This window comes from Alosa pseudoharengus, unplaced genomic scaffold, assembly GCF_046254945.1.
Source record: "Alosa pseudoharengus isolate Yale_2024_CS ecotype anadromous, Long Island Sound unplaced genomic scaffold, YU_APseudo_1.1 YU_APseudo_1.1_scf_12, whole genome shotgun sequence".
Taxonomy (NCBI): domain Eukaryota; kingdom Metazoa; phylum Chordata; class Actinopteri; order Clupeiformes; family Clupeidae; genus Alosa; species Alosa pseudoharengus.
This window is the reverse complement of record NW_027468587.1, coordinates 1187311-1259399: the sequence shown is the minus strand read 5'-3', so window position 1 is coordinate 1259399 and position 72089 is coordinate 1187311. Positions and strand designations below refer to the sequence as shown.

General features: G+C 40.1%; 2 protein-coding genes and 1 long non-coding RNA gene across 4 annotated transcripts; 2 read left to right on the top strand and 1 right to left on the bottom strand.

Moving 5' to 3' along the window:
* Positions 1–20108: 20108 nt before the first annotated feature.
* On the bottom strand, positions 20109–22729 carry LOC143118242 (uncharacterized). Its single transcript, XR_012986068.1, has 4 exons — positions 21246–22729; positions 20766–20894; positions 20411–20461; positions 20109–20255 (listed from the first exon to the last, which is right to left on the bottom strand). It is a non-coding gene; the product is annotated as an uncharacterized LOC143118242 (long non-coding RNA).
* Positions 22730–52123: 29394 nt separating this feature from the next.
* LOC143118648 (free fatty acid receptor 2-like) lies at positions 52124–63301 on the top strand. 2 transcript variants are annotated; one of them, XM_076279683.1, is made up of 2 exons: positions 52124–52396; positions 60124–63301. In XM_076279683.1, the coding sequence occupies exons 1-2, from the start codon at positions 52248–52250 to the stop codon at positions 61085–61087; spliced, it is 1113 nt and encodes a 370-aa protein (XP_076135798.1). In that variant the 5' UTR covers positions 52124–52247; the 3' UTR covers positions 61088–63301. The 2 variants fall into 2 exon arrangements, with proteins under 2 accessions (XP_076135798.1, XP_076135799.1); XM_076279684.1 differs by lacking the exon at positions 52124–52396 and adding an exon at positions 58859–59139.
* Positions 63302–66470: 3169 nt separating this feature from the next.
* LOC143118646 (free fatty acid receptor 2-like) lies at positions 66471–70325 on the top strand. Its single transcript, XM_076279682.1, has one exon. It carries the CDS (start codon positions 67629–67631, stop codon positions 68565–68567), a length of 939 nt encoding a protein of 312 aa, XP_076135797.1. The 5' UTR covers positions 66471–67628; the 3' UTR covers positions 68568–70325.
* The last annotated feature ends 1764 nt before the right edge of the window (positions 70326–72089 follow it).

Sequence of the window (72089 nt, the reverse complement as noted above, 5' to 3'; positions counted from 1 at the left end):
CTGCCAAAAACTGTTTCAAAATAAAAGTCCTCACTACAATATTTCACTGTTAAACAATTTAACCCTTTAAACTACTGAACTTTTTAACTGTTCAGCCATTGTAACTGTTACTTGTCATCAACTATGACTCCTACCCACTGTAGCTAGTTAGCATGGTTAGCATAGTTAGCATGTTAGCATGCTAGCATGTTAGCATGCTAGTTAGCATTTTTTGCAAAACTGCTAAAAATGATTAGCTAAGTTAGCTAAGTCACATGGTTAGCATGCTAGCATGTTAGCATGCTAGTTAGCATTTTTTACAAAACTGCTAAAAATGATTAGCTAAGTTAGCTAAGTCACATGGTTAGCATAATTAGCATGCTAGCATGTTAGCATGCTAGTTAGCATTTTTTGCAAAACTGCTAAAAATGATTAGATAAGTTAGCTAAGTCACATGGTTAGCATAGTTAACATGCTAGCATGTTAGCATGCTAGTTAGCATTTTTTGCAAAACTGTTAAAAATGATTAGCTAAGTTAGCTAAGTCACATAGTTAGCATAGTAAGCATGCTAGCATGTTAGCATGCTAGTTAGCATTTTTTATAAAACTGCTAAAAATGATTAGCTAAGTTAGCTAAGTCACATGGTTAGCATAGTTAGCATGCTAGCATGTTAGCATGCTAGTTAGCATTTTTTTTACAAAACTGCTAAAAATGATTAGCTAAGTTAGCTAAGTCACATGGTTAGCATAGTTAGCATGCTAACATGTTAGCATGCTAGTTAGCATAGTTAGCAAAACTACTAAAAATGATTAGCTAGATTAGCTAAGTCACATGGTTAACATAGTTAGCATGTTAGCATTGCTAACTACTAAAAATGCATTAGCTAAGTTAACTAAGTTAAGTATTGTCCACCTATTTAACCGTTCAATCATTCCAACTTTATTAAACCTTATCTTCCAAGCAAATCATTTAACCATATAAACTATCCACCTATTTAACTGTTCAGTCACTCCAACTATATTAAACCTCATCTACCTAGCAACCAATATAGTTTGTTTTTACTCTGTATGATATTTTACATCATATTTTTTGCATTTTCATGCACTGTATTTCCTTCAGGAAATGCTTTTCTAGTTATTATTATTCTTCTTCTTCTAACGCACTTAATGCAGCTTCAACCGTTTAACGTAGAAACTTCATTCAAACTATGTTACGTAGGTCTTACTTAGGACATGTGAGCTTTGTATTTTTCAACTTTGTAACTTTTATACTTTTTAAACTATTAAATAAAAACTAATCAAAATTTCCACATTGACTTAACATTATGATTATGACATCACAATACGGCCGTTAAGCAATTAGAATCCTATGGCAGGTGTTCGGGCCACCTGTTTCAACTGCCAGTCTCAGGCTTTAAGCATACAAACTGGCCCTATTAAGACTACACATCCTGTTCAACTGCTTCCTCTGCCAGAAACTGTTTCAAAATAAAAGTCCTCACTACAATATTTCACTGTTAAACAATTTAACCCTTTAAACTACTGAACTTTTTAACTGTTCAGCCATTGTAACTGTTACTTGTCATCAACTATGACTCCTACCCACTGTAGCTAGTTAGCATGGTTAGCATAGTTAGCATGCTAGCATGTTAGCATGCTAGTTAGCATTTTTTACAAAACTGCTAAAAATGATTAGCTAAGTTAGCTAAGTCACATGGTTAGCATAGTTAGCATGCTAACATGTTAGCATGCTAGTTAGCATTTTTTACAAAACTGCTAAAAATGATTAGCTAAGTCACATGGTTAGCATAGTTAGCATGCTAGCATGTTAGCATGCTAGTTAGCATTTTTACAAAACTGCTAAAAATGATTAGCTAAGTTAGCTAAGTCACATGGTTAGCATAGTTAGCATGCTAGCATGTTAGCATGCTAGTTAGCATTTTTTACAAAACTGCTAAAAATGATTAGCTAAGTTAGCTAAGTCACATGGTTAGCATAGTTAGCATGCTAGCATGTTAGCATGCTAGTTAGCATTTTTTACAAAACTGCTAAAAATGATTAGCTAAGTTAGCTAAGTCACATGGTTAGCATAGTTAGCATGCTAGCATGTTAGCATGCTAGTTAGCATTTTTTACAAAACTGCTAAAAATGATTAGCTAAGTTAGCTAAATCACATGGTTAGCATAGTTAGCATGCTAGCATGTTAGCATGCTAGTTAGCATTTTTTTTTAAAAAACTGCTAAAAATGATTAGCTAAGTTAGCTAAGTCACATGGTTAGCATAGTTAGCATGCTAACATGTTAGCATGCTAGTTAGCATTTTTAGCAAAACTGTTAAAAATGATTAGCTAAGTTAGCTAAGTAAAATGGTTAGCATAGTTAGCATGCTAGCATGTTAACATGCTAGTTAGCATAGTTAGCAAAACTGCTAAAAATGATTAGCTAGATTAGCTAAGTCACATGGTTAACATAGTTAGCATGTTAGTATTGCTAACTACTAAAAATGCATTAGCTAAGTTAACTAAGTTAAGTATTATCCACCTATTTAACCGTTCAATCATTCCAACTATATTAAACCTTATCTACCAAGCAAATCATTTAACCATATAAACTATCCACCTATTTAACTGTTCAGTCACTCCAACTATATTAAACCTCATCTACCTAGCAACCAATATAGTTTGTTTTTACTCTGTATGATATTTTACATCATATTTTTTGCATTTTCATGCACTGTATTTCCTTCAGGAAATGCTTTTCTAGTTATTACAGTGCATGAAAATGCACTGTACTGTTCTTCCTAGGCTTCTTCTTATTCTTATTATTCCTCTTCTTCTAACGCAGTTAATGCAGCTTCAACCGTTTAACGTAGAAACTTCATTCAAACATTGACGCGTAGGTCTTAATTAGGACATGTGGGCTTTGTATTTTTCAACTTTGTAACTTTTATACTTTTTAAACTATTAATTAAAAACTATCAAAATTTTCCCATTGACTTAACATTGCCCTTTATGACATCACAGCAAATAGAATCCTGTGGCAGGTGTTCGGCCATCTGTTTCAACTGCCATTCTCAGGCTTTAAGCATACAAACTGGCCCTATTAAGACTACACATCCTGTTCAACTGCTTCCTCTGCCAAAAACTGTTTCAAAATAAAAGTCCTCACTACAATATTTCACTGTTAAACAATTTAACCCTTTAAACTACTGAACTTTTTAACTGTTCAGCCATTGTAACTGTTACTTGTCATCAACTATGACTCCTACCCACTGTAGCTAGTTAACTAAGTTAGCTAAGTAAATTGGTTAGCATAGTTAGCATGTTAGCATGTTAGCATGCTAGTTAGCATGCCAGTTAGCATTTTTTACAAAACTGCTAAAAATGATTAGCTAAGTTAGCTAAGTCACATGGTTAGCATAGTTAGCATGCTAGCATGTTAGCATGTTAGTTAGCATTTTTTGCAAAACTGCTAAAAATGATTAGCTAAGTTAGCTAAGTCACATGGTTAGCATAGTTAGCATGCTAACATGTTAGCATGCTAGTTAGCATTTTTTGCAAAACTGCTAAAAACGATTAGCTAAGTTAGCTAAGTCACATGGTTAGCATATTTAGCATGCTAGCATGTTAGCATGCTAGTTAGCATTTTTTGCAAAACTGCTAAAAATGATTAGCTAAGTCACATGGTTAGCATAGTTAGCATGTTAGCATGCTAGTTAGCATTTTTTGCAAAACTGCTAAAAATGATTAACTAAGTTAGCTAAGTCATATGGTTAGCATAGTTAGCATGCTAGCATGTTAGCATGCTAATTAGCATTTTTAGCAAAACTGCTAAAAATGATTAGCTAAGTTAGCTAAGTCACGTGGTTAGCATAGTTAGCATGCTAGCATGTTAGCATGCTAGTTAGCATTTTTAGCAAAACTATTAAAAATGATTAGCTAAGTTAGCTAAGTAAAATGGTTAGCATGCTAGCATGTTACTATGCTAGTTAGCAAAACTGCTAAAAATGAAAACATTAGCTAAGTTAACTAAGTTAAGTATTATCCACCTATTTAACCGTTCAATCTTTCCAACTATATTAAACCTTATCTACCAAGCAAATCATTTAACCATATAAACTATCCACCTATTTAACTGTTCAGTCACTCCAACTATATTAAACCTCATCTACCTAGCAACCAATATAGTTTGTTTTTAAGCTGTATGATATTTTACATCATATTTTTTGCATTTTCATGCACTGTATTTCCTTCAGGAAATGCTTTTCTAGTTATTATTATTATTATTATTCTTCTTCTAACGCAGCTAATGCAGCTTCAACCGTTTAACGTAGAAACTTCATTAAAACTATGTTACGTAGGTCTTACTTAGGACATGTGAGCTTTGTATTTTTCAACTTTGTAACTTTTATACTTTTTAAACTATTAATTAAAAACTAATCAAAATTTCCCCATTGACTTAACATTATGATTATGACATCACAATACGGCCGTTAAGCAATTAGAATCCTATGGCAGGTGTTCGGGCCAGCTGCATCAACTGCCAGTCTCAGGCTTTAAGCATACAAACTGGCCCTATTAAGACTACACATCCTGTCCAACTGCTTCCTCTGCCAAAAACTGTTTCAAAATAAAAGTCCTCACTACAATATTTCACTGTTAAACAATTTAACCCTTTAAACTACTGAACTTTTTAACTGTTCAGCCATTGTAACTGTTACTTGTCATCAACTATGACTCCTACCCACTGTAGCTAGTTAGCATGGTTAGCATAGTTAGCATGCTAGCATAGTTAGCATGCTAGCATGTTAGCATGCTAGTTAGCATTTTTTACAAAACTGCTAAAAATGATTAGCTAAGTTAGCTAAGTCACATGGTTAGCATAGTTAGCATGCTAGCATGTTAGCATGCTAGTTAGCATTTTTTGCAATACTGCAAAAAATGATTAGCTAAGTTAGCTAAGTCACATGGTTAGCATAGTTAGCATGCTAGCATGTTAGCATGCTAGTTAGCATTTTTTGCAAAACTGCTAAAAATGATTAGCTAAGTTAGCTAAGTCACGTGGTTAGCATAGTTAGCATGCTAACATGTTAGCATGCTAGTTAGCATTTTTTACAAAACTGCTAAAAATGATCAGCTAAGTTAGCTAAGTCACATGGTTAGCATAGTTAGCATGCTAACATGTTAGCATGCTAGTTAGCATTTTTTACAAAATTGCTAAAAATGATTAGCTAGGTTAGCTAAGTCACATGGTTAGCATAGTTAACATGCTAACATGTTAGCATAACTGCTAAAAATGATTAGTGAAGTTAGCTAAGTCATATGGTTAGCATAGTTAACATTTGAACATTGTTAACATGCTAGTTAGCATAGTAACTTGGTTAACATTATTATCTTTGTTAACATAGTTAGCATAACTGCTAGCAAAAATTGGAGCCATTCCAACTGTTAGTTTTCGTCAACTATCTGCCTAAATAATTTAACCATTTCAATTATCAACCTATTTAACTGTTTAGTCATTCCAACTATATTAAACCTTATCTACCAAGCAAATAATTTAACCATATGAACTCATCATATTTTTGCATTTTCATGCACTGTATTTCCTTCAGGAAATGCTTTTCTAGTTACAGTGCATGAAAATGCACTGTACTGTTATTCCAAGGCATTTTATTATTATTACAGTGCATGAAAATGCACTGTACTGTTATTCCAAGGCATTTTATTATTATTATTATTATTCTTCTTCTAACGCACTTAATGCAGCTTCAACCGTTTAACGTAGAAACTTCATTCAAACTATGTTACGTAGGTCTTACTTAGGACATGTGAGCTTTGTATTTTTCAACTTTGTAACTTTTATACTTTTTAAACTATTAATTAAAAACTAATCAAAATTTCCCCATTGACTTAACATTATGATTATGACATCACAATACGGCCGTTAAGCAATTAGAATCCTATGGCAGGTGTTCGGGCCACCTGTTTCAACTGCCAGTCTCAGGCTTTAAGCATACAAACTGGCCCTATTAAGACTACACATCCTGTTCAACTGCTTCCTCTGCCAAAAACTGTTTCAAAATAAAAGTCCTCACTACAATATTTCACTGTTAAACAATTTAACCCTTTAAACTACTGAACTTTTTAACTGTTCAGCCATTGTAACTGTTACTTGTCATCAACTATGACTCCTACCCACTGTAGCTAGTTAGCATGGTTAGCATAGTTAGCATGTTAGCATGCTAGCATGTTAGCATGCTAGTTAGCATTTTTTGCAAAACTGCTAAAAATGATTAGCTAAGTTAGCTAAGTCACATGGTTAGCATAGTTAGCATGCTAGCATGTTAGCATGCTAGTTAGCATTTTTTACAAAATTGCTAAAAATGATTAGCTAAGTTAGCTAAGTCACATGGTTAGCATAGTTAGCATGCTAGCATGTTAGCATGCTAGTTAGCATTTTTTACAAAACTGCTAAAAATGATTAGCTAAGTAAGCTAAGTCACATGGTTAGCATAGTTAGCATGCTAGCATGTTAGCATGCTAGTTAGCATTTTTTGCAAAACTGCTAAAAATGATTAGATAAGTTAGCTAAGTCACATGGTTAGCATAGTTAACATGCTAGCATGTTAGCATGCTAGTTAGCATTTTTTGCAAAACTGTTAAAAATGATTAGCTAAGTTAGCTAAGTCACATAGTTAGCATGCTAGCATGTTAGCATGCTAGTTAGCATTTTTTGCAAAACTACTAAAAATGATTAGCTAGGTAAGCTAAGTCTCATGGTTAACATTGTTAGCATTTTAACATTATTAGCATGCTATTTTTGCATTTTCATGCACTGTATTTCCTTCAGGAAATGCTTTTCTAGTTATTATTATTATTATTATTCTTCTTCTAACGCACTTAATGCAGCTTCAACCGTTTAACGTAGAAACTTCATTCAAACTATGTTACGTAGGTCTTAATTAGGACATGTGAGCTTTGTATTTTTCAACTTTGTAACTTTTATACTTTTCAAACTATTAATTAAAAACTAATCAAAATTTCCCCATTGACTTAACATTATGATTATGACATCACAATACGGCCGTTAAGCAATTAGAATCCTATGGCAGGTGTTCGGGCCACCTGTTTCAACTGCCAGTCTCAGGCTTTAAGCATACAAACTGGCCCTATTAAGACTACACATCCTGTTCAACTGCTTCCTCTGCCAAAAACTGTTTCAAAATAAAAGTCCTCACTACAATATTTCACTGTTAAACAATTTAACCCTTTAAACTACTGAACTTTTTAACTGTTCAGCCATTGTAACTGTTACTTGTCATCAACTATGACTCCTACCCACTGTAGCTAGTTAGCATGGTTAGCATAGTTAGCATGCTAGCATGTTAGCATGCTAGCATGTTAGCATGCTAGTTAGCATTTTTTACAAAACTGCTAAAAATGATTAGCTAAGTTAGCTAAGTCACATGGTTAGCATAGTTAGCATGCTAGCATGTTAGCATGCTAGTTAGCATTTTTTACAAAACTGCTAAAAATGATTAGCTAAGTTAGCTAAGTCACATGGTTAGCATAGTTAGCATGCTAACATGTTAGCATGCTAGTTAGCATTTTTTACAAAACTGCTAAAAATGATTAGCTAAGTTAGCTAAGTCACATGGTTAGCATAGTTAGCATGCTAGCATAGTTAGCATGCTAACATGTTAGCATGCTAGTTAGCATAGTTAGCAAAACTGCTAAAAATGATTAGCTAGATTAGCTAAGTCACATGGTTAACATAGTTAGCATGTTAGCATTGCTAACTACTAAAAATGCATTAGCTAAGTTAACTAAGTTAAGTATTGTCCACCTATTTAACCGTTCAATCATTCCAACTTTATTAAACCTTATCTTCCAAGCAAATCATTTAACCATATAAACTATCCACCTATTTAACTGTTCAGTCACTCCAACTATATTAAACCTCATCTACCTAGCAACTAATATAGTTTGTTTTTACTCTGTATGATATTTTACATCATATTTTTTGCATTTTCATGCACTGTATTTCCTTCAGGAAATGCTTTTCTAGTTACAGTGCATGAAAATGCACTGTACTGTTATTCCAAGGCATTTTATTATTATTATTCTTCTTCTAACGCACTTAATGCAGCTTCAACCGTTTAACGTAGAAACTTCATTCAAACTATGTTACGTAGGTCTTAATTAGGACATGTGAGCTTTGTATTTTTCAACTTTGTAACTTTTATACTTTTTAAACTATTAATTAAAAACTAATCAAAATTTCCCCATTGACTTAACATTATGATTATGACATCACAATACGGCCGTTAAGCAATTAGAATCCTATGGCAGGTGTTCGGGCCAGCTGCATCAACTGCCAGTCTCAGGCTTTAAGCATACAAACTGGCCCTATTAAGACTACACATCCTGTTCAACTGCTTCCTCTGCCAAAAACTGTTTCAAAATAAAAGTCCTCACTACAATATTTCACTGTTAAACAATTTAACCCTTTAAACTACTGAACTTTTTAACTGTTCAGCCATTGTAACTGTTACTTGTCATCAACTATGACTCCTACCCACTGTAGCTAGTTAGCATGGTTAGCATAGTTAGCATGTTAGCATGCTAGCATGTTAGCATGCTAGTTAGCATTTTTTGCAAAACTGCTAAAAATGATTAGCTAGGTTAGCTAAGTCACATGGTTAGCATAGTTAGCATGCTAACATGTTAGCATGCTAGTTAGCATTTTTTGTAAAACTACTAAAAATGATTAGCTAAGTTAGCTAAGTCACATGGTTAGCATAGTTAGCATGCTAGCATGTTAGCATGCTAGTTAGCATGCTAGTTAGCATTTTTAGCAAAACTGTTAAAAATGATTAGCTAAGTTAGCTAAGTCACATGGTTAGCATAGTTAGCATGCTAACATGTTAGCATGCTAGTTAGCATTTTTAGCAAAACTACTAAAAATTATTAGCTAAGTTAGCTAAGTAACATGGTTAACATAGTTAGCATGTTAGCATTGCTAACATGCTAGTTAGCATAACTACTAAAAATGAAAACATTAGCTAAGTTAACTAAGTTAAGTATTATCCACCTATTTAACCGTTCAATCATTCCAACTATATTAAACCTTCTCTACCAAGCAAATCATTTAACCATATAAACTATCCACCTATTTAACTGTTCAGTCACTCCAACTATATTAAACCTCATCTACCTAGCAACCAATATAGTTTGTTTTTACTCTGTATGATATTTTACATCATATTTTTTGCATTTTCATGCACTGTATTTCCTTCAGGAAATGCTTTTCTAGTTATTATTATTCTTCTTCTAACGCACTTAATGCAGCTTCAACCGTTTAACGTAGAAACTTCATTCAAACTATGTTACGTAGGTCTTACTTAGGACATGTGAGCTTTGTATTTTTCAACTTTGTAACTTTTATACTTTTTAAACTATTAATTAAAAACTAATCAAAATTTCCCCATTGACTTAACATTATGATTATGACATCACAATACGGCCGTTAAGCAATTAGAATCCTATGGCAGGTGTTCGGGCCACCTGTTTCAACTGCCAGTCTCAGGCTTTAAGCATACAAACTAGCCCTATTAAGACTACACATCCTGTTCAACTGCTTCCTCTGCCAAAAACTGTTTCAAAATAAAAGTCCTCACTACAATATTTCACTGTTAAACAATTTAACCCTTTAAACTACTGAACTTTTTAACTGTTCAGCCATTGTAACTGTTACTTGTCATCAACTATGACTCCTACCCACTGTAGCTAGTTAGCATGGTTAGCATAGTTAGCATGTTAGTATGCTAGCATGTTAGCATGCTAGTTAGCATTTTTTGCAAAACTGCTAAAAATGATTAGCTAAGTTAGCTAAGTCACATGGTTAGCATAATTAGCATGCTAGCATGTTAGCATGCTAGTTAGCATTTTTTACAAAACTGCTAAAAATGATTAGATAAGTTAGCTAAGTCACATGGTTAGCATAGTTAACATGCTAGCATGTTAGCATGCTAGTTAGCATTTTTTGCAAAACTGTTAAAAATGATTAGCTAAGTTAGCTAAGTCACATGGTTAGCATAGTTAGCATGCTAGCATGTTAGCATGCTAGTTAGCATTTTTTACAAAACTGCTAAAAATGATTAGCTAAGTAAGCTAAGTCACATGGTTAGCATAGTTAGCATGCTAGCATGTTAGCATGCTAGTTAGCATTTTTTGCAAAACTGCTAAAAATGATTAGATAAGTTAGCTAAGTCACATGGTTAGCATAGTTAACATGCTAGCATGTTAGCATGCTAGTTAGCATTTTTTGCAAAACTGCTAAAAATGATTAGCTAAGTTAGCTAAGTCACATGGTTAGCATAGTTAGCATGCTAACATGCTAGTTAGCATTTTTAGTAAAACTGCTAAAAATGATTAGCTAAGTTAACTAAGTCAAATGGTTAGCATAATTAGCATGTTAACATGCTAGTTAGCATATTTAGCATAACTAATAAAAATGATTAGCTAGGTTAGCTAAGTCATATGGTTAGCATAGTTAACATTTAACATTGTTAGCATACTAGTTAGCATAGTAACTTGGTTAACATTATTATCTTTGTTAACATAGTTAGCATAACTGCTAGCAAACATTGGAACCATTCCAACTGTCAGTTATCATCAATTATCTACCTAAATAATTTAACCATTTAAATTATTCATCTATTTAACCGTTCAATCATTCCAACTATATTAAACCTTATCTACCAAGTAAATCATTTAACTATATAAACTATCCACCTATTTAACTGTTCAGTCATTCCAACTATATTAAACCTCGTCTACCTAGCAACCAATATAGTTTGTTTTAACTCTGTATGGTATTTTTCATAATATTTTTTGCATTTTCATGCACTGTATTTCCTTCAGGAAATGCTTTTCTAGTTATTATTCTTCTTCTTCTAACGCACTTAATGCAGCTTCAACCGTTTAACGTAGAAACTTCATTCAAACTATGTTACGTAGGTCTTAATTAGGACATGTGAGCTTTGTATTTTTCAACTTTGTAACTTTTATACTTTTTAAACTATTAATTAAAAACTAATCAAAATTTCCCCATTGACTTAACATTATGATTATGACATCACAATACGGCCGTTAAGCAATTAGAATCCTATGGCAGGTGTTCGGGCCACCTGTTTCAACTGCCAGTCTCAGGCTTTAAGCATACAAACTGGCCCTATTAAGACTACACATCCTGTTCAACTGCTTCCTCTGCCAAAAACTGTTTCAAAATAAAAGTCCTCACTACAATATTTCACTGTTAAACAATTTAACCCTTTAAACTACTGAACTTTTTAACTGTTCAGCCATTGTAACTGTTGTCATCAAATATGACTCCTACCCACTGTAGCTAGTTAGCTAAGTTAGCTAAGTAACTTGGTTAGCATAGTTAGCATGCTAGCATGTTAGCATGCTAGTTAGCATTTTTTGAAAAACTGCTAAAAAATATTAGCTAAGTTAGCTAAGTCACATGGTTAGCATAGTTAGCATGCTAACATGTTAGCATGCTAGTTAGCATTTTTTGCAAAACTGCTAAAAATTATTAGCTAAGTTAGCTAAGTCACATGGTTAGCATAGTTAGCATGCTAGCATGTTAGCATGCTAGTTAGCATTTTTTGCAAAACTGCTAAAAATGATTAGCTAAGTTAGCTAAGTCACATGGTTAACATAATTAGCATGTTAGCATGCTAATTAGCATAGTTATCATAACTAATAAAAATGATTAGCTAGGTTAGCTAAGTCATATGGTTAGCATAGTTAACATTTTAACATTGTTAGCATGCTAGTTAGCATAGTTACTTGGTTAGCATTATTATCTTTAACATAGTTAGCATAACTACTAGCAAACATTGGAGCCATTCCAACTGTTAGTTATCGTCAACTATCTGCCTAAATAATTTAACCATTTCAATTATCAACCTATTTAACTGTTCAGTCATTCTAACTATATTAAACCTTATCTACCAAGCAAATAATTTAACCATATGAACGCATCATATTTTTGCATTTTCATGCACTGTATTTCCTTCAGGAAATGCTTTTCTAGTTACAGTGCATGAAAATGCACTGTACTGTTATTCCAAGGCTTTTTCTTCTTATTCTTCTGATTATTCTTCTTCTTCTAACGCAGTTAATGCAGCTTCAACCGTTTAACGTAGAAACTTCATTCAAACATTGCCGCGTAGGTCTTAATTAGGACATGTGGGCTTTGTATTTTTCATCTTTGTAACTTTTATACTTTTTAAACTATTAATTAAAAACTATCAAAATTTCCCCATTGACTTAACATTAGATTATGACATCACAATACGGCCGTTAAGCAATTAGAATCCTATGGCAGGTGTTCGGGCCACCTGCATCAACTGCCATTCTCAGGCTTTAAGCATACAAACTGGCCCTATTAAGACTACACATCCTGTTCAACTGCTTCCTCTGCCAAAAACTGTTTCAAAATAAAAGTCCTCACTACAATACTTCACTGTTAAACAATTTAACCCTTTAAACTACTGAACTTTTTAACTGTTCAGCCATTGTAACTGTTACTTGTCATCAACTATGACTCCTACCCACTGTAGCTAGTTAGCTAAGTTAGCTAAGTAACATGGTTAGCATAGTTAGCATGCTAGCATGTTAGCATGCTAGTTAGCATTTTTAACAAAACTACTAAAAATGATTAGCTAAGTTAGCTAAGTCACATGGCTAGCATAGTTAGCATGCTAGCATGTTAGCATGCTAGTTAGCATTTTTAGCAAAACTGCTAAAAATGATTAGCTAAGTTAGCTAAGTAACACAGCCATTAAACTATTTGAATATCAACATTCATTCAACTTCCAGTCTGTCAACAACTTTTAAACTATTTACCTTCAACTTTTAAACGGTCTACTTTTAAACTATAATTAAACTATCTATTAAACTAGCTGTCTATCAACAACTTTTAAACTATCTACTGTCTATCAACAACTTTTAAACTATCTACATTCAACTTTTAAACAGTCTACTTTTAAACTATCAACTTTTATTAAGCTATGCAACCACCATGTCTATCCTAGCATCACCGTAGTAACCATCTCTTTATTATCTGTTTCAACTATACATGATATTTTACATCACAACTGTAGCATTTTCATGCACTGGTAATTCCTTGGAATTGCATTTCTAGTTTGTTATGCAATGTTAATGGTATACATGAAAACATGTTTTCAGTGTCTCTTTAGCTGAAAACTACTTCCAACACGCATGCCTCTTCCATGAATAGGTCTAGTCCTTGAGCCACCCCTTAGTCCACTCACCCACCCATCCGCCCTCCGAAAAAAAAAAAAACTTGGGGGTGTCCAGGGGCGTAGCCAGGATTATTTTATAGGGGGGGCCAGCTGGATCCAGACTTTTTATTGGGGTGGCACTTGGGAATCAAAACTACTATTTGAAAACTACTCAAAAAGTTTTGAAGATTAGAATGGCCTATTTTAATAATGGCAATAAATTGTGCAAAGCCAACACTGATACACAGGTCAGTTTGTTGGCCACTCCAACATATTTTCCATAAATAGGTCAATGCCAATAAAAAATATTATGATAATGCACCTTACTTAATCAGTTTTATTCAAATGATGTTAACTCAAAGAACAATAATAAATACTACATATATTGTATGTATATATTTGATCTCATACTGATGGCCAAACTATATTTTTTTCTGATATCCACTCCAAGTACTTAGATGTAAGTAACATGGCTCTGAATTAAGAAATTAAGGGCTTTTTCACTACCTTAGAAACATTTATCCTGGTCAATGTAAGTGCCATACACACATGCTATATATTGTTTTTTAACAGAGTCTAGGCTACCCAGATCTGCCACTATTTCATGTATTAATACTTGCATTGATTTCATTTTGATTTTTAAATAATAAAAATACAAATAGTGTATTATAAAAATTCTTATATTTTGACATGTATCTCACCACTGCAAGCTGGCACATGTGTGCATAGGGCAGACTGTTCTGAATCTGGCAATATCATTGCCATGGTGGAGGGATTCTCTGGGGCTGAGCAAATGTGAAAAATATGTGGTGTGTGCCTTATGGAAATATTTTTTTTATTATTTAGCCCTATGGCTACTCTATTTTTGGCCATTCTCACTACCTTTAGTTATAAGCAGTTATCCTGGTCATTGTAAGTGCCATTGACACAGTAATGAAAAAGGCCCTTTCTGCGCTCCATATCTGTGACACGAACTGATCTGACCTGACTGAACCCGAGTTTGCATGTTCTGTGTACACTCATGATGATCCTAAAACAACTTTTTACTGCATTGTCATGAACAAAGTGAAGGCAAAAAGGTGTTTCTTTGTCGAATAAATTGGGATGCAATGTGAGTGTCGAATTGGATGCCATGCAGGAATTTGCTAGGATCTCAAAACCGGATTATGAACATGCTTTGCCATAGAGAAACACATGATAGCGTTGGATTATGAACATGCTTTGCCACAACACACAAAAAACGTGGGGTAAGTCGAGCTATATGAAGTTATTATTTTGATGTAATTTCGTCTGTTTTATAACCCAGACGGATGCACTTGGTACCAATAGATAGCCCTGTGTCTCCTCTTTCTTCTGATATGCTTGCCATATCTATCCGATCACGGGTTCACGAGTAATTCAAACGAGAGTAATGGGTGCGCAGTTGAACTGTAAATATGAATCAATTTTATTTAATTACATGATATTTATTTTTAATTTCATACTGGATCGCACAGACAAGTGTTTAGTCTCGTTGGAAAGCCCCACTTCTGCTCTGTCACGCAATTAAGGTTTCATCTCGCTGCGATGAACAGTTCCGGAGCAATGTAACAAAGAATTCAGGCAAAGCAGCCTGCCTCTGCCTGACCAGCTATGGCAAGAACCACATGCAGTCAGCAAATTATGTATTCGTTATAAAGTAGCCTAGGCTAGGCCCTATTAGCCTACCTGGAGCCATCTGGAGATATGTGCCTAATATGCTTGCATTTCACCCGAATTTTATCGAAATATTCTTGTAACAGCGTTCCCGCGGGTATCCGATTATTTTTGATCAGCCCCACACATCAATGTCAGAGCCTAGGCTACCTAACAAGGACAGCCCAACGCAGCTCACTTGGCTATGATTTGTGACACATTCTAACATCTTATTAGCATTAATGTTCCAACTCATCAACTCACCTGTTACTGAGGTTAAGTAGTAGGCTAGGCTAGTCTACTGTCAAGTGTTGTTAACAGATGACTTGAATTGTCCCGCTGCTGCTGCAGCTGCACTAGGCCTACTCACGATGTGATCACAACCGTAGGCTACACTTCCTGACTGGGCCAATGGTCATAGATAGAGTGCAGTAATTGGTTCAGTCCCTGCTTTGCAAAGTGTTGTCGAAAACGGCAGCAATTCTTTTTTTTTTTTTTCACTGAACGGAGCTGGGGGGGCCAGCAGGGTGGCCAAGCTTTGACCAGTGGTGGCCGTGGCCCCCCCTGGCCACCACGTAGCTGCGCCCCTGGGGGTGTCACTTTTTTTAAATTTATTTTAGTTGCTCAACGTACGGAGCCCGTGAGGTGACATGAAAAAAAAGGTAAAAAAAAAAAAAATACTGAGAAAAGGTATGTACTTGGGACAAACATTGACTAGGTTTGCGAGATCTTGAGTTTGTTTTGCGAGATCTCGAGTTTCTTTTGCGAGATATTAGGCTTGTTTGACTTCGGCTGAGTCTGACTTGGTCTGGCTTACTACGTAAACGTGATCTTCAGAGCCTAGCCGGGAGGAGCTACAACAGAGGGCAGCTCATCCCGGACAGAAAGGCTACAGTCTGCCTGACGTGACTCGCGGGAGACATCGCGGGAGATATCGCGGAATGTTGTTTGCAATAAACACAGCAGAACTTTCATTCTTACTCATTAAAATGAGCATGATGACTGACAAAATAAATTCTTATGATGTAGATTAAATAAACCACTGTTGTCATACAGTTAACAGGCCTGCATTGTAGCACATAAATTCAATATCAAGTGTTTCCCCTATATGTGTGTCTATCTATTTAGCCAACAGCAGAAAATAACAGAATATCCAAACGTTTTCAGTAGGCTAGCCTACCATTGTTGCAGAAATCACGTATAAGAAGGTATCCCTTCGATTTCTGTTTATTTTCGCATATTCCAACATAAGGAAGCAGCATGAGCCTCCAGTCATAATCGTCATGAGGATTCCTCCCAAATGGCCCTATCACGTCTTTGAACTGACGTCATGAGGGCATGTTTCAGCTCGTGCAGCTCGTGGAAGGCAACTGCAAGATCTGTCTGCAGGCTAAGACTATTTTACGGCCATGTGACATGGTGTCACGGTGGTAAGTCCCTCCCCGGCTGACAGAAGTCGGACAGAATTTCTAACCAGTATGCATTGCGTCCATCCCAGTATGCATTGTTTTCAACCCAGCATGCATCACATCAAGTCAGATCTGCACATATCTGCCGCGAGTCGAACTCCTCTATTGACTTTCTTTTGCGAGAAATTGAGTTTGTTTTGCAAGATCTCGAGGAAAAATAAATAGCCTAATCAAATAAACGCTTTCTGTGGTGATTCTGCATTAAGTGTGCATTCATCGATGTGTCTCACTTACCAGCTTAAAGCGTTGTTGCTTGTTTCTGGCAGTTTCCCTATTGGCTGATAAGGGACCGTTCGTTATTTATAAACGGGGTCACCGGAGGAAAATAGGGGAGGGTCATGTCTTTTTATTCTTTGTTGAGGGGAGGGTCACCTAACTTTTTTTTGTCTAGGGGGGAGGGTCACCCATCTTTTGTATTAATGAAAACAGCAAAAAATCAAAGTGGCTTGTTTGATTGTTGATTTCTGTCGCCATATAACGTTCTCTTTCGTTCCATAGCTCTGTCAACATTGAGCAATGAAAATAAGGGAGATTTCCTGGGTTTACGCAAAATACGGAAAATGTCAACATTCGTCCCCATTAACGTTGGAAGGGTTGGAGCAACAAAGTAGCCTACTTTATTCACGCCTAACAGCCTATATCCATTTGGTCAACTTTATCCAGCCCTAAAAAAGCTAAATTTAACTTTGGTTTACTTGTAGTTTACCTAACTTTAAACAGTGTGCATGCTTAACATAAAGCATATGTGCTTCATTCATACACATCCAGCTCCTAACGTTTTGACAAGCATTTCTACCAATTGACCTTGTTCCTGCCCATCTCTAGCTTTGCTGTCTCCATCCTTTCTGTTTTTGTTTGCAAAAAAATATATAGTATTTATTGGTAACCAGCAACAAGTGCAATTTGTTATTCGCTGTCATTCTCTCTCCTGCCAACAAAAATGTGTTACGTTCCAAGTAGCAGTGCGTAATTCTGCTTCATAAAGTTGAACAAATACATTTGGTCATATAAATAGCCAGTTTATGGTCTACAGTGTAGTTGGTAAGTTATGGTAGGCCAACTTGGAGTGAATATACAGGGGGAATTCTTTGTCTAGCTGAGTAGCCTGCCAGGTGCGCACGTAGGCATAGCCTACGGCCGAACACTGCAAGCTGCAAGCGCTCTCACGACAACCACGTCGTTAACTTAAATAGGCCTAGGTTAACGTCACTCTGAGTTTGCATTCAAGCAAGCAAAACGATGATTTGAATACATCTGTTTCTCTGGAAGGGCAAGGGGTAACAACAGGACAACACAGAGACAGGCCAGAATGCAGGACTAAGGAGTATTACACGAATATGGGATATTCTACGGGAAAATATATTAAAACGGCAAGACAGCGGGGAAACGTTAAAATGATAAACCCGGAAAAAGTTGGCATGTTAGGTATTTTTCGGTCCCTGTGATTATTTGTGAAATTGTGCAAACGGCCTTTTCAAGTCATTTGAGAAGGAAGGAGTGTAGCAAGCTCCCAAATTGACGCTTGTCTGAGAAATTGAGTTTTGGATAATGTTCAGCTTCGGCAGCTTTACAATGACTGAGGAAGCCTAGAGACGAGTCCATAGCAACAAGTTCATGTGTTCAATTTGTTAATACCCAGTGTGCTTTGTTGAATGGTCTCAATGCTTTATTGTTTTATTTCATGTGAATAATTACTAGAGGAGTAACTTTTCAAGTAGGCTAATGCAGTTGCAGGAAGTGTGCATTTAGTTTCCATTGTGTTTCCACAACAATGTTAGTGAGTAAATCTACTGAAATGGCCACCATCTTGGTGAAGTGTGATGTGTAAGATCAGAAAGCAGAGGTTGGTTTTAAAGCGGTGGTTTATGTTGATGTGTTATCATAGCATAGCATAGCGCGTAATAGCGTCGGCGGAAGACATTGACAATTGGTCGGGGAGGGTTATGTCATTTTTGAAAATGCTGATGGAGGGTCGTTGAAAATTATATAGCAGGCAGGGGAGGGTCATGCAATTTTTGATCGAAGCACTTAAAATCCCTCCGGTGATCCCGTTTATAAATAACGAACGGTCCCTAACGATTTATTTTTAAAAATGTATCAAAAGTTAGGCTACCCCTCCAAAAGTAGGCTACGTTAGACGTGACCTGTCAAGATGTGAGATTGAGAGATTCTGTTCTCGGTAGCGTAGCCAGAAATGTTCAAATGGGTGGCCATACAAACATTAATCATAGGCATGTTATATTTATGTGGAATTTTTTTGAAGGCATTTGATCATAGCTGACAAATTACGCAAAAACATTTCCAACTGGAGCAAAACAATGAATGTAGCTTCAGTGCGTCACATGAAACACAATTGATTGACCATATTGGACAACTTCAAAGCCTTATCATAGGCATGGTACATTCATGACATGAAAAGTGGAACTTATTGTACAAAAATGACACATTATGCTGTGTGCTAAACATTTTAAACTTGCGCAAAACTGCATGAACCCAGCATCGGTGCGTTGCATAAATTAAAACACAAATTGAAGCAACAGCTTGACCATCGGACAATCCTACTGCAAAGCCTTTTCATAGGCATGCAGCGTTTATGACATAAAAAGTGGAATATGAACGCATTTCATCACACCTGACAATTACGGAGCTGCCGGCTGTAGCCTACGCGATTTTACTGATTCTATCTTGAACTATCAGTGCAGTGTTGACTTGCGCGTCTTTTTTAGATGGTGAACGTAAACGAAGGAAAGCCTAATTGGACGGGCAAGACTGACAAGTAAACAGGCCTGGCCGCGGCTACGCGTACGCTTGGTAGGCAAAACTAGTGGGAAAATGGCTGTAAATAAATTTGGTAGCCAGAAAAAAGAACATAAACAGAGGATAGAAAATACAAAAGAGGAGGGAGACAGGCGCGTAGCAAGCGTGGGGGATGTGGGTGTTATAACGTACACACTTTTCCTGGAACACGATTCTATCCCCCACACTTTTTGTCAGATTTAAACGAAAGTAAAATATGGAAATAAACGCTCACGTAAAGAGTTGGAACCTGATGTCTAATAAAGGTGGGCTCTGATAACGCACACACAGAGAGACACAAATAAGTCTGTTGATTTGATTGAACGGTCATCCAGCCAATCACATCAAGTTAGCGTCAGTGAATAACCCGAGCCACTCTGATCAAAGTGTGCGTCTTTCAAGGCTGCTTGAGTCTGCATTATAAAGTCTGCAGTGATCAGATATGAGGTAGAATTGAAATGATAATTGTTACCACATTATTAGTAACCCATACAGAAAAATAATATATTCACATATATGCAGCTTCCAGTATAAGCACATCTATGTTAAATAAATATATTTACATATATGTTAAATACATATATTTCCATGTATGTATCAATATATTTCAAAATATAAGTAAATATTCAATATTGGCCACTTTCTTATATTTTATGCATATAATTAAATATATTTAAATATATGACACTAAGAAGCATGATCACATGACCCTTGATGACGATTCTGATCACATGATCTATATATTTCAGACATATATTTCTCTAATATAGTTCATATTCTACTATGGTTTGATATTTTTCGCATTGATCAATAAATATTTCACTATTGTGTTTACTTAAAATCAACCATACTATCAGTATAAAGAGGAAGAAACACACAACACTTCTGTTATCTTTTATTCTATTTTATTGAAAATCTTTGTTTTTGTTATGGAACCTCAGTTCTGTCACTTTGGCATTTATTGCCTGGCCCAGCAATCTGGAGTGAGTGTCTGGCCTGGGAACTGCTTCAGGGTGGCCTCTGAATAAGACAGAACATATACAAATAGAACATGCAAAATATTAGTGACACAAATACAGATGCTAAAGTGCAGAAGCACTGTTGTGTTATCACGATAATTGGAGATAAATACAAAGTGAGTTGGAGAGAAAGACATACAAATAAAATAAACTCACCAATTATCGTCTTAGTCCTCTCAGGGTCCAGGCATTCCCTCTAAGTGCCTCCTAAAAAATAGCACAATCAATTAGGACCTCAAATAGTTACAGTTTACTAACACAGAAAAGATCTATGATGGTGAGGCGAAAATGTGAAGCAGTCCACACAGACAGCCTAACACTTTTAAATGAGACAACACAACTAATATATCATATACACAGCAGAGAGAAGCACACAGATACACACTGAAAGGAAAAATTAGTTTCATCCTCAAATTTTTACTAAACTTGTACAACCAAGAAGCTGCTATTTCATTAAAGTTAAACATGTAAATTTTAATGTAAAAGTTCACATCTGTATGAAAACACAAACCTTCTTGAATAAAAGCCTTCAGACTCACAACCTCCTCTTGGAGAGCCATTATCGCCACCTCTTCTTTAGGTTCTGGGTTATCTCCCACAGCTCACACTCATAGAGAGCTCTACCAGCCTTCTCTGAAACCTGCAAGTGAACAGAATATACAGCATGAATGAGAGTTGCGTTGGTAAAGGGTATACTCGCGTAATATGTAATGTCCTGGGATATTCCCACTCATGAAGTGTCTCCCATCTGAGACTGCTATCTGAGACTGTAGGGAAGCTGTACCAACCATCATAGAAAGATATGGTTGGAAAGGTATTTCAGTTCACTTTGTGTCCCCAGTAGCTTGAAGCTAATTTCTTGTCATTCAAAAGATCAAAACTACTCAAACAAATGTATAAATTCTCAGAAACAAAAGGTTATGTTCTGCATTCGAAAAAAGACCTTTAACAAAAAAGTTATATTCATAAGTAAACATTAATTTTTGATTACCTTTGGTCTATGAGATGATTAAGCATCAACATCAACATTTGTCAGTGAAGCATACTACGGGTTGGGCTTGGGTCGTCTTGGTCTCAGGTCTTCTGGTCCTTCCTCCAGTGTCCTTGATGTAGCTTTCGAGTGTTGCCTCCCTCTCTAAAATGTAAAAAAAGGGGTTTCAGTGCTCAAATATATTACATGACCATACATGGTCCTTTTCAGTACAATTCAACTTTTACATTTCCATAATTTAGCATGGGTATGAATGGTTTTGCAAGAATGTCAGTGCACAAAGCATGACAAAGTAGTTTGATAGTGCACAAAAACAAAACACATTACTTACAATCAGGCTTGGAATTTCACCATTTTAGGGGCAAGGCCACTTGGCCTTCAGTTGGGCATATTTGGTGGGGGGCACAAAGGCCACATGTCAGGGCACCAAGGCCAAAGTTAACTATACAGTAGTATGCTATAAAAATGATCAAAGTTGTATTCACTGCAGTAGACCTGCATCACTGTATGAAACATTACAAAAACATAAAACATGACATATATATAACTGTAAATCATCTGATCATCTAATATTTTCAGATATCTAGGCTATATTTAACATTTATTTTATATTTGGCCTGTTATGAAATCATGTATTAAACAATTTAAGCACAGCTCAGCTTTAAGAAACTCAAATAGCCTAGATGCATGCTTAGCATTTTGTGATCATTAAGGCTACTTTCACAAACTCTTATAGTCAGCTGTCCTCTGATTTACCGATATCTAGGCGACATTTGTAATATTTATTTTGTATTTGGCCCGTTATGAAATAATGTGGAACAATTTAAACACAGTGTAAAACTTAAATCCCAAATTTGGAGACATCCATGTATGTTGAAATGTACTGCAAATTCAAAACGGGATTAGTCTGGAACGGCTAACTGTACAGGGGACTGCTTTACACCTTTCTGTTCGGTAAGGTCTGCTGTTTATTCTGATATATGGTTTGTCATATGTTAAACGAAGGGTTCGTGAAGTATTCCACCGAGATGAATGGGTAGGGAGATGGACGCAAAACCTTCAGTAGAATTTATGATTAAATTGAATGATATTATTTACTTTTCTCGCGAACCGTTCACCACAGTAATTAGCGGCTAACATCGTTTAAAAGCTGAGAAAAAGCTCTTTCATGTGATACTTGTGATGTCTGTGTGATGAGTAGGCTACTTCGCGAGTAGTTCAACTGAGAAGAATGGGTTAATTTGGACGCACTTTCTTTCTTGCACTGTCACTTTCTTCACTGCGTAATTTGCGCTGTGAATGCTAAGATTATTTTGACAGGCCATAGGCTAAATATATATCGCTATTAGTAGGACGCAAAGCAGAATATTTAAAGAAGGGGGCACCAAGGCCACCGTGGCCTGTAAACCTCTGATTTTCAAAGGGGCGTCACGGCCAACGCAAGGGGCTACGACGGCCATGGCCGTCGTGGCCGCCGTGAAATTCCTACCCTGCTTACAATACCATTTCCATGAAATTAAGCACAGTACTTGTGTCTTCAATTTCTACACGTCCACTCTAATACTCTCCAGCACATACCACATTACATCCTATCTAAAAAAGATATTTTTAAAAGCTAATGTTAGCTCTAAGGGCCCGGTTATACTCGCCGCACCGGACCGGTAGCGCGACAATGTGACGTCAAAATGACGTAGATCTCTCTGGCGCGCCAGAGTTTTGGCCGTGTAGCACACGGTAGCGCACCACTCATTTTTTTTCAGACGAGCGCGACCAGGCGGAAACAGGAAGATGGACTAGTTCGAGGGCAAGCCAGTTGCAGTGTTTTGTTACAGTCGTGAATTTTTTATAGTTTGCTGGATAAGTTAACAAAGTTACCAGTGAGAGTTGCAACACATGGAATTAAGAGGAAAGAATAGAAACGATTTATTTTCAAATAAAGGATATCTATTAAGGCCTGAACAAAATCTCTTTCCACTTCAGGAAATTACACAAACTCAGCCAGCTGCTAGCTAGCTAGCCAGCTAACTAAACTGTTTAAATTATTAAAATTTCCCTCGGGAGGATAAAGTACCTATCTATATATCCATCTATCTATCTATTTATCTACCTGTGCACACACCTTGGAAACTACATGATAATGATGATGGTAGTTGTGAATAGTAGCAACCAAAGTCTGAAGTACCATCACAGAGGCTAGCTACTGGTGTTTCTTACTGCAGTTTCTTCTGCTGTGTAAGTAGTTAACGTTAGTCTTTTCACAACAGCGACACCTCTGTTCAGGAGAATATTGCAACTAGTGTCGTGACCACGACGCGCGAGTATAAATGGTTACGGCGCTTCTGTGACGTCACATTGTCGCGCTACAGGTCGGGTGCGTCGAGTATAACCGGGCTTTAAGTGTTGTCCATGATGCAACAATAGCAGCTAGTTAGCTAAACCACAGTGCATAGAATGTCTACACCTTAGGCTAGTAATGTTAACCGTTACATTTTCTGTCTTGCATGACAAATCATAAGTTAGCTTCTATTTATGCCTAGCTATCAATCTACATGCCAGAGGCAAATATACTACCAAATATGGCCGGGAGACAGGTTAAATTGGTATTTCACTGTCATTGCAAGTCGTTTTCATTAATTGTCCAAACGTTTCTCAGTGAATTTATTTTTCAATCCCCTTTCAGGTGTAAAATAATAAAGCTAGCGCTGGCTAATTTATGCTAACGTTAATGTTACAGAAAGTAGCAAAGGTTAGCTTCCAGCTTCCACCAATAATACCATTGTTAATTCGGACATTAACTTCTGCAAATGTTATATGAAAGCAATGCAGCATACAATGAAGATCTACTTACCAGCAATTTTGACCACCATGGCCTCGAAAACCGGCCAAGAGCCTTCCTCCCCTCCACCACATAAAACGTTTGTTTCTAGCAAGATGTTGTCCCATCCAGAGCCGTTGAAAAAGTCTTTCTCATTAACGTTAGGTCTTCTAATGCAGTCAGTCGGCAAAATACTGGTTTTGCCCTCATACTCCCCGCCAATCCACTTAACCAGAGCAAACGTTTTACATTTGGACTAGTAGTAGCTGTTAGTTATGCTTATGTAGTGAAAAAGCTGCAAACATTTTAACCGTTATTCAAACGACCTTAGAGTACGTTGGTAGTGACGTATTTTAAAGTTGAAGGTTTTTTGTAAACCCCACCCATCACTGCCTGTGTGCAAATAAGTTAATTGAATATATTCACCATATATGTTCATGTACGATATCCACATATATGTTACATTGCTGGGTCCCACATATACTTGCATATACATTCTTGTACTATATATGTATTAAATATATTGTAGCCATCTATTTAAATATAAGCTGGATGTAGCTGCATATATGTGAATATATTTTTTCCCTTGATTTTTCTGTATGGGAAACCAAAATTCACTGTCTCTCTGACAGTTTTTGTCACAATGTAGAAATGCACGAGTCAAAGTGAAAGCGCGGGTGCGCGCACCAAGGCCCTTGGCTACTGTTCTCATTATTCTCTGTCTATGATCTGCAGCTTTTCTCAAACTATGGGCCTCCTCAACAATTAGCTTACTGGTCCACGTAGCCGCGAAATTAAGTTATGCCTGGTGCTTCACGTCTGATAATTTGCAGGAAGATTGGCTAAAAGTTTCCCAAATCAGAAATAGCCTTCTTATTAATTTGGTGTCATCAACTATATAGACATCCAGGCCAGCACATATACGTCTCCAAGACGCTTGGAAAAGATCTGAACAGCTTACATCGCGTTCCATTTAGAACATCTTATTTGATCTTATTGATCTTACAAACGTCGCGGCGGCATTTCACTGTCAATGTGTGTCGTTCTACATGTACTACAGATCTCAATGTCCTAAATACAGGGTTGGGTCAGATTACTTTGAAATGTAATCCATTACTGACTACAAATTACGTGGCAATTTTTGTAATCAGTAACGTAATCAGTTGGATTACCAAAAACATGTAACGTAATCTGATTACTTTAGGATTACTTTTAGATTATTTCAATAAATATGCCCATTAAGTAAAAGACACCACAACAGAATTGATGAAAGAATTCTCATTCTATTTTTCTCCGCTCTTCTCCAAACATGCACAACTCAGCTTAACCCTTTATAAGGGTACACCTGGACAAAGAATTTAGCTTTCGCTGGATTTTTTTGACCCAGGGACATGGCCTGAGATTGGCATAAAAAAGGGAAGCAATAAACCCAAATGACACCATGTCCATTTCAATTGTTGAGGTGAGAAAATTATTATTTTGGGATGTTTTTCAACCAGGGGGACCTGGTGACTTTCTCAAAGTAAACGGTAACACTAAAACAAGAGGCTACATTAAGATTAGGAGGAAAAGATCAGGCAGTGTGCCGAGAGACCTGCCCGAATATTATGTAAGTTAGTAAGTAAGTATATCTTTTGATCCCGTGAGGGACATTTGGTCTCTGCATTTATCCCAATCCGTGAATTAGTGAAGTCGAACCGGCAAGCCCAAAGGCCGAAGCCCTAACCAGTAGGCCATGGCTGCCCCAAAAGGTAGCATTTGAACATTAAACCACACAATGATGGTTAACAGAGAGCAAAATCAAAATTTTAGAGCGGACCTCAATCCGTCAAAAAAGTGAGCACAAGGCCAAAGTGATGGCAAATAATTGTTCCTGCCTCAAAACCCAGATTGCTGCTAAAAAGGTGCAGTCTACAATCATTGTGGAGACATGAAGAGGCTTAGTGGGTATTATGAACCATTTTGAGAGCTGTGGTGGTAAATAAAGATGTTTCCAGTGATTGTTTAAAAAGGGTATGAACAATTTTTAATAAAAATTTTAAAAAAGATAAAAACACTTTTTTTGTTATTCCATGCTTTACCACATTGTCTTGCAACCTTTTGGCATGTGCAAGGGTCATTTTAATTAAGAACAAACATATTGGTCAAAAGAAAATCAATATTTGCCAGGGGTATCAATAATTTTGTTCTTAACTATATCTTAAAAAAGTCTAAAAAGTGAACATCCGAATGAACTGCTTGTCAAATTAAAAGATAGCTAGGCTATCGTAAAAAAGTTGCATTATTTGCATGATAAAATGTAATCAGGTAATCCCCAACAATGTAACTGTAATCTGATTACACATTTTTTTTTATTGTAATCTGGGCTGATTATAGTTACTTGATTTTTGTAATCTGATTATGTAATCCAGATTACATGTAATCCGTTACTACCCAACCCTGCTTAAATACGATCGCGTTCCATTTAGAACATTTTATTTTGATTTTACAAACAGCGGCGTCAAGACACATTTGAGTTCTACATCTGAGAACTAGGATTTCCAGCATGTAGAACTCAAAGAACGCGTATGAGCGCTCATGCAAAGTGTGCGTCCCTGCAGCAAGTGAAAGGTAACATGGGCTACAACACTCGTTTAATCAACAACGTATTGAAAACAGCATAGAAACTGCTAATCATAATCTTTAAACTGACATTAATTAAGCTGGCTATATGCAACACAATTTATTTATATTCCCTTTGCATATGTTTGGGTAGACTTAAAACGTTTTTGAATTTGAGCTTACAGTTCTGTCATTATTTTGTGTCCTTTACATTTATACATAGGTATTATATTAATAGTCCAGTGATACCTCGAAATTAGGCTGTTGTCTGTTAGGCAATTTATTGTAGCCTGCTAACCATATGCACAAAACATAATTTCTGAAATGATTTCTTCATTTTTAACATGAGATATGTCTCCATGTAGGGTAGTGTCAAATAGTGAAGTGATAGCAGGTAGATCATGTAGGCCTACATGTCACATGAGCCACACATATGAGGGGCGCTGCTTGTTCTGTCCCTGCCAAACTGCATTAAAATGGTGTATTTATTTAGCAATCAGAATTTCAAAAAAGTTTCGGGGGAGAAACTCCCGGATACATGCCAATATAGTCCGCACCCCTCTCAGAAAATACTTACAACGTCCCTGTAGGGAGTTATTTATAATTTGGCCGGATTGTTTCACTTCCCTATCCCACAACCCCCACACTTTTAAAAAGCTTGATACGCCTCTGGAGGGAGAGAACGCAAAGAAGGTAGGCCTATGGTTCTTGGCTTCACATTCGGGCAATAGACGAGTTCGAGGATACGGTAGGACAATGATGACATTAATACAGTAGCCCGCTGTGGCATGGTCGCCTGCAATTGTATGGTTCATCTATATTATTGTAACTAATTGATCTGAATTGCTTGATGTTTCTTCTGCAGCCTGTGCTCGCCTGTGCTGCGTGCGTATACCTAGACCATAATGGCTGTTGCGGTCGTGGGCGTGTTGCTCCCCACAGAATAACGTAGAACCGGCCCTGTCTAAAATCAAAAGACTATCACTGTGCGTGTGTGCCGGTAACGTTAACTTCTGGTCTCGACTCACTGCAGAATGCAGCGGCTATCACTGTGCGTGTGTGCCGGTAACGTTAACTTCTGGTCTTGACTCACTGCAGAATGCAGCGGCTTGTTCACTGCACTGGAGAATACAGCTAAACAAGTTAAAGAAAGGGAAACGAAACTTCATATTTTTAAAGCCTCTGAAATCAAATTGACTATTGAAATCGAGGTTTAGGATGGAGTGATGTGTAGGAGCGATGACGCCCCCGCCCCCCCCTCGGCTTTTTTCACAAATCGCACCCTGACTAGGTTGGCTTGTCAGTCAGTGTGGAACGCAACCTCAGACCAACGCAGATGCCAAAATAAGGAACTGCAACCTAATTCCAGTGGCTAAAGCTCTCCGGAACATGTCTAGTGGTTCTCATAATGCATTGATGGATTTGCGAGACTGGCAAAAGAAAGTCAAGATCTCGCAAAAGAAACTCGAGATCTCGCAAAAAGAAAGTCAATATCTCGCAAAAGAAACTCGAGATCTCGCAAAAGAAACTCAATATCTCGCAAAAGAAACTCGAGATCTCGCTAAACAAACTCAAGATCTCGCAAACCTAGTCAGTGTTTGTCCCAAGTAGCCTACATACCCTTTCTCAGTTTTTTTTTTTTTTTACCTTCGTTTTTTTTTTTTTTTTCATGTCACCTCGGGCTCCGTACTCAACGTCATTGTAGTGAGGTAAAATCGATTGTCATTTCCAAGGAGATGAACATTTTATCTTGAATACATTATTGTGCCCTTTTGAAAATAGTTTGGCACAGATCCTGTGTTGTTTTTATATTATGCACAAGAGGGTCTGATGTAGCTAAGCCTACATAACATCAGTGAAACCTGTGGAAACATAAAAAGAGCCAAGTAGCCTAGGCTAAATAGCAGGCCTACATGCTAGTATTTAGGGCCCGAGCACCGAAGGGCGCAAGGCCCTATTGTTTTTGTAAGGATTATTAGGGCCCGAGCACCGAAGGGCGCAAGGCCCTATTGTTTTTGTAAGGATTATTATTATTATTAGGGCCCGAGCACCGAAGGGCGCAAGGCCCTATTGTTTTTGTAAGGATTATTATTATTATTATTATTGTTATTTCACTTTTTTGCTTTCCTGTTTTTGAGGTGGTTAACATGGTCGAAACCTCTTGAAATTTGGCACACACGTCAGGTGTCATGCATCGCAGTTAGGTACAAGAGCTTGACCCCGGGCGTGGCCCAGGGACTTGCTAGCGCCTCCTTAGGTGACTGATCTCGTGGTTGGCAAATATTTTGAGGTGGTTAACATAGTCGAAAACGCATGAAATTTAACACACACATCAAGTGGTACAGTGAATAGACAGGGATAAAAGCTTGGCACCGGGCGTTGCCCAGGAACTCCATAGCGCCCCCTTACGTCACAGTGACTTGTGGTTGGCATATAGTTTTAGATACACACACCAAATTTGGTGGGTGTATGTAACTCCCAAAAACAAACAACTTTTGTATTAACATGCCATTAGCCACGCCCACAGGAAGTGAGGTAATTGAGATTTTGTGCGTTATGGACATGATCAATTTTAACGTACTCCTCCTAGACGGTTGCTCCGATTCATGTCAAAGTTGGTATACATGATGCCGAGATGTTCCTGATTATAAATTGTGAAGTTAGTTTTTTTTGATATGTTGTAATTTGACGAAATGGCGCAATTATTAATTTTAATACCCTTCCACATAAACAATAAATATGTCATAATTCACCATGCATGGCTTGAAATGTTTTACATTTCACAGGTCATTGAAGACCATGTTAATGATAATATTCACATGCCCATAATGCATGTTTGGCATAGCGCCACCAACTGGCAACAGAAAGAATGACAATTATACTGATGTCACATGATCAATTTGAACATACTCCTCCTAGACGGTTTGTCAGATTCATTTGAAATTTGGCAAACATTATGCCAAGATGTCGCTGATGTTAAATTGTGAATGGATTTTGGAATGTTGTAATATATTTGATATGATTTTAATATCTCACCACATAAACAGGAAATGTGTCATAAATCACAGTGCATTGAATGAATGGTCTGAAACTTCTCAGGTTAATAGATATCATGATTATGATGATATCCAGACACCCAATGGGCCTGCCTGGCATAGCGCCACCACCTGGCCAAGCAGGAAATGTGCCAGAAATGGACAATGCCTTAAGTGATTGATCTGAAACTTTATAAAATATCAGAAATCATTATTGTGATGAAATTCACATTCGTAATTCACAGGCCTAGCATAGCGCCACCATCTGGCCAAGCAGGAAATGTGCCAGAAATGCTCTATGCTTTGAATAAATGGTCTGAAACTTCTCATGTTAGTAAATATTATAATTATGATGATATCCAGACACCCAATGGGCCTGCCTGGTATAGCGCCACCACCTGGTCAAGCAGGAAATGTGCCAGGAAATGGACAATGCCTTAAGTGATTGATCTGAACGTTTACAAAAAATTTGGATATCATTATTGTGATGATATTCACATGTGTAATTTCCATGCCTAACATAGCGCCACCATCTGGCCAACCAAAAAGTGTATCAGAAATGTTCTTTGCTTAAAATGAATGGTCTGAAATTTCTCAGGTTAATATATATTATGATTATGATGACACCCAATAGGCCTGCCTTGCATTGCGCCCCCACCTGGCCAAGCAAGTACATGTGGCAGAAAATAAAATACAAAAACAAATAGCACACGCATCAAATATGTACATTTCACAAACGCACCACGTCGGTGCTTTGTTGGATTCCGACATGTCACGGGTTGCGGCCCGCAGGTGCTCGGGCCCGCCATTGCCGCTTGCGGCTATATTTATTATTATTATTATTATTATTGTTATTTCACTTTTTTGCTTTCCTGTTTTTGAGGTGGTTAACATGGTCGAAACCTCTTGAAATTTGGCACACACGTCAGGTGTCATGCATCGCAGTTAGGTACAAGAGCTTGACCCCGGGCGTGGCCCAGGGACTTGCTAGCGCCTCCTTAGGTGACTGATCTCGTGGTTGGCAAATATTTTGAGGTGGTTAACATAGTCGAAAACGCATGAAATTTAACACACACATCAAGTGGTACAGTGAATAGACAGGGATAAAAGCTTGGCACCGGGCGTTGCCCAGGAACTCCATAGCGCCCCCTTACGTCACAGTGACTTGTGGTTGGCATATAGTTTTAGATACACACACCAAATTTGGTGGGTGTATGTAACTCCCAAAAACAAACAACTTTTGTATTAACATGCCATTAGCCACGCCCACAGGAAGTGAGGTAATTGAGATTTTGTGCGTTATGGACATGATCAATTTTAACGTACTCCTCCTAGACGGTTGCTCCGATTCATGTCAAAGTTGGTATACATGATGCCGAGATGTTCCTGATTATAAATTGTGAAGTTAGTTTTTTTTGATATGTTGTAATTTGACGAAATGGCGCAATTATTAATTTTAATACCCTTCCACATAAACAATAAATATGTCATAATTCACCATGCATGGCTTGAAATGTTTTACATTTCACAGGTCATTGAAGACCATGTTAATGATAATATTCACATGCCCATAATGCATGTTTGGCATAGCGCCACCAACTGGCAACAGAAAGAATGACAATTATACTGATGTCACATGATCGATCAATTTGAACATACTCCTCCTAGACGGTTTGTCAGATTCATTTGAAATTTGGCAAACATTATGCCAAGATGTCGCTGATGTTAAATTGTGAATGGATTTTGGAATGTTGTAATATATTTGATATGATTTTAATATCTCACCACATAAACAGGAAATGTGTCATAAATCACAGTGCATTGAATGAATGGTCTGAAACTTCTCAGGTTAATAGATATCATGATTATGATGATATCCAGACACCCAATGGGCCTGCCTGGCATAGCGCCACCACCTGGCCAAGCAAGTACATGTGGCAGAAAATAAAATACAAAAACAAGTATCACACGCATCAAATATGTACATTTCACAAACGCACCACGTCGGTGCTTTGTTGGATTCCGACATGTCACGGGTTGCGGCCCGCAGGTGCTCGGGCCCGCCATTGCCGCTTGCGGCTATATTTAGGGCCCGAGCACCCGAAGGGCGCAAGGCCCTATTGTTTTTGTAAGGATTATTATTCTGTATTATTATTGTTATTCCACTTTTGTGCTTTCCTGTTTTTGAGGTGGTTAACATGGTCAAAACCTCTTGAAATTTGGCACACACGTCAGGTGTCACGCATCGCAGTTAGGTACAAGAGCTTGACCCCGGGCGTGGCCCAGGGACTTGCTAGCGCCTCCTTAGGTGACTGATCTCGTGGTTGGCAAATATTTTGAGGTGGTTAACATAGTCGAAAACGCATGAAATTTAACACACACATCAAGTGGTACAGTGAATAGACAGGGATAAAAGCTTGGCACCGGGCGTTGCCCAGGAACTCCATAGCGCCCCCTTACGTCACAGTGACTTGTGGTTGGCATATAGTTTTAGATACACACACCAAATTTGGTGGGTGTATGTAACTCCCAAAAACAAACAACTTTTGTATTAACATGCCATTAGCCACGCCCACAGGAAGTGAGGTAATTGAGATTTTGTGCGTTATGGACATGATCAATTTTAACGTACTCCTCCTAGACGGTTGCTCCGATTCATGTCAAAGTTGGTATACATGATGCCGAGATGTTCCTGATTATAAATTGTGAAGTTAGTTTTTTTTGATATGTTGTAATTTGACGAAATGGCGCAATTATTAATTTTAATACCCTTCCACATAAACAATAAATATGTCATAATTCACCATGCATGGCTTGAAATGTTTTACAATCGGAATTAGAATCCTTGAACATTCCGCCATTCATTTCAATGGGGCCCAAAAACGCCAAAAAACGGGAATACCGCGAAAACGACAAGGGCCAGCGACACGAAATGAACAAGCAAGTTACACCGGTTCGGGCCTGAATTTTTGGAGTTCGAACCGCGTCGATAGCTCAAACGGTCTAGGAGCAGTAGTTCGGCCAAAAAGTGGGTGAAAAAGAAGATATAATAAGTAAACTTTTCGGCCATGCTGTGGTCTTGCTGGATCAAACCCACTAATAATAAGAAAACTTAAGAAGAACAATAGTGGGCTTGCTGGATCAAACCCACTAATAAGAAAACTTAAGAAGAACAATAGTGGGCTTGCTGGATCAAACCCACTAATAAATATAGCCGCAAGCGGCAATGGCGGGCCCGAGCACCTGCGGGCCGCATCCCGTGACATGTCGGAATCCAACAAAGCACCGACGTGGTGCGTTTGTGAAATGTACATATTTAATGTGTGTGCTAGTTGTTTTTGTATTTTATTTTCTGCCACATTTACTCGCTTGGCCAGGTGGGGGCGTAATGCAAGGCAGGCCCATTGGGTGTCATCATAATCATAATATATATTAACCTGAGAAATTTCAGACCATTCATTTTAAGCAAAGAACATTTCTGATACACTTTTTGGTTGGCCAGATGGTGGCGCTATGTTAGGCATGAAAATTACACATGTGAATATCATCACAATAATGATATCCAAAATGTTTGTAAACTTTCAGATCAATCACTTAAGGCATTGTCCATTTCTGGCACATTTACTGCTTGACCAGGTGGTGGCGCTATGCCAGGCAGGCCCATTGGGTGTCTGGATATCATCATAATCATAATATCTATTAACCTGAAAAGTTTCAGACCATTTATTCAAAGCATAGAGCATTTCTGGCACATTTCCTGCTTGGACAGAAGGTGGCGCTATGCTAGGCCTGTGAATTACGCATGTGAATATCATCACAATAATGATATCCAATATTTTATAAAGTTTCAGATCAATCACTTAAGGCATTGTCCATTTCTGGCACATTTCCTGCTTGGCCAGGTGGTGGCGCTATGTCAGGCAGGCCCATTGGGTGTCTGGATATCATCATAATCATGATATCTATTAACCTGAGAAGTTTCAGACTATTCATTCAATGCACTGTGATTTATGACACATTTCCTGTTTATGTGGTGAGATATTAAAATAATATCAAATATATAACTTATCAAAAATCCCTTCACAATTCAACATCAGCGACATCTTGGCATAATATTTGCCAAATTTCAAATGAATCTGACAAACCGTCTAGGAGGAGTATGTTCAAATTGATCATATGACATCAGTATAATTGTCATTCTTTCTGTTGCCAGTTGGTGGCGCTATGCCAAACATGCATTATGGGCATGTGAATATTATAATTAACATGGTCTTCAATGACCTGTGAAATTTAAAACATTTCAAGCCATGCATGGTGAATTATGACACATTTATTGTTTATGTGGAAGGGTGTTAAAATTAAGAATTTCGCCATTTCGTCAAATTACAACATATAAAAAAAAAGCTTCTCAATTTATAATCAGGAACATCTCGGCGTCATGTATACCAACTTTGACATGAATCGGATCAACCGTCTAGGATAAGTACGTTAAAATTGATCACATCCACAACGCACAAAATCTCAATTACCTCACTTACTGTGGGCGTGGCTAATGGCATGTTAATACAAAAGTTGTTTGTTTTTGAGAGTTATATACACCCACCAAAGTTGGTGTGTGTATCTAAAACTATATGCCAACCACAAGTCACAGTGACATAAGGGGGCGCTATGGAGTTCCTGGGCAACACCCGGTGCCAAGGCTTTTCCCCTTTGTATTCACGGAACCTCTTGACGTGTGTGCCAAATTTCATGCGTTTTCGACCATGTTAACCACCTCAAAATATATGCCAACCACGGGATCAGTCACCTAAGGGGGCGCTAGCGAGTCTCTGGGCCACGCCCGGGGTCAAGCTCTTGTACCTAACAGCGATGCGTGACACCTGACGTGTGTGCCAAATTTCAAGAGTTTTCAACCATGTTAACCACCTCAAAAACAGGAAAGCAAAAAAGTGGAATAACAATAATAATAGTGAAAAAAAATAATAATAATAATAATAATAATCCTTACAAAAACAATAGGGCCTTGCGCCCTTCGGTGCTAGGGCCCTAATAATAAGAAAACAATAGTGCACATGCTGTGGGCTTGCTGGATCAAACCCACTAATAAAGTAAACTTAAGAAGAACAATAGTGGGCTTGCTGGATCAAACCCACTAATAAGTAAACTTAAGAAGAACAATATAGCCGCAAGCGGCAATGGCGGGCCCGAGCACCTGCGGGCCGCAACCCGTGACATGTCGGAATCCAACAAAGCACCGACGTGGTGCGTTTGTGAAATGTACATATTTGATGCGTGTGCTATTTGTTTTTGTATTGTATTTTCTGCCACATGTACTTGCTTGGCCAGGTGGGGGCGCAATGCAAGGCAGGCCCATTGGGTGTCATCATAATCATAATATATATTAACCTGAGAAATTTCAGACCATTCATTTTAAGCAAAGAACATTTCTGATACACTTTTTGGTTGGCCAGATGGTGGCGCTATGTTAGGCATGGAAATTACACATGTGAATATCATCACAATAATGATATCCAAATTTTTTGTAAACGTTCAGATCAATCACTTAAGGCATTGTCCATTTCCTGGCACATTTCCTGCTTGACCAGGTGGTGGCGCTATACCAGGCAGGCCCATTGGGTGTCTGGATATCATCATAATTATAATATTTACTAACATGAGAAGTTTCAGACCATTTATTCAAAGCATAGAGCATTTCTGGCACATTTCCTGCTTGGCCAGATGGTGGCGCTATGCTAGGCCTGTGAATTACGAATGTGAATTTCATCACAATAATGATTTCTGATATTTTATAAAGTTTCAGATCAATCACTTAAGGCATTGTCCATTTCTGGCACATTTCCTGCTTGGCCAGGTGGTGGCGCTATGCCAGGCAGGCCCATTGGGTGTCTGGATATCATCATAGTCATGATATCTATTAACCTGAGAAGTTTCAGACCATTCATTCAATGCACTGTGATTTGTGACACATATCCTGTTTATGTGGTGAGATATTAAAATCATATCAAATATATTACAACATTCAAAAATCCCTTCACAATTTAACATCAGCGACATCTTGGCATAATGTTTGCCAAATTTCAAATGAATCTGACAAACCGTCTAGGAGGAGTATGTTCAAATTGATAATGTGAAATCAGTATAATTGTCATTCTTTCTGTTGCCAGGTGGTGGCGCTATGCCAAACATGCATTATGGGCATGTGAATATTATCATTAACATGGTCTTTAATGACCTGTGAAATTTAAAACATTTCAAGCCATGCATGGTGAATTATGACACATTTATTGTTCATGTGGAAGGGTATTAAAATTAATAATTTCGCCATTTTGTCAAATTACAACATATCAAAAAAAGGCTTCACAATTTATAATCAGGAACATCTCGGCCTCATGTATACCAACTTTGACATGAATCGGATCAACCGTCTAGGAGGAGTACGTTAAAATTGATCATGTCCACAACGCACAAAATCTCAATTACCTCACTTCCTGTGGGCGTGGCTAATGGCATGTTAATGCAAAAGTTGTTTGTTTTTGGGAGTTACATACACCCCCCAAATTTGGTATGTGTATCTAAAACTATATTGCAACCACAAGTCACAGTGACATAAGGGGGCGCTATGGAGTTCCTGGCCAACGCCCGGCGCCAAGCTTTTATCCCTGTCTATTCACTGTATCACTTGATGTGTGTGCCAAATTTCATGCGTTTTCACCCATGGGAAGCACCTCTTTTGGGATCACAATTCAGCACATATTTCATCACATTAGTCTGCACAAAATCCCAAATATCTCACTTCCTGTTGGGCGTGGCTAATGCATTGTACATAGGAAAGTTGTTCATCTTGGAGAGATACAGACACCTACCAAATTTGGTGTGTGTAGCTGAAATTATATGCCAACCACGGGATCAGTCACCTAAGGAGGCGTAAGGGGGCGCTAGCGAGTCCCTGGGCCATGCCCGGGGCCAAGCTTTTGTACCTAGCTGCTTTGTGTGACACCTGATGTGTGTGTCAAATTTCAAGACTTTTCGTTCATGTTAACCACCTCAAAATATATGCCAACCACGAGATCAGTCACCTAAGGGGGCGCTAGCGAGACCCTGGGCCACGCCCGGAGTCAAACTCTTGTACATAACTGCGATGCGTGACACTTGACATGTGTGCCACATTTCAAGAATTTTTGGCAATGTTAACCACTTCAAAAACAGGAAAGCAAAAAAGTAGAATAATGAATAATAATAATAATAATAATCCTTACAAAAACAATAGGGCCTTGCGCCCTTCGGTGCTCGGGCCCTAAATAGTGGGCTTGCTGGATCAAACCCACTAATAAAAGCATTGAAGGGCAATATAGTCAAAGAATAGTTCAAAGGAAACATAAAACACAAGGTAAAATCATTTAAAAATAAAGAATAATTATTAAGCAAAAACAAAGGCAAAAGTAGTAAAAAAGTAATAAAAGACAAGGTAGAAATATAGCCGCAAGCGGCAATGGCGGGCCCGAGCACCTGCGGGCCGCAACCTGTGACATGTCGGAATCCAACAAAGCACCGACGTGGTGCATTTGTGAAATGTACATATTTGATGCGTGTGCTATTTGTTTTTGTATTTTATTTTCTGCCACATTTACTCGCTTGGCCAGGTGGGGGCGTAATGCAAGGCAGGCCCATTGGGTGTCATCATAATCATAATATATATTAACCTGAGAAATTTCAGACCATTCATTTTAAGCAAAGAACATTTCTGATACACTTTTTGGTTTGCCAGATGGTGGCGCTATGTTAGGCATGAAAATTACACATGTGAATATCATCACAATAATGATATCCAAAATGTTTGTAAACTTTCAGATCAATCACTTAAGGCATTGGCCATTTCTGGCACATTTACTGCTTGACCAGGTGGTGGCGCTATGCCAGGCAGGCCCATTGGGTGTCTGGATATCATCATAATCATAATATCTATTAACCTGAGAAGTTTCAGACCATTTATTCAAAGCATAGAGCATTTCTGGCACATTTCCTGCTTGGACAGAAGGTGGCGCTATGCTAGGCCTGTGAATTACGCATGTGAATATCATCACAATAATGATATCCAATATTTTATAAAGTTTCAGATCAATCACTTAAGGCATTTTCCATTTCTGGCACATTTCCTGCTTGGCCAGGTGGTGGCGCTATGCCAGGCAGGCCCATTGGGTGTCTGGATATCATCATAATCACGATATCTATTAACCTGAGAAGTTTCAGACCATTCATTCAATGCACTGTGATTTGTGACACATTTCCTGTTTATGTGGTGAGATATTAGAATCATATCAAATATGTTACAACATTCAAAAATCCCTTCACAATTTAACATCAGCGACATCTTGGCATAATGTTGGCCAAATTTCAAATGAATCTGACAAACCGTCTAGGAGGAGTATGTTAAAATTGATCATCTGAAGTCAGTGTAATTGTCATTCTTTCTGTTGCCAGTTGGTGGCGCTATAGCAAACATGCGTAATGGGCATGCGAATATTATCATTAACATGGTATTCAATGACCTGTTCAATTTTAAACATTTCAAGCCATGCACGATGAATTATGACACATTTACTGTTTGTGTGGAAGGGTATTAAAATTCATAATTTCGCCATTTCGTCAAATTACAACATATCAAAAAAAGGCTTCACAATTTAGAATCAGGAACATCTCGACGTCACGTATACCAACTTTGACATGAATCGGATCAACCGTCTAGGAGGAGTACGTTAAAATTGATCATGTCCACAACGCACAAATTCTCAATTACCTCACTTCCTGTGGGAGTGGCTAATGGCATGTTAATACAAAAGTTGTTTGTTTTTGGGAGTTACATACACCCACCAAATTTAGTGTGTGTATCTAAAACTATATGCCAACCACAAATCACAGTGACATAAGGGGGCGCTATGGAGTTCCTGGGCAACGCCCGGTGCCAAGCTTTTATCCCTGTCTATTCACTGTATCACTTGATGTGTGTGCCAAATTTCATGCGTTTTCACCCATGGGAAGCCCCTCTTTTGGCATCACGATTCATCACATATTTCATCACATATTAGTCTGCACAAAATCCCAAATACCTCACTTCCTGTTGGGAGTGGCTAATGCATTGTACATACGAAAGTTGTTCATCTTGGGGAGATACAGACACCTACCAAATTTGGTGTGTGTAGCTGAAAGTATATGCCCACCACGGGATCAGTCATCTAAGGGGGCGTAAGGGGGCGCTAGCGAGTCTCTGGGACATACCCGGGGCCAAGCTTTTTTACCTAGCTGCTTTGTGTGACACTTGATGTGTGTGCCAAATTTCAAGACTTTTCGATTATGTTAACCACCTCAAAATATTTGCCAACCACGGGATCAGTCACCTAAGGGGGCGCTAGCGAGTCCCTGGGCCACGCCCGGGGTCAAGCTCTTGTACCTAACTGCGATGCGTGACACCTGACGTGTGTGCCAAATTTCAAGAGTTTTTGACCATGTTAACCACCTCAAAAACAGGAAAGCAAAAAAGTGGAATAACAATAATAATAGTGAAATATAGCCGCAAGCGGCAATGGCGGGCCCGAGCACCTGCGGGCCGCAAGCCGTGACATGTCGGAATCCAAAAAAAGCATTGATGTGTTTCATTTGTGAAATGTACATATTTGATGCGTGTGCTAGTTGTTTTTGTATTTTATTTTCTGCCACATGTACTTGCTTGGCCAGGTGGGGGCGCAATGCAAGGCAGGCCCATTGGGTGTCATCATAATATAAGTTAACCTGAGAAATTTCAGATTATTAATTTTAAGCAAAGAACATTTCTGATACACTTTTTGGCCAGATGGTGGCGCTATATTAGGCATTTGAATTACACGTGAATATCATCACAATAATGATATCCAATATTTTGCAAAGTTTCAGATAAACCAATATAGGCATTACCAATTTCTGGCACATTTTCCTGCTTGGCCAGGTGGTGGCGCTATGCCAGGCAGGCCCATAGGGTCTCTGGATATCATCATAATTATAATTTCTATTAACCTGAGAAGTTTCAGATCATTCATTCAAAGCATAGAGCATTTCTGGCATATTTCCTGTTAGACCAGATGGTGGCGCTATGCTAGGCATGTGAATTATACAGTATGTGTGAATATCATCACAATAATGATATCCAATATTTTATAAAGTTTCAGATCAATCACTTAAGGCATTGTCCATTTCTGGCACATTTCCTACTTGGCCAGGTGGTGGCGCTATGTCAGGCAGGCCCATTGGGTGTCTGCATATCATCATAATCATAATATCTATTAACCTGAGAAGTTTCAGACCATTCATTCAATGCACTGTGATTATATGACACATTTCCAGTTTATATGGTGAGATATTAAAATCATGACATATTACAACATATCAAAAATCCCTTCGCAATTTAACATCAGCAACATCTTGGCATAATGTTAGCCAAATTTCACATGAATCCGACAAACCGTCTAGGAGGAGTATGTTAAAATTGATCATGTAACATCAATGTAATTGCCATTCTTTCTGTTGCCAGGTGGTGGCGCTATGCCAAATATACATTATGGGCATGTGAATATCATCACTACCATGGTATTCAAAGACCTGTGAAATTTAAAACATTTCAAGCCATGCATGGTGAATTAAGACACATTTATTGTTAACGTGGAAGGGTATTAAAATTCATAGTTTCGCCATTTCGTCAAATTACAACATATCAAAAAAAGCTTCACAATTTAGAATCAGAAGCATATTGGCATCATGTATACCAACTTTCACATGAATCGGATCAATCGTCTAGGAGGAGTACGTTAAAATTGATCATGTCCACAATGCACAAAATCCCAATTACCTCACTTCCTGTGGGCGTGGCTAATGGCATGTTAATAGAAAAGTTGATTGTTTTTGGGAGTTACACACACCCACCAAATTTGGTGTGTGTATCTAAAACTATATGCCAACCACAAGTCACAGTGACATAAGGGGGCGCTATGGAGTTCCTGGGCCAAGCCCAGTGCCAAGGCTTTTCCCCTGTGTATTCATGGTACCTCTTGACGTGTGTGCCAAATTTCATGCGTTTTCACCGATGGGAAGAACGTCTTCTGGCATCACAATTCATCACATTTTAGTCCGAACAAAATCCCAAATACCTCACTTCCTGTTGGGCGTGGCTAATGCATTGTACATACGAAAGAAGCATATTGGCATCATGTATACCAACTTTCACATGAATCGGATCAATCGTCTAGGAGGAGTACGTTAAAATTGATCATGTCCACAATGCACAAAATCCCAATTACCTCACTTCCTGTGGGCGTGGCTAATGGCATGTTAATAGAAAAGTTGATTGTTTTTGGGAGTTACACACACCCACCAAATTTGGTGTGTGTATCTAAAACTATATGCCAACCACAAGTCACAGTGACATAAGGGGGCGCTATGGAGTTCCTGGGCCAAGCCCAGTGCCAAGGCTTTTCCCCTGTGTATTCATGGTACCTCTTGACGTGTGTGCCAAATTTCATGCGTTTTCACCGATGGGAAGAACGTCTTCTGGCATCACAATTCATCACATTTTAGTCCGAACAAAATCCCAAATACCTCACTTCCTGTTGGGCGTGGCTAATGCATTGTACATACGAAAGTTGTTCATCTTCGGGAGATACACATACCTACCGAATTTGATGCGTCTAGCTGAAAGTATGTGCCAACCACTGCCTCAATCACCTAAGGGGGCGCTACTGAGTCCCTGGGCCACGCCCAGGGCCAAGCTCTTGTACCTAACTGCTTTGCGTGACACCTGATATGTGTGCCAAATTTCAAGAGTTTTCGACCATGTTAACCACCTCAAAAAAGGAAAACGCTCTGAGACAAAGTTAATATAATAATAATAATAATAATCCTTACAAAAACAATAGGGCCTTGCGCCCTTCGGTGCTCGGGCCCTAAATATAGCCGCAAGCGGCAATGGCGGGCCCGAGCACCTGCGGGCCGCAACCCGTGACATGTCGGAATCCAACAAAGCACCGACGTGGTGCGTGTGTGAAATGTATATATTTGATGCGTGGGCTATTTGCTTTTGTATTTTATTTTCTGCCACATTTACTCGCTTGGCCAGGTGGGGGCGTAATGCAAGGCAGGCCCATTGGGTGTCATCATAATCATAATATATATTAACCTGAGAAATTTCAGACCATTCATTTTAAGCAAAGAACATTTCTGATACACTTTTTGGTTGGCCAGATGGTGGCGCTATGTTAGGCATGAAAATTACACATGTGAATATCATCACAATAATGATATCCAAAATGTTTGTACACTTTCAGATCAATCACTTAAGGCATTGTCCATTTCTGGCACATTTCCTGCTTGAACAGGTGGTGGCGCTATGCCAGGCAGGCCCATTGGGTGTCTGGATATCATCATAATCATAATATCTATTAACCTGAGAAGTTTCAGAGCATTTATTCAAAGCATAGAGCATTTCTGGCACATTTCCTGCTTGGCCAGAAGGTGGCGCTATGCTAGGCCTGTGAATTACGCATGTGAATATCATCACAATAATGATATCCAATATTTTATAAAGTTTCAGATCAATCACTTAAGGCATTTTCCATTTCTGGCACATTTCCTGCTTGGCCAGGTGGTGGCGCTATGCCAGGCAGGCCCATTTGGTGTCTGGATATCATCATAATCATGATATCTATTAATCTGAGAAGTTTCAGACCATTCATTCAATGCACTGTGATTTATGACACATTTCCTGTTTATGTGGTGAGATATTAAAATCATATCAAATATGTTACAACATTCAAAAATACATTCACAATTTAACATCAGCGACATCTTGGCATAATGTTTGCCAAATTTCAAATGAATCTGACAAACCGTCTAGGAGGAGTATGTTCAAATTGATCATATGACATCAGTATAATTGTCATTCTTTCTGTTGCCAGTTGGTGGCGCTATGCCAAACATGCATTATGGGCATGTGAATATTATCATTAACATGGTCTTCCATGACCTGTGAAATTTAAAACATTTCAAGCCATGCATGGTTAATTATGACACATTTATTGTTTATGTGGAAGGGTATTAAAATTAATAATTTCGCCATTTCGTCAAATTACAACATATCAAAAAAACACTTCACAATTTATCATCAGGAACATCTCGGCGTCATGTATACCAACTTTGACATGAATCGGATCAACCGTCTAGGAGGAGTATGTTAAAATTGATCGATCATGTCCACAACGCACAAAATCTCAATTACCTCACTTCCTGTGGGCGTGGCTAATGGCATGTTAATAGAAAAGTTGTTTGTTTTTGGGAGTTACATACACCTACCAAATTTGGTGTGTGTATCTAAAACTATATGCCAACCACAAGTCACAGTGACATAAGGGGGCGCTATGGAGTTGCTGGGCAACGCCTAGTGCCAAGCTTTTATCCCTGTCTATTCACTGTATCACTAGATGTGTGTGCCAAATTTCAAGACTTTTCGATTATGTTAACCACCTCAAAATATTTGCCAACCACGGGATCAGTCAAATAAGGGGGCGCTAGCGAGTCCCTGGGCCACGCCCGGGGTCAAGCTCTTGTACCTAACTGCGATGTGTGACACCAGACGTGTGTGCCAAATTTCAAGAGTTTTCAACCATGTTAACCACCTCAAAAACAGGAAAGCAAAAAAGTAGAATAACAATAATAATATAGAAAAATAATAATAAATATAGCCGCAAGCGGCAATGGCGGGCCCGAGCACCTGCGGGCCGCAACCCGTGACATGTCGGAATCCAACAAAGCACCGACGTGGTGAGTTTCTGAAATATACATATTTGATGCGTGTGCTATTTGTTTTTGTATTTTATTTTCTGCCACATTTACTCGCTTGGCCAGGTGGGGGCTTAATGCAAGGCAGGCCCATTGGGTGTCATCATAATCATAATATATATTAACCTGAGAAATGTCAGACCATTCATTTTAAGCAAAGAACATTTCTGATACACTTTTTGGTTGGCCAGATGGTGGCGCTGTGTTAGGCATTTAAATTACACATGTGAATATCATCACAATAATGATATCCAAAATGTTTGTAAACTTTCAGATCAATCACTTAAGGTATTGTCCATTTCTGACACATTTCCTGCTTGACCAGGTGGTGGCGCTATGCCAGGCAGGCCCATTGGGTGTCTGGATATCATCATAATCATAATATCTATTAACCTGAGAAGTTTCAGACCATTCATTCAATGCACTGTGATTTATGACACATTTCCTGTTTATGTGGTGAGATATTAAAATCATATCAAATATATTACAACATTCAAAAATACCTTCACAATTTAACATCAGCGACGTCTTGGCATAATGTTTGCCAAATTTCAAATGAATCTGACAAACCGTCTAGGAGGAGTATGTTCAAATTGATCATATGACATCAGTATAACTGTCATTCTTTCTGTTGCCAGTTGGTGGCGCTATGCCAAACATGCATTATGGGCATGTGAATATTATCATTAACATGGTCTTTAATGACCTGTGAAATTTAAAACATTTCAAGCCATGCATGGTGAATTATGACACATTTATTGTTTATGTGGAAGGGTATTAAAATTAATAATTTCGCCATTTCGTCAAATTACAACATATCAAAAAAACGCTTCACAATTTATCATCAGGAACATCTCGGCGTCATGTATACCAACTTTGACATGAATCGGATCAACCGTCTAGGAGGAGTATGTTAAAATTGATCATGTCCACAACGCACAAAATCTCAATTACCTCACTTCCTGTGGGCGTGGCTAATGGCATGTTAATACAAAAGTTGTTTGTTTTTGGGAGTTACATACACCCACTAAATTTGGTGTGTGTATCTAAAACTATATGCCAACCACAAGTCACAGTGACATAAGGGGGCGCTATGGAGTTGCTGGGCAACGCCCAGTGCCAAGCTTTTATCCCTGTCTATTCACTGTATCACTAGATGTGTGTGCCAAATTTCAAGACTTTTCAATTATGTTAACCACTTCAAAATATTTGCCAACCACGGGATCAGTCACCTAAGGGGGCGCTAGCGAGGCCCTGGGCCACGCCCGGGGTCAAGCTCTTGTACCTAACTGCGATGTGTGACACCTGACGTGTGTGCCAAATTTCAAGAGTTTTCGACCATGTTAACCACCTCAAAAACAGGAAAGCAAAAAAGTAGAATAACAATAATAATATAGAAAAATAATAATAAATATAGCCGCAAGCGGCAATGGCGGGCCCGAGCACCTGCGGGCCGCAACCCGTGACATGTCGGAATCCAACAAAGCACCGACGCGGTGCGTGTGTGAAATGTACATATTTGATGCGTGTGCTATTTGTTTTTGTATTTAATTTTCTGGGACATATACTTGCTTGGCCAGGTGGGGGCGCAACGCAAGGCAGGCCCATTGGGTGTCATCATAATCATAATATATATTAACCTGAGAAATTTCAGACTATTCATTTTAAGCAAAGAACATTTCTGATGCACTTTTTGGTTGGCCAGATGGTGGCGCTATGTTAGGCATGAAAATTACATTTGCTTAACTGTGATTATCATCACAATAAAGATATTCAAAATGTTTGTAAATTTTAAGATCGATCACTTAAGGCATTGTCCATTTGTGGCACATTTCCTGCTTGACCTGGTGGTGGCGCTATGCCAGGCAGGCCCATAGGGTCTCTGGATATCATCATAATCATAATATCTATTAACCTGAGAAGTTTCAGACCATTCATTCAAAGCATAAAGCATTTATGGCATATTTCCTGTTTGGCCAGATGGTGGCGCTATGCTAGGCATGTGAATTATATGTGTGAATATCATCACAATAATGATATCCAATATTTTATAAAGTTTCAGATCAATCACTTAAGGCATTGTCCATTTCTGGCACATTTCCTACTTGGCCAGGTGGTGGCGCTATGCCAAGCAGGCCCATTGGGTGTCAGAATATCATCATAATCATAATATCTATTAACCTGAGAAGTTTCAGACCATTCATTCAATGCACTGTGACTTTATGACACATTTCCTGTTTATAGGGTGAGATATTAAAATCATGACATATTACAACATATCAAAAATCCGTTCGCAATTTAACATCAGCAACATCTTGGCATCATATTTGCCAAATTTCATATGAATCTGACAAATTGTCTAGGAGGAGTATGTTAAAATTGACCATGTGACATCAGTGTAATTGCCATTCTTTCTGTTGCCAGGTGGTGGCGCTATGCGAAATATGCGTTATGGGCATGTGAATATCATCACTCCCATGGTATTCAAAGACCTGTGAAATGTAAAACATTTCAAGCCATGCATGGTGAAATATGACACATTTATTGTTTATGTGGAAGGGTATTAAAATTAATCATTTCGCCATTGCGTCAAATTACAACATATCAAAAAAAAGCTTCACAATTTATAATCAGGAACATCTCAGCGCCATGTATACCAACTTTGACATAAATCGGATCGATCAACCGTCTAGGAGGAGTACGTTAAAATTGATCATGTCCACAACGCACAAAATCTCAATTACCTCACTTCCTGTGGGCGTGGCTAATGGCATGTTAATACAAAAGTTGATTGTTTTTGGGAGTTACATACACCCACCAAATTTGGTGTGTGTATCTAAAACTATATGCCAACCACAAGTCACAGTGACATAAGGGGGCGCTATGGAGTTCCTGGGCAACGCCCGGTGCCAAGGCTTTTCCCCTGTGTATTCACGGTACCTCTTGACGTGTGTGCCAAATTTCATGCGTTTTCAGCAATGGGAAGCACCTCTTTTGGCATCACAATTCATCACATTTTAGTCCGCACAAAATCCCAAATACCTCACTTCCTGTTGGGCGTGGCTAATGCATTGTACATACAAAAGTTGTTCATCTTGGGGAGATACACACACCTACAAAATTTGGTGTGTCTAGCTGAAAGTATGTGCCAACCACTGGATCAATCACCTAAGGGGGCGCTACTGAGTCCCTGGGCCACGCCCGGGGCCAAGCTTTTATGCCTGTGTAGCCATTGTGATACCAGATGTGTGTGCCAAATTCCAAGACTTTTCATCCATGCTAACCACCTCAAAAATAGCAAAAAGGTGAACAAATAATAATAATAATAATAATAATAATCCTTTCAAAAACAATAGGGCCTTGCGCCCTTCGGTGCTCGGGCCCTAATAATAATAATAATAATAATAATAATCCTTACAAAAACAATAGGGCCTTGCGCCCTTCGGTGCTCGGGCCCTAATAATCCTTACAAAAACAATAGGGCCTTGCGCCCTTCGGTGCTCGGGCCCTAAATATAGCCGCAAGCGGCAATGGCGGGCCCGAGCACCTGCGGGCCGCAACCCATCACATGTCGGAATCCAACAAAGCACCGACGTGGTGCGTTTGTGAAATGTACATATTTGATGCGTGTGCTATTTGCTTTTGTATTTTATTTTCTTCCACATTTACTCGCTTGGCCAAGTGGGGGCTTAATGCAAGGCAGGCCCATTGGGTGTCATCATAATCATAATATATATTAACCTGAGAAATTTCAGATCATTCATTTTAAGCAAATCACATTTCTGATACACTTTTTGGTTGGCCAGATGATGGCGCTATGTTAGACATGAAAATTGCACATGTGAATATCATCACAATAATGATATCCAAAATGTTTGTAAACTTTCAGATTAATCACTTAAGGCATTGTCCATTTCTGGCACATTTCCTGCTTGACCAGGTGGTGGCGCTATGCCAGGCAGGCCCATTGGGTGTCTGGATATCATCATAATCATAATATCTATTAACCTGAGAAGTTTCAGACCATTTATTCAAAGCATAGAGCATTTCTGGCACATTTCCTGCTTGGCCAGGTGGTGGCGCTATGCCAGGCAGGCCCATTGGGTGTCTGGATATCATCATAATCATGATATCTATTAACCTGAGAAGTTTCAGACCATTCATTCAATGCACTGTGATTTAAGACACATTTCCTGTTTATGTGGTGAGATATTAAAATCATATCAAATATATTACAACATTCAAAAATCCATTCACAATTTAACATCAGCGACATCTTGGCATAATGTTTGCCAAATTTCAAATGAATCTGACAAACCGTCTAGGAGGAGTATGTTCAAATTGATCATGTGACATCAGTATAATTGTCATTCTTTCTGTTGCCAGTTGGTGGCGCTATGCCAAACATGCATTATGGGCATGTGAATATTATCATTAACATGGTCTTCAATGACCTGTGAACATTTCAAGCCATGCATGGTGAATTATGACACATTTATTGTTTATGTGGAAGGGTATTAAAATTAATAATTTTGCCATTTCGTCAAATTACAACATATCGAAAAAAAACTTCACAATTTATAATCAGGAACATCTCGGCATCATGTATACCAACTTTGACATGAATCGGATAAACCGTCTAGGAGGAGTACGTTAAAATTGATCATGTCCACAATGCACAAAATCTCAATTACCTCACTTCCTGTGGGCGTGGCTAATGGCATGTTAATACAAAAGTTGTTTGTTTTTGGGAGTTACATACACCCACCAAATTTGGTGTGTGTATCTAAAACTATATGCCAACCACAAGTCACTGTGACGTAAGGGGGCGCTATGGAGTTCCTGGGCAACGCCCGGTGCCAAGCTTTTATCCCTGTCTATTCACTGTACCACTTGATGTGTGTGCTAAATTTCATGCGTTTTCGATTATGTTAACCACCTCAAAATATTTGCCAACCACGGGATCAGTCACCTAAGGGGGCGCTAGCGAGTCCCTGGGCCACGCCCGGGGTCAAGCTCTTGTACCTAACTGCGATGCATGACACCTGACGTGTGTGCCAAATTTCAAGAGGTTTCGACCATGTTAAAGGAGAATTCCGGTGTGATATTGACCTAAAGTGTGTTGAAACATGATACCGAGTGTGAACGTATGTCTCATAGCCCATCTCGGCTTGTCCCCTGCACTCCAAAATCTGGCGCTAGTTAGCCGAAGCTAACAATGGTGGTGCTCCGGCATCGGCCTAGCCATACAAATAAATCACTGTTTTACACCATTTACGAGGCTCAATGTATCTCCACACTTCATTGGTAGACTTCCGAGGGCCCTGACATTTAAAACGAGACATTGAGAACTTTGAAAAAGCACTGGTAGTTTACTTACAAGACGATTTATACAGACAGGTCCTTCACGAAGTTTAGCGTTTGCAGCCATCTTGAATTTAGTCACGATAAGTCGAGCGACGAGTAAGAATGAACAGGTATGATAAGGGATCAGATTCCAAAAATAATTCAGTGGAAATGCATGGATTCCAGTTGCTGCTACTGGAAGAAACTGGAATCCATGCATTTCCACAGAATTATTTTTGGAATCTGATCCCTTATCATACCTGTTCATTCTTACTCGTCGCTCGACTTATCGTGACTAAATTCAAGATGGCTGCAAACGCTAAACTTCGTGAAGGACCTGTCTGTATAAATCGTCTTGTAAGTAAACTACCAGTGCTTTTTCAAAGTTCTCAATGTCTCGTTTTAAATGTCAGGGCTCTCGGAAGTCTACCAATGAAGTGTGGAGATACATTGAGCCTCGTAAATGGTGTAAAACAGTGATTTATTTGTATGGCTAGGCCGATGCCGGAGCACCACCATTGTTAGCTTCGGCTAACTAGCGCCAGATTTTGGAGTGCAGGGGACAAGCCGAGATGGGCTATGAGACATACGTTCACACTCGGTATCATGTTTCAACACACTTTAGGTCAATATCACACCGGAATTCTCCTTTAACCACCTCAAAAACAGGAAAGCAAAAAAGTGGAATAACAATAATAATAATAATAATAATAATAATAATAATAATAATAATCCTTACAAAAACAATAGGGCCTTGCGCCCTTCGGTGCTCGGGCCCTAATAATAATCCTTACAAAAACAATAGGGCCTTGCGCCCTTCGGTGCTCGGGCCCTAATAATTATCAAAGCAGATGAACTAGTGTGCAGGTGAACTAGTGTGACACATGGAAATACCAAATAAAGCAGTCCAACTATATTTGAAACGATTGTTTTTGATTGATGTCTTGTTCCTAATAGTCTCTCGATGTAGACTATATGCATAAATATTTAGGGTCAAAACCTATTGTTGTTCCTCGTAGGCCTACTCTTACTCAGAAGTGAAAAAGAGAGAGTACCAACGCGCTGCCATTAAGCCACGAGACAGACAATAAAACTTGTGATACCATGAAATTCGTCTAGGCTATATAGACCCCTGGGGTCCGTTTCTACAAAAGTTAGCTGCGTGGTTGCTAAACCACCATGGTACGACGCAACTTTAGCTCAAACAATGACCTTGTAACACCTGTTTCTAGAAAGCGTTGTTCTTTGGTGGTTGTTCCGTAATTCAAACACTGCAGTGCTAATGATGTCAGTGTAACAGCCCTGCCCCCTTTCAACACCAATTTCCTGACTCCACTCACCAGAGAAGTATTTCACAAAGGCAGAATTAAGACACCCAAGATAAGTGATAAAGCGAGATTTGACATAGCGTTGTCTGGTCATCCTAGCTAAACTCGTTTCACTAACGCCAATCCAAGATGAGTAGGAGAAACTATGTCAAGCCAGGTGTAAGTAATTCAGGATGTGTGCGCGTTCTCATTTCTGCCCCAAAGAACTCACGGTTGGAATAAAAAAAGACGCAGAAAATAGCGTCATTCACACAAAGTGAACAACCGCTTTTGATATAGACTAACAATGAAGTGAAGTTGTCCTTTTCGGAATGGGGAATCATGACTATTTCTGTAAAACAGCAGGAGTAGGCGTGGTAGACCAACTGAATGCAAATTTACGTATGCACCCACATGCGAGTGCTTCTTTGTCTCAGCACGCAACGTCATTAAAGGAGAATTCCGGTGTGATTTTGACCTAAAGTGTTTTGAAACATGATACCGAGTGTGAACGTATGTCTCATAGCCCATCTTGGCTTGTCATTAACTAGAATTGCAGAGAATAAATCCCCATGGCAACTTATGTGCCATCTCTTTTGAAACCAAGTCAAGGCTAAATTCATCCAGGATAACCAAAAAAATCCCAGCTTAATCCCTTATCTAGGTTTTGTGAAATACCCCTCAGATCTGCATGCATCTGCATTAATCCTACACCTGTCCACACCCCTATTTAAACCCTACTGTTTTGCCTCTCTATAGGCGTTTTTCGACTCACAGAGAACCTGTGTCAGTATCCCTGCATTCTCGTTGGCACCTGCTGGACATTTTGGGTGTTTGCATGTGCTTTTGGTTTTCTTTGTGTAATGATCTCACCCTCACCTGTCGTGCTTCACTTCCTGTTTTTGTCTTTGTCAGCCATTTTGTGCTCACCAGTTTCTTGTTTGCCCCTTTCTGTAAATTGACTGCTCACCTGCTCTTTGTTTAGTCCTAATGATCAGGCCAACTTATTCTGTGTTGTGTCAGCCCCACTTTGTCAGATTGTCCCAGCTATTTGTCTGAGCACATCAAGCCTCTGTTTGACACTACCTACCTGTCGATCGGTCGGTTGGTCTGCCTGCCTGTTTGAATTCTGCTTGTAACCTCTTTCTTGGATTTTGCCTGCCGATTTTGGATTGTCTGCCTGTCTGTGCTGTTTGGACTGCTTTTTGAACCTGCCTGTGGATTACACTTTGGACTGTGCTTCTGGTTTGTCAGCTTTTGCTTTCTTCAGTTTTGTGGCCGAGGGTCTGCTTTTTGTTCAGTTTTTTCACCGTATGACCGGACGTTCTTTGTTGGAATTGTTTTTCGACTTCTTTTGTTTAAAGGGACACCAGGCAACATTTTCGTGTTAATTACTCATCTTCTTAAGTCGGTATATGGTTAAATGACTCATTACAGGGCGAATGAAGACTCTCTCACCCGCCCCTACTGTCTGTAGGAAGAATATCCCGCATGCAAGTTCAGTGTATCGTACCCGCCGACCGAAGCAGGATCAGTTTACATCCTGCATCCACAGCAGAGGCAGGCTAATGAAACGCTAGCGATTGTTGCAAACGTGTGTATAATGGCAGAGCAGGCGAAGAAGCAGCGAAAACCCTTGACGGAAGATGCAAAGAAAAGGAAAAGAGCTTCAGACCGAGCGAGGGGGAGTTTTGTAGAGAAAAAGCATCAGGCTTGCCTGGTGTCCCTTTAAATAAACGTTTGAACTGATTCTGCACTTGGGTCCAAAGTTTTTACAAAACCTCCTAGCTCTCTACGCCTTCAGCCGCAAGATCCACACCAAAGCCTCGCCCACCGACATCCTCCTGCTCAACTTGACTGTCTCCGACCTTCTTTTCCTCCTCTGCCTCTGCAGATGTCTGAGGCAGCATGGGCCATGCGCTGGCTCCTCTGAAGATGTCTGAGGCAGCATGGGACATGCGCTGGCTCCTCTGCAGATGTCTGAGGCAGCGTCGTCATCTGGTACCTCTACGTGATTGAGATCATGCCGAACAGCTCGTCTCCATCGGCGGCGGCGGTCTGTTACGGCAACTTCACCGAGGCCCAGCTGGCACTGGTTCAGCCCATCCGACTGGAGCTGTTTGTGGTCTTCTTCGTCCTGCCATTGCTGGTCTCCAGCTTCTGCTACATCCGGTTCGTCCTCATCATCAGTTTCCCATCTGCAGCCCAGCAACCAACATGATTACCTTAGCAACCAGCTGAGCAACTGCTTTTTTTTAGCATAGCAACCACCAGATGTACCTTATTGTGGAAAAGATCGGGTGTTCTTTTCCTGTCTCACCTCCGTGTTCTCCGAGGTCTACTTCGCACCTCCCTGAACTATGAAACACTGTTCATTCATTCATTCATTCATTCATTCATTCACTGATATGCGCAAATAGCGCGCTGGTCGCATCTCCCCTTCGCATACATACACACTCGCATACATACACACCCGCACACACACAATGTTACTGATTAAAACTTCTGTGTTCCATCTCCCCGTTTGCTACAATGTAGGATCCCATTGCAGTGAAACCGTGTGCATAGTTGTGCTGTTCTGTAACATACATACTCACTTACTGATACCAACACTTTCTTTCACTGTTGCGTTTCTCCCGCCGTCTTCCACATTCGTGATTGTCAAACAAGAGCGCACTATGCGCCAGTACTATTTAAAAGACTGTTTGGGTCATGGGAAATGGTGTGGGGGAGATCAAGTATTCTGTTTTTCGTGTGTATGTGTATAAGTATGTGTTGTCATCCGTTATCCAATTCTGTGTTGCCTGCATTGCTATAGAAAACAAACTGCTGTAGATGCGGAAATGTTATGGGGAGCCATTGGTGCCAAAAGCACTTAATTGATTTGCCAGGAAATTAAGATGTGTTACCTGTAGTTGGTTTTCTCCCAAATGTTGCATTATGGGTGAGGGCACCTATATGAAGCAGTCAGTTTGTGATATGAGAGAGGGAAGTAACAGCTTGTTGTGAGGCTGTGGTGGTATGTTACTGTGTAGTGGAAAGTACTGGATTAACTACTGGCTTATGAAAGACAATTTTCTGTTAAGTATTGTCGAGGACAATTCTTTGTTGGATTTATATCCATTTTATTTTTGTTTATTTAGTTATTTTGGTTTGTTAATATTTTGCATTGTGGGAAATAAAACCCCTTTCAAACGTCAGTTGCTACTGTGACCTGTCCTTCCATCCTGCTCAAACACTTCCAAGTCTGCCCCGGGCAGTATCACATTTGGTGGCAGTGGTGGGATTGTGGCGCCATCCGGAGCGACGAAGAAGAAGGCAGGAAGAGGAAGGGGCCGAGGTCGAGGCAGCAGCACGAAGCTGGGCACCGTGGAAAACCGGATAATGCATCGACGGCTAGCCACAGAACCGGAAGAGGATCGTGAGCTGGAGGAGGAGATCCAAGGAGCTGCAGGTGGCGCAGTCGACAAGGGGACGGAGGCAATGGATTTCGCTGGGCTGTATGACTTGCTCCAGAAGTCAATGCGGGTGCAGGAAAAGGCCTCTCTCCAGCAAGAGCAGCGTTGGAGGAGCTTCCAGGTCCAACTCAACCAGTTCCGGGATGAGCTAGAGGAGCAGCTGGGCACCAGACCTGCATCAGCGCCTGCACCAGCGCCGGCACCAGCACCTGCACCAGCGCCAGTACCAGCGCCTGCACCAGCACCAGTACCAGACCCCATACATGGGCAAAGGCGGTGGTGCCACGACTGGAGGAGTCGGATGACGTTGAGCAGTACCTCACCACTTTTGAACGGCTGGCTGTTGCGTACCAATGGCCCCAAGAGGACTGGGCAGTTCATTTGGTGCCATACCTGACTGGGAGAGCCAGGAGTGCCTATGTTTCCATGGACATGGAGGAGACACTGGAGTATTCCAGAGTCAAGGAGGCCATTTTGGCCAAATATGAGATTAATGAGGAAGTGTACCACTAGAGATTCCGGGATCCCGAGGTGAGAGCAGGTGAAACACCAAAGGAACTCTACAGCCGCCTCAAAGACCTCTTCAAGAAGTGGATCCGACCAGCAGGAAAGACTGTGGCGGAAGTGGGAGAAATATTGATTCTTGAACAATATCTTCGTTCACTCTCACCAGAGATTCGAGGGATTAAGTCATCCAGTGGTGTTGGGTCAAGATGTGATGGTGCTACCTGAATTAGTTCAGGCTAGCAAGCCAGTAAATATGGTAGTTACCAGGTCCAGGGCTAAGAGGGGAACTTCTACAGAAAGGGAAAGGCGAGCCATATTCAGGGAGATGACTGCTATTACAGGAGGGGAGGCAGAGGAAAGGACCGTTAAAGTAAAGAAAACTGTCAGACAGAAGAGACGAGATCAATTATCATGGGAGGTCAAGAAGGCAGAGGAAGCGGGCTTAGCACAACCTGAGCTAGAGGTGAAAAGTGTAGTGTCAGATGACATAGGACCCTTACAAAAAGCAGATTCCACATTAAGAAAAGCTTTTGACAATGTTAGGGAAGTGGAAGGCATAGTTAAAGATGCTGGGCATTCTCTTTCAGGGGAGTACTACTTTCTAAAAGGGGGTGTGCTCTATCATCAGCCAGAGGGAGGACTACCTGAGCAGCTAGTGTTACCCAAGGATTTGCGCAAGGAAGTTCTTCATATGGGCCATAGTATCCCGTGGGCGGGGCATTTAGGCAGTGTAAAGACCTTGGATCGCATTGCCAGTAGGTTGTTTTTTTGGCCGGGGATGTACACGGATGTGCAGGGATATTGCCGTTCATGTCCTGAGTGTCAGCTCTCTAGCCATAGTAAGGTTAAACCTTTCCCTCTCCAACCTTTGCCCATAATTGGTGTGCCTTTCTCCAGGATGGGCATGGACATTGTAGGCCCCTTAGAAAGAACACAAGGTGGTCATAGGTTCATTTTAGTAGTTTGTGACTATGCGACTCGCTATCCTGAAGTATTTCCTCTACGCAAAATTACCGCCCGAGCCATAGGTCAGGCCTTACTGCAGCTTGTTTTCACGGGTGGGAATACCGCAGGAAATACTGACAGACCAGGGCACCGCTTTCCTCTCCAAAACCCTTAAGCAGGTCTATGGTCTGTTGGGCATTAAGGGTATAAAGACCACTCCGTACCACCCCCAGACTGATGGATTGGTGGAGAGATACAATCAAACTCTCAAGGCCATGATTAGGAAGTTTGTCTCCTCTAATGGCAAGGACTGGGATCGGTGGTTGCCTTATCTTTTGTTTGCCTACAGAGAGGTGCCCCAGGCATCCACTGGATTCTCTCCTTTCGAGCTACTCTATGGCCGACGTGTGAGGGGACCACTTGATGTGCTGCGGGACACCTTGGAGAAACCTAAAGAACAATCAACCACCAGTGTACTTGTCTATGTCCTGGCCATGCGGGACAGGATGGAGGAGATGGCTGAGCTGGTGAAAGAACAGCTGGAACAAGCTCAACAGAAACAGAAGGGGTGGTATGACCGGTCGGCCAAGAAACGGACATTCGAGGTGGGGCAGATGGTCCTGCTGTTGCTGCCCACCTCTGAGAACAAGTTAATGGCTCGGTGGCAGGGCCCTTATACCATCCTGAGGAAGATGGGACCAGCTACCTATGAGGTGGCAATGCCCAGGCGACGGAGAACCAAGCAGACGTTCCATGTTAAGAACGGGAGGAACAGGTCAGCCAGCAGCTTCTCATCCAGCGAGTTGGGGGGGATGAGGATGACCTTGAGCAGGTCTTCCCCACCGCATGACAGGCATCGTCCCTGGACCTGTCACATCTGTCCGATGACCAGCAGAGGGAGCTGGAGGCCATTATTCCAGCGGAACTGCTACAGGAGAGACCGGGATACACCACGCTGGTGGACCATGACATTCCTCTGAGGGACACCACCCCTGTAAGGCAGAGGATGTACTGTATCCCTGAGCGCCTGCTTCCAGTTCTCCGGGAGGAGTTGCAGGTAATGGATTCCCTGGGCGTCATTGAACGGTCACAGAGTGAGTGGAGCAGCCCTGTTGTGCTAGTCCCTAAGAAGGATGGAAGTCTCCGGTTCTGCATTGACTTTCGCCGAGTGAATGCACAAAGTCGCTTTGATGCCTACCCCATGCCACGTTTAGAAGACCTGATTGAGCGACTAGGTAAAGCGCAGTTTATCAGCACCCTGGATCTATGCAAAGGGTATTGGCAGGTGCCCCTGGCTGAAGCGGCACGGCCGGTGACTGCCTTCCGTACTCCTCAGGGATTGTATCAATTCAAGGTAATGCCCTTTGGCCTGCAGGGGGTGCCAGCTACCTTCCAGCGCCTGATGGACCGTGTGCTGGTGGGTGCTGGGGACTTCTGTGCCGCATATCTGGACGACATTGTCGTCTACAGCAGCTCCTGGAAGGAGCACCTTGAACATCTTCAGGAGGTGCTTGGACGCCTTCAAAGAGCTGGCTTGACCCTCCGGCCATCCTGGACTACAAGCAACCTAAGACCAAGAAGGAGCTGCTATCTTTTCTGGGATTATCTGGATTTTACCGGCGGTTTGTGCAGGATTTCAGCACAATAGCCACACCGTTGAGTGATATGACCCGTAAGTCGGGGTCAAATGGTATCCAGTGGGGGCCAGAAGAATCTAGGGGGCCTAGATCTTAAAGGGACCCTTTGCCAGAGTCCTGTCCTCCAAAGCCCAGATTTTACTGCACCCTTCACAGTTCAGACTGACGCTGAAGGGGGAAGGGGACCAACAAAAGCCGGTGGCCTATTTGAGCCGCAAGCTGTTCCCCAGATACTCTGCAGTTGAGCAAGAGTGTTTGGCTGTAAAATGGGCAGTTGAGGCCCTAAAATATTACCTGCTCGGCAGGGACTTCATTGTGGAGACTGATCATCGGGCTCTACAGTGGTTGCACCGGATGAAGGACACAAATTCCCGGGTCACCCGGTGGTGGTTGGCACTGCAGCCATACCGATACACTGTCCGATACCGGGCAGGAAAGGACAATGTGGCAGATTTTCATCCTGATGGCGAGACTCCGGAGGGGGAAGGAAATGTGGAAAAGATCGGGTGTTCTTTTCCTGTCTCACCTCCGTGTTCTCCGAGGTCTACTACGCACCTCCCTGAACTATGAAACACCGTTCATTCATTCATTCATTCATTCATTCATTCACTGATATGTGCAAATAGCGCGCTGGTCGCATCTCCCCTTCGCATACATACACACTCGCATACATACACACCCGCACACACACAATGTTACTGATTAATACTTCTGTGTTCCATCTCCCCGTTTGCTACAATGTAGGATCCCATTGCAGTGAAACCGTGTGCATAGTTGTGCTGTTCTGTAACATACATACTCACTTACTGATACCGACACTTTCTTTCACTGTTGCGTTTCTCCCGCCGTCTTCCGCATTCGTGATTGTCAAACAAGAGCGCACTATGCGCCAGTACTATTTAAAAGACTGTTTGGGTCATGGGAAATGGTGTGGGGGAGATCAAGTATTCTGTTTTTCGTGTGTATGTGTATAAGTATGTGTTGTCATCCGTTATCCAATTCTGTGTTGCCTGCATTGCTATAGAAAACAAACTGCTGTAGATGCGGAAATGTTATGGGGAGCCATTGGTGCCAAAAGCACTTAATTGATTTGCCAGGAAATTAAGATGTGTTACCTGTAGTTGGTTTTCTCCCAAATGTTGCATTATGGGTGAGGGCACCTATATGAAGCAGTCAGTTTGTGATATGAGAGAGGGAAGTAACAGCTTGTTGTGAGGCTGTGGTGGTATGTTACTGTGTAGTGGAAAGTACTGGATTAACTACTGGCTTATGAAAGACAATTTTCTGTTAAGTATTGTCGAGGACAATTCTTTGTTGGATTTATATCCATTTTATTTTTGTTTATTTAGTTATTTTGGTTTGTTAATATTTTGCATTGTGGGAAATAAAACCCCTTTCAAAAGTCAGTTGCTACTGTGACCTGTCCTTCCATCCTGCTCAAACACTTCCAACCCGTTTGCACAATCCCAAAACAGTGGTCTGCCCCGGGCAGTATCACACTTATCAACACCCTAGCAACTATCTCATTTACCCCAGCAACCACTGAAATATTGTTAACCCATGATGCCCCCCAACAGCCGTGGGGGCAGGGGGCAGCCGTGGCTTACTGGTTAGCGCTTCGGATTTGGAGGGTTGCCGGTTCGAACCCCGACCTGTAGGCAAGGCTGAAGTGCCCTTGAGCAAGGCACCTAACCCCTCACTGCTCCCCGAGCGCCGCTGTTGTTGCAGGCAGCTCACTGCGCCGGGATTAGTGTGTGCTTCACCTCACTGTGTGTTTACTGTGTGCTGAGTGTGTTTCACTAATTCACGGATTGGGATAAATGCAGAGACCAATTTTCCCTCACAGGATCAAAAGAGTATACTATACTTAACAACCAGCATAACAACCAATTTATTTTGCATAGCAAGCACCATATGTACTCTAGATCTATAGAGATGCTCAACCACTACCGTTCACTGCTGGACAGGAGCAGCTGCAGCTGCAGATAACCTTTTATTTTACACTCTCATCACGACTTGCAGCACAGCCATGACATGACATCATTGCAACAGTGTCCTCAATGGCCGGCTCATTGGAGAGGGCAGCACTCTCTCCGCACACCCTCATGTAAATCCTCCGCCTTGCTGAAGAGATAAAGCTCTGCGTGTAGATCTGAGGTCAGAATGCTTCAGGACTTTGTCAGACAGGCATCGGCCTCCCCACCGCGTCCTCCTCTCGTACTCCAAGTGGGTCTAAATGAATTGGAGGAGAAAGAACCTTCATCCCAGGCTAGTCTTTGTGCTTTTCTCATTCCAGTCTCCTGGGCGTCTTCATTTCCCATATAAACACGTTGCTCGTTCATTAAACAAAGGACGGTTGATTTTATAGGTGAGTAATAACTTTTTCAACCAATAAGGGAACAGATACAACCTCAGGGCTCTAAATGTAGATAAAATGGTAGAGGATCCATGACTTGTTTTGTCCGGTGTCATATTAAATGCTCAATAGCTGTGCGGTTTGTGTTGTTGATATCATCATAATTATGTTACTATGTCTGTAATGTGATCATAATGGCCTGGTTTGCTCTCTACTGTAATCTGATAACTGAAAGCAAATGTTTTTTATGGTCAAATGATAGCATTGGGTTCTGAGTATTTTAATTATTAGCCCCACAAGGAAAAACAGTTAGACTTCCTCACTGATCTCTTTTATAGAACAGCCTTTGATAATGGTAGGAGAGTCTATTACAAATATACATATATGACAGTTAAGTGGATATCTTTTCAAGCCACAAATTAAAGCAACACCAAAGAGCTTTTTGTACCTTAAAATAATGTTTCCAAAATCGTGTCAGTGGTTCATCAACTCGTAACAGGGTGAACGGCACTTCTGCATTCGACCCTCTATCGGCTATAACGGCACTATGCAAGTTTGCCAGATCGGGTAGCGGATCTGTAGTTTGATGGAATGAGACGTAAGAAACTACAAATTTGACTTGCTTCTGATGTCGCAATACATCATACTTTCATAAAATCATGCAACATACTCTACCTTGTCTGTGGACATCATTATTTGCAAAGCCGGTGCTGGAAAATCAAATAACGTGCGTGCGACAGAGGAAAAGTGCTTTGGTGTTGCTTTAAAACTACAAACTAGGGGGGGGGGGCACAAATTGCATAATACTAAGAAAGATATAAATCTGACATATTCTGCCTTGTCAGTCAAACAGATCCTTTTGAACACAGATACATGTTTGACCATAAATATCCACCTATATCTGTGTTCTTTATAATCACCAATACAATTAAAGTTGTATTATTGAGTGTGTGGTTAAACTGGTGTTACTGACTCTTATTCTTGTCCTTGTTGCAGTGTCCCCTCTAACACCCAAGTCATTATGGCAGATCTCATTAATGTCCACGTCCTCCTTGCCACCTACATCCTGACATTTCTGATTGGCCTGCCCGCCAACATCCTGGCATTTTACGCGTTCAGCCAGAAGGCCCGCGACAACCCCACGCCCACGGACATCCTGCTGCTCAACCTGACCTCGTCTGACCTCCTCTTCCTCCTCTTCCTGCCGCTGAAGATGTACGAGGCGGGTCAGGGCCTGCGCTGGTACCTGCCGCGGTTCCTCTGCTCGCTCACGTCCTTCATGTTCTTCACCACCATCTACACCAGCTCGCTGCTGCTGACCGCGGTCAGCGTGGACCGCTTCCTGGCCGTGGCCTTCCCCATCCGCTACCGGCAGCTGCGCAAGCCTCGCTACGCTATCTGCACGGCCGCGCTGGCCTGGCTGGTCTCCTCGGCGCACTGCAGCATCGTCTTCGTGACCGAGCACCTGCTCGAGGCGGCCGGCAATAGCAGCCGCCCGCGTGACAAGTGCTACGAGGACTTCAGCGGTGAGCAGCTGCGTGTGCTGGTCCCCGTGCGGCTGGAGTTCTTCGTGGTGCTGTGTGTGCTGCCGCTGCTCATCTGCGTCTTCTGCTACGCCAACTGCATCCGCATCCTCTACAGCAAGCCACGCATCCCGCCAGAGCGCAAGCGCAAGGCCATCGGCATGGCCGTGGGCACGCTGACCGTCTTCTTGGTCTGCTTCCTGCCCTACAACTCGGCGCATCTGGTGGGCTTCCTGACCGGCAGTAGCCCTGAGTGGCGCTACTACACGCTGCTGCTCAGCACCTTCAACACCTGCCTGGACCCCATCATCTTCTACTTCTCCTCCAGTGCCTTCCGCACCACCACCAAGGTGTCCATCGTCAAGATGCTGATGCTAAATCGGACAAATACTATACAGAAGGACAATCAGGCATCCAGGCAGACCCTCAGCACCTGACCCGCTCACTCCTGTGTCCCTTTAAGTATTTATCAAAATAAAGTGAGTCCCTGTCCACATTAAGCCGGGTCAATATGAATGCACGCTATTATTACACTATCCACACTAAAAACGGCATATTCCCAGACCCCAAACCAAACTTTTTGAAAACTCTCTCTGAGGTGCACAAATAAGAATGACATACTTGTCATGATATTGATACAAATGTGGTGTTCCAGACCCCACCAACAACAAAAACAATAACAAAAACAATAACAAAAACAATAATGTTGACGAGATCATTTTCACCTCAGATATGGATATATATTTATTCAGCTCAGATATGGATATATATTTATTCAGCTCAGATATGGATATATATTTATTCAGCTCAGATATGGATATATACTTATTTAGCTCAATGTGGACAGATATGGATATATATTTATTCAGCTCAGATATGGATATATACTTATTCAGCTCAGATATGGATATATATTTATTCAGCTCAGATATGGATATATACTTATTCAGCTCAATGTGGACAGATATGAATATATATTTATTCAGCTCAGATATGGATATATACTTATTCAGCTCAGATATGGATATATATTTATTCAGCTCAGATATGGATATATACTTATTCAGCTCAATGTGGACAGATATGAATATATATTTATTCAGCTCAGATATGGATATATACTTATTCAGCTCAGATATGGATATATATTTATTCAGCTCAGATATGGATATATATTTATTCAGCTCAATGTGGACAGGGCCTCAGATATGGATATATATTTATTCAGCTCAGATATGGATATATACTTATTCAGCTCAATGTGGACAGATATGAATATATATTTATTCAGCTCAGATATGGATATATACTTATTCAGCTCAGATATGGATATATATTTATTCAGCTCAGATATGGATATATATTTATTCAGCTCAATGTGGACAGGGCCTCAGATATGGATATATATTTATTCAGCTCAGCTATGGATATATATTTATTCAGCTCAATGTGGACAGATATGGATATATATTTATTCAGCTCAGATATGGATATATATTTATTCAGCTCAATGTGGACAGGGCCTAAATGAAGGGATGACCTCATCATAGTTTGGCTTAACAATGTTTATCACAGCTTGCAAAACATGATGTCTTAAGATGCTGCTGGTGGTGTTTCCTACATTAGTTATTGTACTTTAACTTTTATTTAATTTTAATTAAATTTTTTTAATTTAATTTTCATTTCATTTCATTTTCCCATATGCAGATTAAAGCCTGGTATTAGCAAATGCATAAGCGACTAAATGCTTTTTTAATGAGTTCTCTTTTAGTGTAGGACTAGGCTTAAAGGGACACCAGGCAACGTTTTCGTGTTAATTACTCATCTTCGTAAGTCGGTATATGGTTAAATGACTCGTTACAGGGCGAATGAAGACTCTCTCGCCCGCCCCTACTGTCTGTAGGAAGAATATCCCGCTTGCAAGTTCAGTGTATCGAACTTTATCAACTTTATTTTGCATAGCAAGCACCATATGTACTCTAGATCTATATGTGCTCAGATAGAGATGCTCGACCACTTCCGTTCACTGCTGGACAGGAACATCTGCAGCACGGACATGACATGACATCATTGCAACAGTGTCCTCAGTGGCCGGCTCATTTGAGAGGGCAGCACTCTCTCCGCACACCCTCATGTAAATCCTCCGCCTTGCTGAAGAGATAAAGCTCTGCGTGTAGATCTGAGGTCAGAATGCTTCAGGACTTTGTCAGACAGGCATCGGCCTCCCCACCGCGTCCTCCTCTCGTACTCCAAGTGGGTCTAAATGAATTGAAGGAGAAAGAACCTTCATCCCAGGCTAGTCTTTGTGCTTTTCTCATTCCAGTCTCCTGGGCGTCTTCATTTCCCATATAAACACGTTGCTCGTTCATTAAACAAAGGAGGGTTGATTTTATAGGTGAGTAATAACTGATTTTCAACCAATAAGGGAACAGATACAACCTCATGGCACTAAATGTAGATAAAATGGTAGAGGATCCATGACTTCTTTTGTTCAGTGTCATATTAAATGCAGTGTTGGGCAAGTTACTTCAAAATCATAATGTATTATGTATTACTTATTACTGTCATTTCAAAGTAATTTGTTACATTATAACATTATTGTCTCTGATTTGTAAGGCATTACACTACTATTGCATTACTTTTAAGTTACTTTCACCAAAATATCTAGAAATATGGATTTGCCATTCTAAATGCAGTTTATTACGCTCAATGCAGCTTGCTCTTCCAATGGAGGGAGATGTGGTATAGCATAATGACTGAGCTAGGCTTAAGGCTTAAGTAGAATGCAATAGGCACAGTGCTCATGATGCAATACAAGGAACAATCATAGTCAGAATTTTGTTAAAAACCGACAAAAGGTCAAAGTCTGGTAAACTGTGATAGAAATACTGTAACTTTAAGGGCTAGGCCTACTCATTAAAATCAATAGAGAGCCTACTATATTCTAAATCAAAGCTTAAAGGAACCGTATGTAAGATTGTGGCCAAAACTGGTACTACAATCACTTTCAAATTACTGTAGAGCGGTGTATCCCCTTCCCCTCCCCTCTGACTGGCAGAGCTGGCAACCGGATGACGAAACACTACTGACTTTGTGATTAGTAGATAGGTGGAGGGTGGCGCATTAGGCCAAAACACAACATGACAACATCAACATCAGTTGAGGGCTGCAACTTCACTTTTTAAAGCAACACCAAAGAGGTTTTTGTACCTTAAAATAATGTTTCCAAAATCGTTTCAGTGGTTCATCAACTCGTAACAGGGTGAACGGCACTTTCTGCATTCGCTTCGCGGCCCTCTATCGGCTATAATCATGCAACAAATTATACCTTGTCTGTGGACATTGTTATTTGCAAAGCTGGTGCTGGATAAACAAATAGTGCATGCGACAGAGGAGAAGTTCTTTGGTGTTGCTTTAAATGACAATATCCTGGCCAGACTACTGTTGTCAGTGATATAAGTATTTGAAATGAACATGATTTCTTAATGTCTAGTGACATATCAGGGCAATTTTATGATTAATTGAAATACATTAAGTGAGTGGCTTTGAGTGAGTGACATTTAAATGATAACTCAAACACCCAAAGTAAAATAAAAGGCTTATTATTTACAGACCATTACTGTGTGTTTTTAAGCATTAATTTCTGAAGAAATGCTGTTTTACTTATAAATGGTGCACTGTCACTTTAAGAGCATTGATCTTTACGTTGTCATAATGCCCTTTTGCCAGCTCTTGTTTACAAGCCTTATTTGTTTGAGTTACATTGATAGCACAATATTAACAATAATATGCACAATGTTAAGTTGTTTTAAGCAACCTTCATTGCTTTGGAAATGGAAGTATGCAATGACATGTTGCTTCACATTTCGTTTTGCGAATACATTGAATTATGAGCCTGGTATCCACCTAGCTATCTGAATGGAATGAGTTTCAAACTCAGCATATCATGTGCTTCATGTAGCCTAAATGCTCGGAAAACGAATGATTGAAGACCCACCAATTCTAGTACTACTAGTGATTGAGAGAACCCAAAAGGTATCTACTTGCATGTAACATCGTGTTTTTTGACATTGTAAACGTTATTGATGAAGAGTGAAACGCAGTTTGCAGTAAAACTACTATTCATTGGTTACATTTGGGTGCCCCCTCTGTCCTTTGGTGCCCTATAAGTGCGTGATGCGCGTGGTGGGAGCGGTGGCACTGCCAGGCTACACAATCTTTTTCTGCATTTCTATCCCTTTATTCTCTTCAATTCAAGTTCACAGCACAAAGCTGACATGCACAACAGCATAGTTTGTGTTTTATCAAGAATCAAAAAGATTAGCGTGGCACTACTTTAGATGTTTCATTAATTTACTTGTGCTATTTCGCGAGGCATAGAGAGATCTTTCGGTTTCGCACACAAAGTGCACTAACTATTATTTTCTTCATAGCCTTGTCTCTGACAAGCTGAAAATAATCAGCGTAGGCTTATGTCCATCCCGCAAATAGAGTCCACCTGCGAGTCTGCTGCAGCCACAGTCATATTCAACCAGTATCAGGAGATAACGTTCTACTATTTTGCGCGGATTTTTTCTCCTCTGTTGTTCTCGCGTGGTGTTTGCGAATATATAAAAAAAAAACACCACTTAATTTCGGGTTAAATGCATTGTAACGCGCGTTACTGAAGTTTGTACTGAGAGAAATATTACCCATTTCTTTAGTAATGCCTTACATTACCACGTTACCGCAAACAGCAATATATTACAGTAATTACATTACTTAATTATATTTAGTAAAACAAATTGGTAAAAAGGAGGAAATACTTAGGGTTGCCACTCTCCTTGACACAAAAGGGTTGAAGGCAAAGGATACAGTTAAAAATCTTGGTGTATTAATTGCCAGTGATCTAAATTTCAACAGCCACATGAAAGCGACAACTAAATCAGCTTTTTACCACCTCAAAAATATTGCCAGACTCAGAGGGCTGATGTCAAAATATGACTTAGAAAAACTCATTCATGCATTTATCTCCAGCAGGGTTGATTACTGCAATGGACTGTTCACAGGCCTTCCTAAAAAGACTATTAAACAGCTTCAGATGATACAAAATGCAGCAGCTAGGATTCTAACAAAAACTAAAAGAACTGACCACATTACTCCAATTCTTAAGTCCTTGCACTGGCTTCCAGTAAGTCACAGAATTGACTTTAAAGCTCTATTGCTTGTTTATAAATCAGTAAATGGAGCAGGACCTAAATACCTGTCAGACATGCTTCAGCAGTACACACCTTCTCGTCCTCTCAGGTCCCAGGTGAAAAACCTGCTAGTAAAACCTACTGTTAGAACTAAACATGGTGAAGCAGCTTTTAGCTGCTATGCGGCTCAGCTGTGGAATCAACTTTCAGATGACATAAAAAAGGCCCCAACTGTAGCTAGTTTTAAATCTAGACTTAAAACCAAACTGTTCTCAGATGCTTTCTGCTAACTGTGCCGAGTTACAAATTCTGAATCTGCCTTGATAATTATTCTACTTTATCTTTTATTACTTTTTTTTACTACTTTTGCCTTTGTTTTTTGCTTACTAATTATCCTTTTTTTTAATTATTTTACCTTGTGTTTTATGTTTTCTTTTTATTATGATCTTTACCTTTTAACTATTCTTTGACTATATTGCCCTTCTATGCTTTTATTTGTTATTATTGTTTGGTTTTGTTTATGTAAAGCACATTGAATGACCTCTGTGTATGAAATGCGCTATATAAATAAACTTGACTTGACTTGACTTGACTTTGTAACGTGTTACACCCAACACTGATTAAATGCTCAATAGCTGTGCTGTTTGTGTTGTAGTTGATATTATCATAATTATGTTACTATGTGTCTATAATGGCCTGGTTTGCTCTCTACTGTAATCTGATAACTGAAAGCAAATGTTTTTTTTATGGTCAAATCATAGCATTGGGTTCTGAGTACTTCTGCATTCACTTCGTGGCCCTCTATCGGCTATAACCGCACTATGTAAGTTTGCCAGATCGGGTAGCGGATCTATAGTTCGATGGAATGAGACATAAGAAACTACAAATTTGACTTGCATCTGAAGTCGCAATACATCGTACTTTCATAAAATCATGCAACATATTCTACCTTGTCTGTGGACATTGTTATTTGCAAAGCCGGTGCTGGATAAACAAATAGTGTGTTTGACAGAGGAAAAGTTCTTTGGTGTTGCTTTAATTATTAGCCCCACAAGGAAAAACAGTTAGACTTCCTCACTGATCTCTTTTATATTATAGAACAGACTTTGATAATGGTAGGAGAGTCTATTACAAATATACATATATGACAGTTAAGTGGATATCTTTTCAAGCCACAAATTAAGGCAAATTAAAGCAACACCAAAGAGTTTTTTGTACCTTAAAATAATGTTTCCAAAATCGTTTCAGTGATTCATCAACTCGTAACAGGGTGAACGGCACTTCTGCATTTGCTTTGCGACCCTCTATCGTCTATAACCGCACAATGCAAGTTTGCCAGATCGGGTAGCGGATCTGTAGTTCGATGGAATGAGACATGAGAAACTACAAATTTGACTTGCTTCTGATGTCGCAATACATCGTACTTTCATAAAATCATGCAACATACTCTACCTTGTCTGTGGACATCGTTATTTGCAAAGCCGGTGCTGGAAAATCAAATAACGTGCGTGCGACAGAGGAAAAGTGCTTTGGTGTTGCTTTAAAACTACAAACTAGGGGGGGGGGGGGGCACAAATTGCATAATACTAAGAAAGATATGAATCTGACATATTCTGCCTTGTCAGTCAAACATATCCTTTTGAACACAGATACATGTTTGACCATAAATATCCACCTATATCTGTGTTCTTTATAATCACCAATACAATTAAAGTTGTATTATTGAGTGTGTGGTTAAACTGGTGTTACTGACTCTTATTCTTGTCCTTGTTGCAGTGTCCCCTCTAACACCCAAGTCATTATGGCAGATCTCATTAATGTCCACGTCCTCCTTGCCACCTACATCCTGACATTTCTGATTGGCCTGCCCGCCAACATCCTGGCATTTTACGCGTTCAGCCAGAAGGCCCGCGACAACCCCACGCCCACGGACATCCTGCTGCTCAACCTGACCTCGTCTGACCTCCTCTTCCTCCTCTTCCTGCCGCTGAAGATGTACGAGGCGGGTCAGGGCCTGCGCTGGTACCTGCCGCGGTTCCTCTGCTCGCTCATGTCCTTCATGTTCTTCACCACCATCTACACCAGCTCGCTGCTGCTGACCGCGGTCAGCGTGGACCGCTTCCTGGGCGTGGCCTTCCCCATCCGCTACCGGCAGCTGCGCAAGCCTCGCTACGCCATCTGCACGGCCGTGCTGGTCTGGCTGGTCTCCTCGGCACTCTGCAGCTTCGTCTTCGTGACCGAGCACCTGCTCGAGGCGGCCGGCAACAGCAGCCGCCCACGTGACAAGTGCTACGAGGACTTCAGCAGTGAGCAGCTGCGTGTGCTGGTCCCCGTGCGGCTGGTGTTCTTCGTGGTGCTGTTCGTGCTGCCGCTGCTCATCTGCGTCTTCTGCTACGCCAACTGCATCCGCATCCTCTACAGCAAGCCACGCATCCCGCCAGAGCGCAAGCGCAAGGCCATCGGCATGGCCGTGGGCACGCTGACCGTCTTCTTGGTCTGCTTCCTGCCCTACAACTCGGCGCATCTGGTGGGCTTCCTGACCGGCAGTAGCCCTGAGTGGCGCTACTACACGCTGCTGCTCAGCACCTTCAACACCTGCCTGGACCCCATCATCTTCTACTTCTCCTCCAGTGCCTTCCGCACCACCACCAAGGTGTCCATCGTCAAGATGCTGATGCTAAATCGGACAAATACTATACAGAAGGACAATCAGGCATCCAGGCAGACCCTCAGCACCTGACCCGCTCACTCCTGTGTCCCTTTAAGTATTTATCAAAATAAAGTGAGTCCCTGTCCACATTAAGCCGGGTCAATATGAATGCACGCTATTATTACACTATCCACACTAAAAACGGCATATTCCCAGACCCCAAACCAAACTTTTTGAAAACTCTCTCTGAGGTGCACAAATAAGAATGACATACTTGTCATGATATTGATACAAATGTGGTGTTCCAGACCCCACCAATAACAAAAACAATAACAAAAACAATAACAAAAACAATAATGTTGACGAGATCATTTTCACCTCAGATATGGATATATATTTATTCAGCTCAGATATGGATATATACTTATTCAGCTCAGATATGGATATATATTTATTCAGCTCAGATATGGATATATACTTATTCAGCTCAGATATGGATATATATTTATTCAGCTCAATGTGGACAGATATGGATATATACTTATTCAGCTCAGATATGAATATATATTTATTCAGCTCAGATATGGATATATACTTATTCAGCTCAGATATGGATATATATTTATTCAGCTCAGATATGGATATATACTTATTCAGCTCAATGTGGACAGATATGAATATATATTTATTCAGCTCAGATATGGATATATACTTATTCAGCTCAGATATGGATATATATTTATTCAGCTCAGATATGGATATGTATTTATTCAGCTCAATGTGGACAGATATGAATATATATTTATTCAGCTCAGATATGGATATATACTTATTCAGCTCAGATATGGATATATATTTATTCAGCTCAGATATGGATATATATTTATTCAGCTCAATGTGGACAGGGCCTCAGATATGGATATATATTTATTCAGCTCAGATATGGATATATACTTATTCAGCTCAATGTGGACAGATATGGATATATATTTATTCAGCTCAGATATGGATATATACTTATTCAGCTCAATGTGGACAGATATGAATATATATTTATTCAGCTCAGATATGGATATATACTTATTCAGCTCAGATATGGATATATATTTATTCAGCTCAATGTGGACAGATATGGATATATATTTATTCAGCTCAGATATGGATATATATTTATTCAGCTCAATGTGGACAGATATGGATATATATTTATTCAGCTCAGATATGGATATATATTTATTCAGCTCAATGTGGACAGGGCCTAAATGAAGGGATGACCTCATCACAGTTTGGCTTAACAATGTTTATCACAGCTTGCAAAACATGATGTCTTAAGATGCTGCTGGTGGTGTTTCCTACATTAGTTATTGTACTTTAACTTTTAGTTTTCATTTCATTTCATTTTCCCATATGCAGATTAAAGCCTGGTATTAGCGAAATGCATAAGCGACTAAATGCTTTTTTAATTCCAAGTAGCTCTCCAAAAGGTTTGAGGAAGATGTTCATATCTGATAAGCCCCCCTCCCCCCCACACACACACACTCCCCACCTGTTTCTATGTAGTAGAGGGCTGCATTGGGATTGGGTCCTGTGGGACCCAACGCAAATCTCACGGGACCGGGCGGTTTGAACTTTGCTGCGGGCGGGAACGGGCGGTTAAAAAAACCACTGCAGGATAGGGATGTAGGCTAACCTAGTGTTGTAAACACTGCGGGATAGGGATGTAGCCTAGTGTTGTAAAATTGTGCTGCGGCTCCTTTAAGAGAGGTCCGTCTGTGTGTGTGTGTGTGTGGGAAGTGGGTAGAGCAGGAATAGAGAGAAAGAGGAAGCAGACGTGTGTATGCGACCGGAGCAGCGCTGGTGGAATAAATTTAAAGGTGCCCTGCCACACAAAACCGTTTCTACTTGTATTTTTTTGAACATGTTAGGTCCATATGTGTTTGTGCTATGTCGTGAATGTGAAAATAAACAGCTACCTCTTCTGTCAGCTCTAGCTACTGAAAAATAAATAAGCAGAGAAATTAGGCCAATTGCAAAAGCTCTTCAGATTGACGTGGAATTGATGAGCTCATTACTATTCATGAGCTCGCCCAGTTGGGGCCATGCCCACAAAATTCGTTTAGCTCTGTGGCAGTTTTAGTAGGCCTATGCAAGGATGGCTGAATGTCAACGGACTTGTGCGCTATGCACGAATAGAACCTAAACAATGCATTTTGACCAAGAACCCAGACTTGAGGATCAAATGGCTTCAGTTTATTTTTTGGAACAATGCTACAGGCTTTGCAAAAAGGTTGCTGTTGAAGCCTGGAGCAGTAGGCTACCATCGCAGCAGTCTACGACCAGTGCCCGTAAGTAAAACGTTATTGTCAACTCAAGGAAGTGCCATGTTATACAGGTTTAATGAACTTGCTAGCCTAGCAGGTTTTATTTATGCACATTTGGACAATGCTAGCACTCGCTAGCTAAGCTAAGTTCATGCCATGAAGCTAAAATTAGTTGATAACGGCTGTCATGTTATGGACGAAACCTACTAGCTGTTAGCCTATCAGAGTCAAACAGTTGAATATTAATGAGAACTGGTGCAAATCGAGCTGAGTCTTCATGCAGGGTTTCAATACCATGCTAGAATGGCTTGAAACAAGGTAACCAAGGCATGTTTTCCACAAAAAGAGTCCATGGTAGAACTTCAGACATTACCACAAAGTAATGAAATACGTGTGGCAGGGCATCTTTAAGTCTTGTAGGTGTGCAGTGTCCAAAATAAACCTCAGGCTAAAAGCCAAGCCCATTCATTTGCTCACCAGAAACGGGATTTTACCCCGACGTTATTTATGACCGCCGCTAGCAAAGCTAGCGAACGGTCATATAGGGCAGTGTTTTTCAACCTTTTTTGTGCCACGGCACACTTTTGACACTTAAAATGTCCCACGGCACACTAACATCCTGTGTGAAGAAAAAAGAAACGTACCATAGCCTAAAATTTCAAATACAGATATGGCCTTATTATGGCTTCTATGCAAGACCTGCTCAATAAAACAAGCGCCCTCTGTTTCATTTGTAGGTGACTATCTAATTTAATTGTTGTTATGAACTGGATATGTGATGATTCTGTGAATACTGGATATGGGGCCCCTTTGTACAATGCCTGCATACCACAAATACTGCAATCATACAATCAATGAGAGCATGTGGTTATAAATTCTTTGATGCTTTTCTGGACCAGTGAGTGACATTTGGGTAATTTTCTGCGGCACACCTGATGATCTCTCACGGCACACTAGTGTGCCCCGGCACAGTGGTTGAAAAACACTGATATAGGGATTGTCAACGTTTTTTTATTCTTTTTTTTCCCTGAGTGTCTTTACACCCCTGGTACGAATAGCCTTGGCCACACAGATGAGCTATTCACACCCTGTGACATAACGACAAAAAGACGTTGCTCACGTGCACAAAAAACATGGCATTCGTTTTTTCCTCAACAAAAAGTGAAGAATTCTGAAAGGTTTCGGTACTAATATCTGTTCAGATTGTTTTAGATTGAAAAGTTGTGCTTTATTTTCATAACCTTGGTTCAGTGAACACATACAACCGTCAGTTTGTTAGTTAACAGAAATT

What these genes read in the sequence shown, in the direction of transcription:
- LOC143118648 (XM_076279683.1), top strand. Translation starts at nt 52,248, where the DNA reads ATGCCGAACAGCTCGTCTCCATCGGCGGCGGCGGTCTGTTACGGCAAC. An exon ending in TCCAGCTTCTGCTACATCCG is followed by an intron (nt 52,397 to 60,123) that starts GTTCGTCCTCAT and finishes TCCTTGTTGCAG; the next exon opens with TGTCCCCTCTAACACCCAAG.
- LOC143118646 (XM_076279682.1), top strand. Translation starts at nt 67,629, where the DNA reads ATGGCAGATCTCATTAATGTCCACGTCCTCCTTGCCACCTACATCCTG.